This window comes from Thalassophryne amazonica, chromosome 15 (assembly GCF_902500255.1).
Source record: "Thalassophryne amazonica chromosome 15, fThaAma1.1, whole genome shotgun sequence".
In the NCBI taxonomy this organism is placed as follows: domain Eukaryota; kingdom Metazoa; phylum Chordata; class Actinopteri; order Batrachoidiformes; family Batrachoididae; genus Thalassophryne; species Thalassophryne amazonica.
The window spans coordinates 64801040-64873128 of NC_047117.1; the positions used below are offsets into that span (position 1 = coordinate 64801040).

Here is a 72089-nt window from a genome sequence, read left to right on the forward strand (position 1 = left end):
GTTCACCACTCTGTATGTTGTTATAATGATCAAGTCAACTCAAGTCATCTTACTTAAATGATATATCCACCAAACCAGAAATTAGAACCTACTTTTCAACATTACCTTAAACAATAGACAAACCTTAAAGAATAAACCTGCTTTGTGGAAGCAGAAGCTTTGACTACTCTCGTTCACGTTTGGCCATCTTGGTGCACCAGAAACACAAATATGTCCTTATTATTCAAAAAGAAATCCGATATACACCTGCAACTGCTCGTACCTACCTCCAATTGTGGAAGTAAGCAACAACAACAAAAAAAAAATCTGGAGTGAAAGCAGACACTTTTCTCAGTGGTTAAGGGGAGTTTAACAGTACAGTCATAATATGTCCTCATTTCTATGTATCAAATAACAATGCTTTGTCAGGGCATCCTTTTCAAATCAAGCTTCAGACAAGTCACAAAATACAGGGAAGTATCTCAAAAAAAAAAAAGAGAAGTGTTTTGTGTTGTCAGTCTCAGTAGGCAGAAAGCATATCACATTTCATTCAGTGTGAATATTTTACGAGCGCATGTCTACAGGTGTAATGGCATATTAGAGCAACAGTACTGAAAAAAAGACCGTCTTTCTCTAGCTATAAAGTCAATTTACAAGACAGTCCATACAATAAAAAAATTTTGTCTGTTGCACCACTAGTCACAATTCATGGTGGATTAGAACAAAGAAGGCTTTTTATACTAGAAAAATCAAATCTATGCTCAAGTCTCCTGTATGCCTTCTGGGAAACTGAAGCTGAAATTTCACGGCTTAAAAAATTCCTTCTGTGTTTGACTTGAATTGACCAAATATCAGTACAAATATTTTTATTAAGTCATAACCCAAGTGAACATGGGCACCCACTAATTTTGAATCAGCCCATGCATCAATGGTATCCATGCCTCGACTAGTCCAAAGAAAACTGCCTGTAAAAGTGAAGATTTGTATTGACTGATGATATTTAGTTTGACCAGTTACTTAAGGGCTCAAAAAATGGAAGGAGTAGGTTTTAAGATCCCTGTAATTTCTAAATAATTAATGTAATATATATGTTAAATCCACTGAATTAAAGCTGAAAGTCCACACAAGAAGCACAGCTTGATTGTTTTATTTTTACTTCACTGACCATGACAAAAACTGTTATAGCCAAAGCATTTATGAACCAGGCTGTTGAATTCTGCACATAACACATGGAATCTGAACACACCGTTGTTGTGGCTGCATTTCATTTCCAGGATAAATTTCTGTGTCACCACTGCCACCAAGTGCATAAAAAGCTGTCATTACAAGCTGCACCTACTGAAATGAAATGACTACAGAGATTCTGGTGTAACCTGTTTAGCTTATGTAAAATGGAGCAAACTACATACAAGATAAATTAAGTGATCCAAGCGTGAGAATTACTGTTTAATCCATGGGTTCCTTTTTATCCAATGAGTGCAACAGCGCTAAGTCATTTATTTGTAATGTGACAGGTCAATTTTTGACTGTGCATAAACTTTATACCCCTTCAACATATGTTTCAGAAGTCCTGGAAAACATTCAAATCACTATAGTTCAAACACGTATTATTCTTCCACATTATTTAACCAGTTGCCATTGTGATATTACCTGGTTTTAGTGTCAAACTATTTCATATGCACCATTTTATAAACAGTTACAGCAACAAATAAGCATTACAACAGGTTTCTCCTGCTACAGCTGCTCATATGCAATTAAACTGTTAAATTTAATCCAGATGGAGTCACAGTGCAGCAGTGTGTCTGTAGCTGCTGGATGATGTTCACCTCATGAGGTGTGGTGCTGACATACCGTAACCTCTACCAGCATAAACATGTAAATGATTCCACATTATTATCAGAGGAGAAAGGAGGCCATAAAAAAATGGCAGTCTGACAGTCAGGAAAACAACACAGTTTATTAAATGCACCCATCCAGGATATTTGGAAAAGATTATATAAATGATAACAAAAAAGAATGAAAATAACCATCCATACCTTGTAGAAACTGTAAGCCATCTTCTATTATCCTCTAATGAGTGACCTCCATTTCTACAGTGTGAAATCTCTTATAACCTCTTTAAAAAAAAGAAACAAAGACAGAAACAATAAAGAAATGTGGATAAACATAAAAAAGATGAACAAAAGTTTGCAGCTGAGCACCAGTATACAATGCCAATTCCAATGAAGTTGGGACGTTGTGTAAAATGTAAATAAAACAGAATACAGTCCGGGGTCTCCACTGTCGTATGTGCACTCTTTTACTACGAAGCCACACTGTTGTAACACGTGCAGAATGTGGCTTGACATTATCTTGCTGAAATAAACAGGGACATCCCTGAAAAAGACGTTGCTTGGATGGCAGCATGTGTTGCTCCAAAACCTGTATCTTTTAGCATTGATGGTGCCATCACAGATGTGTAAGTTGCCCATGTCATGGGGACTAACACACCCCCATACCATCACAGATGCTGGCTTTTGCGCTTGATGCTGGCTTTTGCGCTGATAACAATCTGGATGGTCTTTTTCCTCTTTTGTCCGGAGGACACGACGTCCATGATTTCCAAAAACAATTTGAAATATGGACTCATCAGACCACAGCACACTTTTCCACTTTGCGTCTGTCCGTTTCAAATGAACTTGGGCCCAGAGAAGGCGGCATTTCTGGATGTTGTTGATGTATGGCTTTCGCTTTGCATGGTAGAGTTTTAAGTTGAACATTGAGAAACATTGTTCTTAAACTGTTGGACTATTTTTTCATGCAGTTGTTGACAAAGTGGTGATCCTCACCCCATCTTTGCTTGTGAACGGCTGAGCCTTTGGGGGATGTTAATTTTTACACCAAATCATGAGACACACCTGTTTCCAAACAGGTGTTCTTTGAGCATTCATCAACTTTCCCAGTCTTTTGTTGCCCCTGTCTCAACTTTTTTGAAATGTGTTGCAGGCATCCATTTCAAAATGAGCAAATATTTGCACAAAAACACAGTTTATCAGTTTCAACATTAAATATTTTGTCTTTGTGGTGTATTCAATTGAATATAGGTTGAAGAGGATTTGCAAATCATTGTATTCTGTTTTTATTTACATTTTACACAACGTCCCAGATTCATTGGAAATGGGGTTGTATGAAAAAATGACTTATTTTGGGAAAACGTATCTCACTTTTTCTTAATAAGTTTTTCCAGCTAATATCAAGCTGTATTTAACCAGTAACAAGGAAAGGCAATGGATTTCAAATCATCCAAGCAAAGGAGCAAGACTGTTTTCCATATTTTAAGACAAAGGGTAATCTTTAAATAATAATTCTGTCTAGTTTTAAAGGCACATTTTAATTATTCAGTGCCTAGACATTTTGCTAGTTTTGAGAATTCTAACCAAGTAAATTTTTCTTACCCCATTGGCAGATTGTTTTTGCTTAATACAAGCAATAGAATTTGGCTAGATTTCAGATTATTCGTCTTATTTTGAGAGGGACAGTTTTGCAGTGTTCTGGCATTATGTACATATTTTTGTGGATTTTAAATCAAGTACTATTACAGAGCTGTGAGGCTGGTTTTGTCATAGTTATAAGTAAAAGTTACCCCAAAGGGGAAGTATAATTTCCCAGCATTGTTTGTTCTCCATTTCTGAGAAAATAAATAAATAAATAAAAATCTGTCTTCCCTCATCCCTTTTTTTCTGATGTCAAAGATGATAAACTATTTATTTATTTATTTTTTGAATGGGGCATTATTTGATAATATTGTAACCATATATACAGTCAGGTCAGAATTAAAAATAAAAATAAATACAGACAGTGAGAATTGTTGTATTCCTACCTCTGTACACCAGTCAGGATATGCTTGTAGGGTAGAGTTTCAGCTTTACAAAAAGAGGTTTAACAAAGAAACTGCACTAACCATTTAGTAATTACAATAAATTCCATACACATTCCTTGGTTGATTAAATTTGCAATAATATTTGTAAGCTGTCCACCCACAGTGATCTATCTGTTGGCCATAAAGGAGCTGCAATGGTGCATTTATATATCAAGGACCTTGCTCAATCACACACACACATACACACACACACTTGTCATTTCTGCCAGAATAACCAAGCATGAGAAGAGGGCAGAAAAAAAAAGGACAGTGGAGGACAAACTGGAAAATTATAGAATGTGTGCATGTGACAGGGAGCATACCATCCATCGTGTGCAATAGTAGGTCAGGCTACCACTGATCAGCAAATAGCACATTCTCTCATGTCGGCAATGGAAAGGAGTACTTCAGGAAAAAAAAAAGAGTAAGCATCATGGATTTAAGAAATATATATTTTTTAAATGTAAATCTTGTGTTACATTCGCTATAGCAGTCATCTTTAGACTAGAGCCATACCAAGAAAATGTATTTCCTTCATAGAGTATCTATCTATCTATCTATCTATCTATCTATCTACCTATAGTTGTGCTAAAAGTTTACATACCCTGGTAGAATTTTTTCAAATTTATTTATTTTTACCATTTTTTCAGAGAATATAAATGATAACACAAAAACCCTTTTTCACTCATGGTTAGTATTTAGGTGAAGCCATTTATTAACTGTTTACTCTTTTTTTTTTAAATCATAATGATAACAGAAACTACCCAAATGACCCTAATCAAAGGTTTACATACTCCCGTTCTTTAACATCAATGACAGCTTGGAGTCTTTTGTGGTAGTTGTGGTAGTCTGATGGTAAAGCTGCCACTGAATATGTCTTGAACTTTATTTACATCAATTATGAAGAAATACAAACAGTATGGGACTCTATGGTAAATCTGCATGGAGTAGACAGTTCTCAAAAACTGAGTGACTGTGCAACAAGGAGAAAAGTGAGGAAAGCCACCAAGACACCCAGAAGAAGTTACAGGCTTATGTAGCTGTGACTGGAGAAATTGGGCACAGTGCAAATTTTGCATTTTGCATCACCACTCTTAGCTTCAAAGTCGAGTAGGGCGGAGAAGGATATTCTTTCACCTAAACAGATCAAAATCAGGCTTGCATCTCAGATGTACCTTCTGGTAATTTGTAGCTAAACTTTCAGGTCTTCTTTTTAAGAAAATCATCCTCTATACCACTTCATCATGAAGGTGTTCATGATGAAGAACATTGAAGAATGGGTAAATATGACATTTGCTGAATGGCAACAGTTAGCACACTACCATCAAGAATCAAGGAAACTGGTGGGCCACAGCTCAAAATGGCAGCCCAATGACTCCATGAGGAGTTAAGGGAAAGAGGAGGATGTAAAAATCTCCCTCTCATCCCCCCAAGGAGGGTGGTATGTGTGTTCCTCAAATTCAGGTCCTCTGCCAGAGGCCTGGGAGTGTGAGAGTTTGGTACAGTATCTTAGCTGTTCCTAGGAATGCACTGTTCTGGACAGAGATCTCTGATGTTGTGCCTGGAATATTATATAAATAAATATAATGACCTCACAAACCATCAATGTCTACATTGCTGCCTACACTTTTGTTTCTTCTGGATAGAAACATCATAATGACTTCAACAACTTCTATGTCTGATGGTGTCACAAACTTTCAAGTGGATCTGCAGCGCCATCTAGTGGATGATTTTTTTAACATCCACGTCATCATATAAGGTCTGGAAAATGTGTAATAACTGTGACATGTTTAGTATAAACAGACAGACTTGCATACATAAATGGAGCATAAATGATCCTTCACTCCCAAATACTAATTTCATTCGAGCTGTTTCCATTAGTAGTCCCCACAGCAGCTCATCCATCTCCATTTCATGTAACCATGTTCTTCTGTCAGACCAATCAGCTAAATGTCTTTCCTCACCACATCCATAAACCTCTTTGGCCTTCCTCACCTTGGCTCCATCCTCAGCATCATTCTCTCATACCCCACATCCCAGTTTTACACATGCGTTGTTCCTCTGATATCATTGTTTCTTTTCGTGACCATCCTCATCACTCCCAAGGAAAATCACAGCAGCTTCAGTTCTGTCACCTACACTTCCACCTCTTTCTTTCTGACAGCATCACCACCAAAGCCAACCAACTAGGACATTGCAAAGGTTCTCCTTCACTCTTACAGATTCCCTTTAATCACATATCATCAATCCTGCTATTTTTCCACACCCACTCCACTTCTATCACACTTTATTTTGTTAAAGTTCTGTACTGGGATTCCACAAACACATTCATAATCCCAAAATCCTAAAATTTAACTGCTCAAGCTCATTTAGTATTACTGACAGGCACAAAAGTTTTAAAATATCCCCTGAAAAAGCAAAAACATGCTTGGCCTAAATGCACCCACCATTTGTCAATTAAATTTTTTGTTTTGTTCAATGATATTAGAGCTCTGCAATTTACGTCATTCCTATTAAGAATTACATTTTTTCCCCTTGGATTCCTACCCCCAAAGCTAAAGCCGAGCTGTGAGGTGAAATACACCAACATGTATTTACACAACTGTGACCCCAGTTTCTCAGTTTTTGCTCAGATATCAAGCTATGGGTGCAAATGGATTATGCCAGTAGTGCTTTTAAACTAAACATTCATCATTTACTCATTCATCCATTTTCTGCTGTTTATCCGTGCCCGGGTCATGGTGGCAGTAGACCAAGCAACTCAGTCCATGTGTCCCTATTATTGGTCAAGTCCTGTAACTTGCCTCGGGGGTCCCAAAGCTTTCCCAAGCCAGTTGGGAAATATAATCCCTCCAGCATGTCCTAGGTCATTCAGTAATCTACAGGATTTTGGCAGTCATTTATAAGATTTGAATTAAAAAAGAGATGCTGTTTATTTTTATGACTGTAAATGAACATCTACAGCCTATCTTTCAGAGACTTCCAGTAGCATGTGGGCATATGGAGAATTTTCAATGAGCACTTCAATGTCATGAATACATAAAATAACTGAGTTCAGCAAATGTAATCCTAACACAACAACAACAACAACAGCTTCATTTGGGGGGGGGGGCTTTCGCCAAGGAAATCTCCAGATGCACATGCCTGACCCAAACTTGAACATTTGATTTTTGATTTGATTTGATCGTTTATTTAGTCCCCATGGGGGCAATTCAGGTGCAGTCAGCAGTAAAAATTGCATTCATAAAACCAATCATACAAGTTCATAAAAACACAGCAGAATAAATATACAAAACAAAAACCAAGAAAAAATAAGGTGCAAGTCAGTGTAGACTTAAGTACAACAGTGAGTCCTTAGGTGTTATTTAGGAGAGCAATGGCTGTGGGAATAAAAGAGTTTTTTAGTCTGTTGGTTCTGCATCTGGGCATTACCAGGCATCTGCCCAAGGGCAGAAACTTAAATTGTGAGTGCAGAGGGTGTGCCGAATCTGCCATAATTTTCTTGGCTTTTGACACAATCCTTGTTTTAAAAAGGTCCATGATGTCCGTGCACTGAGTTCCCATAATTTTACCATTCCTTGACAATATTACAAAGACGGTTGCGATTCTTAAGGTTCAATAAGTTGAGCCAAAACAGGAAGGAAAAGGTTAACACAGACTCCACAAAGCAACTGCAGAACATTTTCATGAAGACACCATCTACGTTGTAATTCCTAAGTTTTCGCAGAAAGTGCATTCTTTGATGCGCCTTACTGCACACTGCATTAACCTGCAATTCAAAAGATAATTTATTGTCAATTAAATAGATATTTTGCCGGACCCGGCAAACTTACAGCTAATGATGTTTTGCCGGCTCTCCTATCTGTTTGGCTAATTCAAATGACGACATTGGTACCAGAACCTGTGATGAAATCAGCTCCGGCAAAGTTGAACTGGACAATATTTCACCATACGTGGCACCGGCAAAATGGCAGGTTGCGCTGTTTTGCCGGCCATCTAAATTTATTCACGACAGAATGGCTGCGGTCGGGTGGGAACTTGAAGGCAATCGGAGTTTAAGATCTCCTTATTTCACATTCATGATAGCTCGATATTGGTGATTTTCATTATTGAAAATTGGCATATTTTACCATTCACTATTTTCAGGGGTGGACTGATAGAAGGTTTTACAGACATGACAATGACATAAAAAACAGGATAAACACACGTGCCAACATGGTCTTCTGTATTTTCATTTTTATTCTGTCTTGAATTTGTAGGTTTTGGAAATCACAAATCTAAGAGATTATTTCTGTTTACCATGGCATTTTGAATGTTTTATCATGTTAGCTACACAAAATGAGGCCACTTAAGGCCAAATAAAAAAAAAAAGTTGTTTATCATCCCCGCCCTACACAGAAAAGACTGCAAAAATTATTTCCACCGTGTGGCAAAAAGCGCCGGTGGAAATCATTTTGGGCGCGGCGGTGGAAGTAATTTCGGGCACGGTGGAAATAATTTTTGCCACACAGTGGAAATAATTTCAGACACGTTTTTGAGCTGCTTTTAGCGTCCGAGAATCCCTCCACCAGTAGGCGATTTTCTGTTCCGATTTAAGCGACTTTATGGCACCCAAAACGGCATTTAAAGATGGAAGAATTAGAACCAACACTCAAAGGGCGCCGCCATGCTAAAATACCCTCTACGATGACGTCATTTGAACTAGCCAATCAGCGAAGACATCCGGCCAAATATTGCAAGGTGCGCGTTTGCTATATCCGGCAAAATATCCACTGCTTAACAACTTTAACAAACTATGGGCAACAAGTCAGCATATCTAGCAGAGCCACCAAAACTCGCTTTTGAAACCCAAAATGAAGTTATCCATGAAGCAGATCATTTATTCGGTTCAATGCTTCAATTACGAACCACCAACACCTGATTCAGATGAGTCCAGACCCTCGTGTCAAAACATAAAAGGCAAACTTTTTTCTTTTCTTAATCATAGCAATGTGGAAACCACACGTCTTCACAAAGAGAGGTAACACGATAATGAAAAGGTCGTGTAAAGTGAACTTTGAATGAGACAATTCTTCTTACCTGCTCTTCAGTGTCGTCCAACTAGCAGGTGCGACAGGCGGATTAAACCGACTGACTCCTCGTCACAAACGTCAAACTCTTTATATTTAAATAAAAATAAATACCCACCACGTTAAAGGAACTAAACTTTTCATTCATCCCCTTTTACTCCTTTCTTTCGTCCTCGTGTTCCATGGCGACACTGTCCAGACTGTGCGCGTGCCCGTAGCTCATGGCAACCGCGTTGAAACGATGATTGACAGGAATTCAAACAAACAAACAAACAAAAGCGAGGTGTTTTCTTGCTTTTCTCAACAGACTCAGACCATGAAGCTGTACCACATATAGCCACAGTGTTACACTTTGAAGTGCACTAAAATCCAAGACTGTGCAATAAAATAAAATAAAAATAAAATAAAAACTTTTTTGCACTTTTTGTACAATTCACCAAAATTTGCTTCCTAGTCGATTTTTGGTTGCTCTTTTCTATGACGACATATGTGATCCGGGTACTCCTAGAGCCCCAAATGGCGTTTTTCAAAACAGCCTCCCAAAATTCCAGAATTTTCCAAATAATGGCTCAAGTCCGTCTACTATATGGGGAATTGTGTCTTTACAGGTACATTTCTGAATAAGACATTTTACCAGATGATCTAGATGATGCTTGAATCTGGTAAAGGGTCATCTGAAAATTAAAAAAAAAAGAAAGAAAATTTTATGAAGCGGAACATTGAAACCAAATATTTTCGCTAATTTAGACAACAGCAGAGAAAGGACAATATGATTTTTCTTTTTTTTCTTTTTGACAAAGGGTTATCACAGTTATCAACTATTTTGCACATGTTGGTTTAGTAATAAGAATCTGTAATATCTAAACCTAATTAACCAGTCTTTTCATTGACAGTGTGAGAAGAACCCATTTGTTGAGTGAACATCCAGGCACACTCCTGGACCCCCAAATGACATTTTTCAAAATAGCCACACAAAATTCCTGAATTTTCCAAATAATGGCTCAAGTCATATATATGGGGAAGTATGTCTTTACAGGTACATTTTTCTAATAAGACGTTTTTACCAGATGATCTAGATGATGCTTCAATCTGGTAAAGGGTCATCTGAAACTGGAAAAAAAGAAAATACTTTGTGAAGCAGTACATTGAAACCAGACATGTTTCCCTAATTTAGACAACAGCATGCAGGGAAATGGCAATTTGGCAAGAGATTTTTTATTTTATTTTTTTTTTTTGACAAAAGGTATCATATATACAGTGAGGAAAAAAAGTATTTGAACACCCTGCGATTTTGCAAGTTCTCCCACTTAGAAATCATGGAGGGGTCTGAAATTTTCATCTTAGGTGCATGTCCACTGTGAGAGACATAATCTAAAAAAAAAAAAATCCGGAAATTACAATGTATGATTTTTTAAATAATTTATTTATATGTTACTGCTGCAAATAAGTATTTGAAGCCCTACCAACCAGCAAGAATTCTGGCTCACACAAACCTGTTAATTTTTCTTTAAGAAGCCCTCTTATTCTGCACACTTTACCTGTATTAATTGCAACTGTTTGAACTTGTTACCTGAATAAAAGACACCTGTTCACACACTCAATCAATCACACTCCAACCTGTCCACCATAACCAAGACCAAAGAGCTCTCTAAGGACACCAGGGACAAAACTGTAGACCTGCACAAGGCTGGGATGGACTACAGGACAACAGGCAAGCAGCTTGGTAGAAGACAACAACTGTCTCCCTCGGTCTGGGATTCCGTGCAAGATCTCACTTTGTGGGGTAAGGATGATTCTGAGAAAGCTCAGAACTACACAGGAGGACCTGGTCAGTCACCTGAAGAGAGCTGGGACCACAGTCACCAAGATTACATTAGTAACACATGATGCTGTCATGGTTTAAAATCATGCAGGGCAGCAAGGTCCCCCTGCTCAAGCCAGCACATGTCCAGGCCCGTTTGAAGTTCACCAGTGACCATCTGGATGATCCAGAGGAGGCATGGGAGAAGGTCATGTGGTCAGATGAGACCAGAATAGAGCTTTTTGGAATCAACTCCACTTTCCATTTTTATAGGATGAGAACAACCCAAGAAAACCATCCCAACCGTGAAGCATGGGGGTGGAAACATCATACTCTGGGGGTGCTCTTCTGCAAAGGGGACAGGACGACTGCACCGTATTGAAGGGAGGATGGATGGGGTCATGTATTGTGAGATTTTGGCAAACAACCTCCTTCCCTCAGTAAGAGCATTGAAGATGGGTCATGGCTTGGTCTTCCAGCATGACAATGACCCCAAACACACAGCCAGGGCAACTAAGGAGGGGCTCCGTAAGAAGCATTTCAAGGTCCTGGAGTGACCTGGCCAGTCTCCAGACCTGAACTCAATAGAAAATCTTTGGAGGGAGCTGACACTCCAAAGCTGAAAGATCTAGAGAAGATCTGTATGGAGGAGTGGACCAAAATCCCTGCTGCATTGTGTGAAAACTTGGTCAAGAACTAAACGTCTGACCTGTGCAATAGCAAACAAAGGCTACTGTACCAAATATTAACATTGATTTTCACAGGTGTTCAAATACTTATTTGCAACAGTAACATACAAATAAATTATTAAAAAATCATACATTGTGATTTCCGGATTTTTTTTATATATATATATTATGTCTCTCACAGTGGACATGCACCTAAGATGAAAATTTCAGACCCCTCCATGATTTCTAAGTGAGAGAACTTGCAAAATCACAGGGTGTTCAAATACTTATTTTCCTCACTGTAATAATAATAATCTATATCTTTTTTTATATATTTTTACCTGTCTGATTGCAGGACACCTGATATTGCCTCTGCTCACATCTCATAATTTTCACTCAAAATACACATACATTTTCTAAACCCACTGATTCCATGGAAAGGTGGGAGGGGGTTGGTCATTGGGTGAGAGGTGGGGTACACCCTGAACAGTGTTATATGGCTGGGGGGGCCTGGCTGCCGGTTTGTTTGTCTTTTGGTTTCCTCCCAGGTGGCGTGCATTTGGGACTGAGTGGCTGTGTTGCTGAGGCTGTCAGGACCTCACCCTGATCACCTGCGACTCGTCAGGACTCACAGCTGTGGTGCATCTGGATGGATTGGAACATGTTGGCATTTAAGACTGGAGTGCACAGTGTGTATTTGCCAGAGACTCGACCTTGTGACCAGACGGGTGAGATCGTCGTCTCGGGAGCCATCTCATCAGCAGCGGATGCTGAGAACGTCCAGGTTTGATGCACAGTCTGTGAAAGAGGAGGGGGTGAGGTCTCACGCTCGTCAGCACACTTCCTGAGGTACGTTAGATTTTGTGACTAACAGTTATACAGTCAGTAAATGTGGTGTCCCTCACACCTTATTGTATTGAGCTGTTTGTTAGTCATGTATCAGCTTCCACTGCAGTGGAGTTTTGTGAACTGGATGTTCCATGCCTGCAGGTTAGAAAGCTGATCAGTAATCAAGCCAGGAAGTGTTTGCTGTTTGTACACCTTTAAGTGTTCTGTGTGTAGAGTGTGGACTCACATAATGGTTCCTTCTTTCACAGACTTGGTTGTTGCGGCCACCTGGGGGGTGTCGGCGGGGTCCTTGGGTCCGAAACAGCTTCTGGCTCTGGACCGTTAGCGCTGCTGGGAGCGCACCACGCCAGGCCGCACCTTTTTGTTATTATATTTTCACTGTTATGTATTAAATTCAGTTAGCCTTTGTACCGTGCTCTGCTTATTTCATACTGGGTCCTTCAAACGCTGGTCGGTTCTCCGAGCTGCGTCCGACACATAACAGAACAGGCTGCCAGTCCATCACACTCAAAGTATATGATTTGATTTGCTTTGTGTAAATTGTTCTCATCGTCCACAGGACAACAAAAAGTCTGGATAGTATCAGGTCTGGATACTATGCAGACCTGGATGATGCTTTTAGGATCGGTATCAGTGAACATGAGTTTCACCTCCCTGGCACACTGAGTCTTCCTGGCAAATCTTAAATGATAATATGAAGTGGTATCGTTCATGAAATTCTGTTTTCCCTCCCTGTGTGTCTTCTAATGTGTAGAAAACAGCACTTTCATATGTGGGCTTGTGAAAAGCGTGGCTGCTATTTTTAATCCTCATATCACAAACACATCCGACCAACTGACCCCAAAAAAGGAAGTCTGTTGACACGTTCAGCTTCCACTGTTGTTCTGTCTTGAAGAGGATGTCACACCTATTGAGAAAACAGAGAGAGAGAGAAAGAGAGGGGTGTTTCTGTACTATGACTAGTCCTCTTTATGTTCTCAAAGATGTATATCACGAAATCTGGACGATCGCTTTGGAAATACACTTTGTTTTTCACTTTTCTTCAGCTTTGGGGTAAGCACAGAACAGCATTAACATTTCTACAGTCCTGCTTGTACTGAGCATATTATTCCCCAATTTATTTAGGTATTTATTTTTAACTGTCAAGTTCATAGGATGGGAATAAAACAAGTTGATACATAAGAGCAAAATTAAAGTTAACAAAATACAAAAGTTTGAAGATAAATTGAACAAAAATTTCTGAAGTTTCTTAATTGTATTTACAGGTCACAATAAAGAAAGAATTGTTGGACCTATGTTGGTAAGACTCAAATGAATTAGTATGCTCCATTTTAAATGAGTGAGTAATATTTAATTAAACTTCTTAACTTAATTTGGACAAACTTATTCATTTGAGTGTTACCAACTGAAGCAATTTAATTAGGCTCTTTCTTTTTTCAGTGTATATCTATAACTACAATTAAATAGCTTGAGAATTTTTTATCAAATGTATATAAACTTAATTTGGACAAATTTAATTCTTCTGAGTTTTTCCAGTTAAAGTGATTTAATTTGATTTTCTGTTTTGTCAGTGTGCACATGTACTTTGAGTTTACATATTGCCAAAACTACATTTTGAATTTGTACTGATTCTGTTGGTGGATTCCCCCCCCAACAACTAGGAAGAATATCAGCCTCCACCTCTCCTCCAAATCTTCCAGCTCCTGTTCTTGAGGTCTTGTCAAGATCTAGCACCTCTGTGGTCCTGGTGTGCCGGGCTCCAGTGGGCCACCATGGAGTTTTATTCATGTTGTACAGGATGAGAGAACAGGTAATTTTTTTTAATGTATCATACAAATACATACATACCCTCCTACTAGAAGGGTTCTCTGAAAGCGCATGGCACTGCCAAGGTGTAAAATACCAGATGCTACAATGTGAAAAGTCTGTGGTATATCTGTTCCGCAGAGAAGCCAACATTTCTTGCAATTTTGTCTTTATAAAAGAAAAAATGTTTTAAATTGTAAGGCACAATCTTAATCTATAATGGTACCTATTCAAGAAGAGGCATAATCTTGTAACCCAGTTTCACCAAAATTGGTTAAAATTGGTTACAAACATGCACTCTCAGAATAAAAATAAATAAATAAATGTTACTTTTCTGTGCTGTCACTCTGTCCCAAAATATATTGGGTTTAATTTCTCTCTCTTAATTCTCTGTATGTATATACATAACTACATACATACATACATCTTCAACCGCTTATCCAGAATCAGGTTGTGGGGTCTCTCTCTCTATGTATGCATACAATCCCTGGCAAAAATTATGGAATCACCGGTCTCGGAGGATGTTCATTCAGTTGTTTAATTTTGTAGAAAAAAAAAAGCAGATCACAGTCATGACACAAAACTAAAGTCATTTCAAATGGCAACTTTCTGGCTTTAAGAAACACTATAAGAAATCAGGAAAAAAAATTGTGGCAGTCAGTAACGGTTACTTTTTTAGACCAAGCAGAGGGAAAAAAATATGGAATCACTCAATTCTGAGGAAAAAATTATGGAATCATGAAAAACAAAAGAACGCTCCAACACATCACTAGTATTTTGTTGCATCACCTCTGGCTTTTATAACAGCTTGCAGTCTCTGAGGCATGGACTTAATGAGTGACAAACAGTACTCTTCATCAATCTGGCTCCAACTTTCTCTGATTGCTGTTGCCAGATCAGTTTTGCAGGTTGGAGCCTTGTCATGGGCCATTTTCTTCAACTTCCACCAAAGATTTTCAATTGGATTAAGATCCGGACTATCTGCAGGCCATGACATTGACCCTATGTGTCTTTTTGCAAGGAATGTTTTCACAGTTTTTGCTCTATGGCAAGATGCATTATCATCTTGAAAAATGATTTCATCATCCCCAAACATCCTTTCAATTGATGGGATAAGAAAAGTGTTCAAAATATCAACGTAAACCTGTGCATTTATTGATGATGTAATGACAGCCATCTCCCCAGTGCCTTTACCTGACATGCAGCCCCATATCATCAATGACTGTGGAAATTTACATGTTCTCTTCAGGCAGTCATCTTTATAAATCTCATTGGAACGGCACCAAACAAAAGTTCCAGCATCATCACCTTGCCCAATGCAGATTTGAGATTCATCACTGAATATGACTTTCATCCAATCATCCACAGTCCACGATTGCTTTTCCTTAGCCCATTGTAATCTTGTTTTTTCTGTTTAGGTGTTAATGATGGCTTTTGTTTAGCTTTTCTGTATGTAAATCCCATTTCCTTTAGGCGGTTTCTTACAGTTCGGTCACAGACGTTGACTCCAGTTTCCTCCCATTCGTTCCTCATTTGTTTTGTTGTGCATTTTCGATTTTTGAGACATATTGCTTTAAGTTTTCTGTCTTGACGCTTTGATGTCTTCCTTGGTTTACCAGTATGTTTGCCTTTAACAACCTTCCCATGTTGTTTGTATTTGGTCCAGAGTTTAGACACAGCTGACTGTGAACAACCAACATCTTTGGCAACATTGCGTGATGATTTACCCTCTTTTAAGAGTTTGATAATCCTCTCCTTTGTTTCAATTGACATCTCACGTGTTGGAGCTGTGATTCATGTCAGTCCACTTGGTGCAACAGCTCTCCAAGGTGTGATCACTCCTTTTTAGATGCAGACTAACGAGCAGATCTGATGTGATGCAGGTGTTAGTTTTGGGGATGAAAATTTACAGGGTGATTCCATAATTTATTCCTCAGAATTGAGTGAGTCCATATTTTTTTTTCCCTCTGCTTGGTCTAAAAAAGTAACCGTTACTGACTGCCACAATTTTTTTTCCTGATTTCTTATAGTGTTTCTTAAAGCCAGAAAGTTGTCATTTGAAATGACTTTAGTTTTGTGTCATGTCTGTGATCTGCTTTTTTTCTACAAAATTAAACAACTGAATGAACATCCTCCGAGGCCGGTGATTCCATAATTATTGCCAGGGGTTGTATATGTATAGAGAGATATATATGTATGAGAGAGAGAGAGAGAGAGAGAAAGCCACAGCCACAGAAATTAAACAATCCACACCAAACTTGCTATGGTGATGGGAGACACCAAGGGGGAGGTCACTGGGCCCTTAGGTTGAAAGCATAAATGCGTGAACACACACAGACACACACATAAAACAAATAATGAACGTTTTTCCGTTCTTTCAATGGAACAAATATTTCATGAGGTGAAATATGGAAAATACCATTCAATCAGGCGAATGAACTCATATGTATAGCGTTACAGCCTTATGGCAGCACGGTGACTTAGTGTTTAGCACTGTTGCCTCACATTGAGAAGGTCATTGGTTTGATTCCCACCTGTGCCCTTTCTGTGTGAAGTTTGTGTGTTCTCCCTGTGTTTGTGTGGGTTCTCTCCGGGCACTCCAGCTTCCTCCCACATCCAAAGACACGCAGGTTAGGTGGATTGGAAATTGTCTGTTGGTGCGCATGCGGTGCACAGCCATTTTCAGATCTCCCAGAGATGTTAAATCGGATTCAGGTCTGGGCTCTGGCTGGGACTCTCAAGGACATTCACAGAGTTGTCCTGAAGCCACTCCTTTGATATCTTGGCTGTGTGCCTAGGGTAATTGTCCTTCTGAAAGATGAGCTGTCACCCCAGTCTGAGATCAAGAACACTCTGGAGCAGGTTTTCATCCAGGATGTCTCTGTTTCATTCATTTTTCCCTCAATCCTGACTAGTCTCCCAGTTCCTGCCACTGAAAAACATCCCCACAGCATGATGCTGCCACCACCATGCTTCACTATAGATGGTGCCTAGTTTCCTCCAACCATGACACCTGGCATTCATGCCATAGAGTTCAATCTTTGTCTCATCAGACCAGAGAATTTTGCTTCTCATAGTTTGAGAGCCCTTCAGGTGCCTTTTGGCATGTTCAGGCAGGCTGCCAGTGCCTTTTACTAAGGACTAGTTTCCGTCTGTCCACTCTACCATACAGGCCTGATTGGTAGATTGCTGCAGAGATGATTGTCCCTCTGGAAGGTTCTCCTCTCTCCACAGAGGAATGCTGGAGCTCTGACAGAGTGACCATCGGGTTCTTGGTAACCTCCCTGACTAAGGCCTTCTCCCCCAATTGCTCAGCTTAGATGGGCGGTCTGCTCTAGGAAGAGTCCTAGTGGATCCGAACTTCTTCCATTTATGGATGATGGAGGCCACTGCTCATTGGGACCTTCAAAGCCACAGAAATGATTCTGTACCCTTCCCCAGATTTGTTCCTCAAGGCAATCCTGTCTCGGAGGTCTACAGACAATTCCTTTGACTTCATGCTTGGTTTATATTCTGACATGCACTGTCAACTCTGTATTAATTTGTCCCTCAATGAGCTTCTTTATACGATCATCAACCTGTAAGGTGTATAATTTCCTCCATGAATTGCAGGTCATTTGAGCATCTTTTTCTGACTCTGTGTTGTAAAGTTGGTCATATTTGTAGACTTTTCTGCTAAACATATTTGATCCATGATTGAAATTATATCAGCATGTGCCCTGCAAAAACTTTTAAAATGTGACAGGAGAGGAAAGACTGAAACCAGAAAAGTGACACATCACAGCCTTTTGCGGTGTCCGTTATTTAGCAGGTGCGCTGGTTTGCAGTCCTGCAGAGGGGCTGTGATTCTAAAGCTTTTTGGTTTGCCACACAATATTACAGTGCAGGCAACTAGCAGCATTTTGTTGACAATCGCCGGCCTTGAATTACGCCTTATCTCATTTAGCCACCAGGTCTAAGCACGGGTTCAAAAAAATAAACAAGAGGTCTTTCAATCAAGGAAATACGGTACCCACTTTACTCGAATTGGCGAGTGTGCTAAGCCTCATTTTGGACTTCTGTTACTGGGCACATCCAGACTGCTCCATCTGGTACATGCAAGAGGTTTTTAATCAAAATGCATTGCGATGCGAAGTTTGGTCTGATGTGAGTGAAAAGCCGTTATACAAAATCCATTATATACGGTGTGTATTACATGAAAACCATACAAAAGTATTGGGACTTTTGCTTTTGTCCTGTGAGTGTGAATATTTAATTTAACCTTTATTTTACCAGGTTAGTCCCATTGAGATCGAGACGTCTTATATATATATATATATATATATATATATATATATATATATATATATATATATATATATATATATATACACTCTAACACAGGGTTGAATCAACTCAACATAGTGTAAAATCAACTCTTAATGGAATAGAACCACTTGCATTGACTGGACAGTGTAGCAGACCGAACAGTCCGCCCTGCCTTCACTGCGCATGCGTCATTAGTCGCGGTTCACCGATTATCACGTTGTTTCTGCTTAAAACTGCACTCCAATCATCATTTATCTCAGGGACAGATTTCTGACGCTTTTGTACAACAATCATTTCCACATAAATTCAGCATTATTTCATCATAAAAGACAAGAGGGAGCGATCAGAGTGCCGCAGCCATATGGGCTGCTAGCTGTTGCATTCACATAGCGTCCATCATTTCAAAACATTACCGAATATCGCCTTGTCCTGCTTAAAACGGCCTCGTTTCTGCTCAAAACTGTCTTTGGAATGATGTAAGGGGTCTTACATTGTCATCTGATGGTTAATAATCCCATTAATCCATTTGATCGCTTTGGGTGAAGAGAGGAGCTGCTGAGCTCCGAAATTGGCTGGCAGGGCGGGCCAATTTTTAGGGGACCGTTCAGTCATTGACAACGGTACAGCTGATTTCACTCTACAATAGAGTGTTTTTTACTCTGTTTAGACTGGCATCAAATGTTATCCCTGCAGAGTATATTTTACTCAGCAAAATTTACTGTGTATGGGCTCCAGCCACCCTGTGACCCTTAATACATCAACTTAACTTTGCTGCCTAATATGCCCCCACCTCCAAACACACACACACACACACACTGACAGGCGGCATTGTGAGGAGATAATCAATTTTATTAACTTCACCTTATCAGTCACAATGTTGATCAGTGTATTTGGCAGTGGTTTGATTTTTTTTTTCCTGCTTGCTTGTTTGTTTCTTCAGGTGGACTCTCAGGAGCACCAACCTGGTACTCAGGAGGTTCACTTCTCTGTCAGCATGAAGGATAGCAGCCTGGATGAACGTGAGCTTTTTTGCTGTCTTTATAAAAATAATCAAGGATTCTACAGTGCATTCAGCCCCTATTTACAGCTGGATCACAATCAAGGTGCGTGTGTTTTTTTTCTGCAAGTAATTCAACATATACTGTAACACACAATCATTTGGTGAACTTTAACTGACAAAATCAGATCTCTCAAAACTGCCAGATAGTTGATAAAGCAATGCATTACAGCCAGTAAAATCATTTTTATTGAATAAATAGCAAAAAAGCAGGAGCCTATGTAGTGCTGGGGGGCGAAATCTGGGCTTGATTCTAGTTTTGTTTTTATTATCGAGAGAACAAAAGAGTTTGGAGCGTTTGTCTGTTCACTCTGCTCTCTACATGTGGTGTAAAACAATAAACACTCCCATCCGCTTTTCTGCTGCAGGTGTCATTTGTGGCTTCAAACTATCTTCTGCTCAGTGTGGGTGTGTGTAGCAGAGGTTACATCCTGCCCTTCATATAGAGACCACACACACACACACACACACACACACACACACACACACACACACACACACACACACACACACACACACACACACACACACACACACACACACACACACACACACAGTCAAACATAATGTCTCCTGTCCTGTAGTGTCAACGGCTGCAGAAGGAAGTTTGGTTACCAACTGTGGTGAAATGTGAAACCACAGTTATTGGTGTTTTGAAAGGTTTTACAGGTTTGTGCATTAAATCATGCTCCCACACAAGATTAATGAAGTCGATTAGTGCTTAGCAAGCACTATAGCTGCTTACATATTGCTTTCACATGATCAACTCGTTCTTTTGTAAACCTGTTTTGCTTATAAGAAAGAAATGTAATCTATATTTTTTTGTTTTTCCCCCTGTCTGCATATAAGAGTATTTTGGGTCAAGGATGAACACTGCAAAAACGGAAAGTTGATAGGACTAACATTTTTGGAGAAATTAGTGATATTAGCTAACAACAATGAACAATGGATGTTGTGCTGCAATGCACCATGGGAGTTCATGGTTTTGGGGTTTTAAATGTCATTGTGGTCCATGTTAGTTTAACAGTGTTGTTAGTGTTATTGACTTATTGTGTTTTTGTATTTCAGTTGGTTTCGTCAGTTTAGTTAAGTGTCATATGTTGCCGTTATCATGAATGGGAAGTGTAGTGCGTTTGAGGTCTTCTGCCATCGTCTCTGTTTGTGGGTGTGTAAAAATAAAAGCACCTGCTTGCAGCAGAATGCAGAACAGACAAAAAGCTCTATGTGTGTGCGTGCATGCATGCGTACCTGTATGCGTGTGTATAACTTCAATCACAAACAAACTACGGAAATTAGCTAATAACACTAAACAATGGACGTTGGTAATTATATTCTGGACTCATACACCATTTCAGCAGGAGGCAGTAAATCATCTACAGTGAGGAAAATAAGTATTTGAACACCCTGCAATTTTGCAAGTTCTCCCACTTAGAAATCATGGAGGGGTCTGAAATTTTCATCTTAGGTGCATGTCCACTGTGAGAGACATAATATAAAAATAAAAATCCGGAAATCACAATGTTTGATTTTTTAATAATTTGTATGTTACTGCTGCAAATAAGTATTTCAACAACTGTGAAAATCAATGTTAATATTTGGTACAGTAGCCTTGACCCCATCCATCCTCCCTTCAATACGATGCAGTCGTCCTGTCCCCTTTGCAGAAGAGCACCCCCCAGAGTATGATGTTTCCACCCCCATGCTTCATGGTTGGGATGGTTTTCTTGGGGTTGTTCTCATCCTCTAAACATGGTAAGTGGAGTTGATTCCAAAAAGCTCTATTCTGGTCTCATCTGACCACATGACCTTCTCCCATGCCTCCTCTGGATCATCCAAATGGTCACTGGTGAACTTCAAATGGACCTGGACCTGTGCTGGCTTGAGCAGGGGGACCTTGCTGCCCTGCAGGATTTTAAACCATGACAGCATCATGTGTTACTAATGTAATGTTTGTGACTGTGGTCCCAGCTCTCTTCAGGTCATTGACCAGGTCCTCCTGTGTAGTTCTGAGCTTTCTCAGAATCATCCTTACCCCACAAAGTGACATCTTGCACGGAATCCCAGACCGAGGGAGATTGACAGTCATCTTGTGTTTCTTCCACTTTCTAATAAATAATCATAACAGTTGTTGTCTTCTACCAAGCTGCTTTCCTGTTGTCTTGTAGTCCATCCCAGCCTTGTGCAGGTCTACAGTTTTGTCCCTGGTGTCCTTAGACAGCTCTTTGGTCTTGGCTATGGTGGACAGGCTGGAGTGTGATTGATTGAGTGTGCGAACAGTCTTATACAGGTAACAAGTTCAAACAGGTGCAATTAGTACAGGTAAACAATGCAGAATAAGAGGGCTTCTTAAAGAAAAATGAACAGGTCTGTGTGAGCCAGAATTCTTGCTGGTTGGTAGGGGATCAAATACTTATTTGCAGCAGTAACATCCAAATCAATTATTAAAAAAATCATACATTGTGATTTCTGGATTTTTTTTTTTTTTTTTTTTAGATTATGTCTCTCACAGTGGACATGCAGCTAAGATGTAAATTTCAGACCCCTCCATGATTTCTAAGTGGGAGAACTTGCAAAATCGCACAGTGTTCAAATACTTATTTTCCGCACTGTATACGAGGTCTGTGATGAAAAAAGCGGTCCTTTTTATTTTTTTCAAAAAATAAATAGATTTGATTCATATGTTTTTACGTCAGACATGCTTGAACCCTCGTGTGCATGCGTGAGTTTTTTCACGCGTCGGTGACGTCATTCGCCTGTGGGCAAGCCTTGAGTGAGGAGTGCTCCACCCCGCCCGTCGGAATCTCTTTGTCTGAATAGCCGCTGCGGACGGCGCGCGTTGCTTTATCAACATTTTTTCTGGACCTGTGAGGGATATCCGAGTGGACACTATTCGAGAAATTAAGCTGGTTTTTGGTGAAAAGTTTAATGGCTGATGAGAGATTATGGGGTGTTTCTGTCATTGTAAGGACTTCCCACGAAGCGGGATGTCGCGCAGCGCTTCCAGGCGCCGTTGTCAGCCTGTTTCGACCTGAAAACATTCTAATTTAAGGCTTAATTCACCCAGGACGTCGTGAGAGAACAGAGAAGATTCAGAAGAGGCCGGCATGAGGACTTTATGCGGACATTCCACTGTTTAAGGACATTTTGTAATGAAAGACATGCGCGCAAATTCGCCGAGTCGTTTCCGTGACGACTCGGCGAATCTGTGTGCGCCGCGACAGGAAAAACACCTCCGTGTTGAAAACCATTTGTAAAATTCAGGTGGCTTTTGATGGCTTTCAACAAGTGAGTAACTGAGAAATTGTTTAACAGCTTGGGCATGTTCCAACTTGCCCGTTAAGGTTTCCAACGGAGGTGTTTTTCCTGTCGCGACCCCCCGCGGTCGGGTCCGGCCCGACATGCGACTCTGCCCGCACGTTCTTTCATTACAAAATGTCCGTTAACAATGGAATGTCCACATAAACTCCTCATGCCGACTTCTTCTGAAAGTTCTCTGTTCTCTGACGACTTCCTGGGTCAACAGAGCCTGAAATGTGGAAGTTTTCAACTTGAAACGGCGAGACGCTGCCGCCTCGAAGCGCAGATCGGCGTCAGGCGCCGTGGGCCTTCCTTAAAGCGACACTACCAGACCAAAATCTCTCATCAGCCGTTAAAATTTTTACCGAAAACCAGCTGAATTTATCGAATGGTGTCCACTCAGTTGTGCCTTACAGTTTTTGAAAAAAATTTTATCAAACAAAGCAGCAGTCTCTGAGCCATTCCTAAACAATGAAAAAACGACGAGAGGGTGGGCGACTCCTCACTCAAAGACTGCCCACAAGCGAATGACGTAACCGACAGGCGTGAAAAAACTCTCGCATGCCCACGAGGGTTCAAGCATGTCTGATGTAATCACACGTGATTCAAATCCATATGGGTTTTGAAAAAAATAATAAGGTCCGTTACTTTTATCACAGACCTCATATATTAAAAGCATGCATGCATGATTTTATTTAGTAAGTTCAATGCAAGTACATAATTTAACTGTAAATACATGGATGGCACAAGAAAGTGAAAATACTTATTTTCATTGTGGTCCATTTAAAAATCAAATGATAAAATAGAAGTAATAATAAAATAAAATAATAATACTGATGATAATAATAATAATAATAACTATACGCACTCGGAGAGCACAAACCTCCACCAAGGCCACAAGGTCACTGACGTCACATGGAATACCCTTTGGCAAAGAGACTTATTCCACGTCGTTTCCCGCATCTACCGTCATGTTTCAGATTCAGTGGTTAACCCTCTGGGGTCCGAGGGCATTTCTTGGACAGTTCACTCGCCTGGCATAAATGTTTTATTATTGCTGTTAACAGCTCTCCCTGCATCCCACAATCAAGTTTTATGTCTCTTTTTTCAGGACAACCTGTGCTTTCAAAATATATATGCTATAGTTGTGCTTTATAAGTGTAATAAAGGTTTATAATCAGAAATAAGAAAGGAAAAATAAAGCGGAAATAATTTTCCACACACATGTATTCAAAATACACAGCAAACTACACTCAACAAAAATATAAACGCAACACTTTTGGTTTTGCTCCCATTTTGTATGAGATGAACTCAAAGATCTAGAACTTTTTCCACATACACAATATCACCATTTCCCTCAAATATTGTTCACAAACCAGTCTAAATCTGTGATAGTGAGCACTTCTCCTTTGCTGAGATAATCCATCCCACCTCACAGGTGTGCCATATCAAGATGCTGATTAGACACCATGATTAGTGCACAGGTGTGCCTTAGACTGCCAACAATAAAAAGCCACTCTGAAAGGTGCAGTTTTATCACACAGCACAATGCCACAGATGTCGCAAGATTTGAGGGAGCGTGCAATTGGCATGCTGACAGCAGGAATGTCAACCAGAGCTGTTGCTCGTATATTGAATGTTCATTTCTCTACCATAAGCCGTCTCCAAAGGCATTTCAGAGAATTTGGCAGTACATCCAACCAGCCTCACAACTGCAGACCACGTGTAACCACACCAGCCCAGGACCTCCACATCCTGCATGTTCACCTCCAAGATCGTCTGAGACCAGCCACTTGGACAGCTGCTGAAACAATCGGTTTGCATAACCAAAGAATTTCTGCACAAACTGTCAGAAACCGTCTCAGGGAAGCTCATCTGCAGGCTCGTCATCCTCATCGGGGTCTCGACCTGACTCCAGTTCATCGTCGTAACCGACTTGAGTGGGCAAATGCTCACATTCGCTGGCATTTGGCACGTTGGAGAGGTGTTCTCTTCACAGATGAATCCCAGTTCACACTGTTCAGGGCAGATGGCAGACAGCTTGTGTGGCGTCGTGTGGGTGAGCGGTTTTCTGATGTCAATGTTGTGGATCGAGTGGCCCATGGTGGCGGTGGGGTTATGGTATGGGCAGGCCTCTGTTATGGACGAAGAACACAGATGCATTTTATTGATGGCATTTTGAATGCACAGAGATACCGTGACGAGATCCTGAGGCCCATTGTTGTGCCATCCAAGAACATCACCTCATGTTGCAGCAGGATAATGCACGGCTCCATGTTGCAAGGATCTGTACACAGTTCTTGGAAGCTGAAAATGTCCCAGTTCTTGCATGGCCGGCATACTCACCGGACATGTCACCCATTGAGCATGTTTGGGATGCTCTGGACCGGCGTATACAACAGCGTGTATACACAATTGACAACCTGATCAACTCTATGCGAAGGAGATGTGTTGCACTGCATGAGGCAAATGGTGGTCACACCAGATACTGACTGGTATCCTCCCCAATAAAACAAAACTGCACCTTTCAGAGTGGCTTTTTATTGTTGGCAGTCTAAGGCACACCTGTGCACTAATCATGGTGTCTAATCAGCATCTTGATATGGCACACCTGTGAGGTGGGATGGATTATCTCAGCAAAGGAGAAGTGCTCACTATCACAGATTTAGACTGGTTTGTGAACAATATTTGAGGGAAATGGTGATACTGTGTATGTGGAAAAAGTTTTAGATGTTTGAGTTCATCTCATACAAAATGGGAGCAAAACCAAAAGCGTTGCGTTTATATTTTTGTTGAGTGTATAATAAACAACTGTTTTGACACTTTATAAAGGTAATTCGGGCCCTCGTGTGAAAGACTCCACAACAAAAAGGTTCAAACAATAAACACAAATGCACATTTTCAACAATATATACAAAATGGTCTATGCGTTTTGTCTTCATCTCAAAGCAATTTCTGTCTGCTATTACACAAAGGTCACATCACAAACTTCTACTATGAAGTTGACTTTGTGTTTGTTCTCTCCTGCGCTGAAAGCAACATTCACATTTCGAGGCTCATTCAGTTTGAGGAGCGGCCCCTCCCCCCTCGCTCCATTGATATGGTGAACAGTGCATTACGCTGGAGCGAGAGAGCTTGCCACAGGCTTATCCAGTAACATTCACAGGAAAACTAGCGGAGCAATCCTGATACTCACACAACTGTTTGAGCACGTGAGATTGTATGAGAGGCTCTCCGTCTGTTCACTTTCACTTTCGCTGTGCGTAATAGCGCAGGGTGCACTGATGCAGGCTATTCAAACGGGCCAACTAGTAACACATCACTCCTAAAAACAATCCTTGGTGTGTCACGTGAGGTGAGTCTGCCCTACGATTGGATTTTGAAAAACCATGTGACGGTGAACTAATTCCGATTGGACACTCACATTGCTCACCTCATCACACAGCTTCTATGAGGAGTACAAAGATGGTGGACGGTGGCTCAAAAGTCCGCAGAGTTAACTTTTCAGCAAAAAAAAGTCGTATACAACGGCGTCCATCCCAGAGGGTTAAACCCTTAGATCTTCAGCAAATGTATTTATAAAGAGAAACTGCATGAACTACACAAATTTTATTTTCTAATAACAAGTTTATTCAATGAGGAGAAACAAATGCTAAATTATTGTTGTGTCGTAACTAGAGCCCGACCGCGATATTATCGGCCGATATAAGCCCTTTTCAAAGTACTCAATATCGGCTGAAATTTTGCCGATAATTTCTCATATACAGAACAGTTACTGAAATAATGTTTGTGTTGGCAATGTAAAATGTCCTTTTGTTCAGTAGATGGAGCTCTGACTCCATTCAACTGAGAGCTGCTTACACCCCTGCTTAAATGTGTTCATCTCCGGCCCCTGTGGTTCGCCGTCACACTGCACTGATCGGCTGACAAAAGCATACAAGTAAGATTATAAGGATCTACATCCTTATCCTGAACCTATATCTAAGTTGCAGCAACAAGAGGTACAAGATCAGATGTATTTCACAACTCTTTTTAAGGATATGTATTTGCTAATTTCACAAAGGTTTAATTCTTGATTGCATTTTTTGAACTTGAAAATTCTTCTCTGTTATAAAGTTAATCAATATGAGGACAAAGCTTCAGCTTTTAGCTCATACCTTTTTTGTTAAGGGTCCAAAAAAGAACATTTTATTCATTTAAAAAAATAATAACAACATCGGCTGATTTATCGGCTATCGGCAAACCAGCCGATTTATCAATTATTGGCATTTTTTTCATCCAAATATCTTTATTGGCATCAGCCTCAAAAAATCCATATCGGTCAGGCTCTAGTCATAACTTAATTTTTGTTCAGCCTTTGTGACCCGTCTTCATGAAGTTAGATGCAAAAATGTTGAAATTGGCTCTATCCTGCAATGATAAAGAATCCTTAAAAAATTACCAGATCCAGATCATGTTTTGGATCATTACCAAAATTTAATGACTTCTAAGTTAGGCCAAGATACACCCCTGGTAAAAAATTTCATTGAAAGTCGTTGAGGAATTTTTGAGTAATCCTGCCAACCATCCAACCAACCAACCAACCAACAAACAAAGGGACGCGACCGAAAACATAACCTCCTTGGCGGAGGTAATAATAGTGTGTATATGACAACAAGAACCTAAACAATTTATAAATGCATTAAAACAGTAAATTAACATAAAAAAATTACATATTTAACAGGAAATAAAAACATTGAGTTCTTCTAAAAAGTGTTGAGGTCTAAGGTTCTAAAAACATTTTGGATTAACACACCATTCCAACTCATTACAGAAACTTTGCATTATTTATTACCACCCTTGAAAATTGTTAGCTTCCTATTTTATAAACACTACCCGATCTACAGCCCGTGGATCCCCATGAGCAACGCACTAGTAGAATATAATTCTCTCAAGGAAAGTGGACTGAACTGTGGGGGATGTAATACTTACATATGAAATACATGAGTGCAGACAGAGACCAAATCTAGACCAGCGTTTCTGACATTGGCTCCCTTTGGGGAATAATTGGTTTCTGATTGCAGAAGCCACTTTACACTATAAAAACAGATTGGTTGGATTGGACACATTTCAACCAATCTTTGGTTGTTTCAACCAATCTGTTTTTAGGGTGTACCCTCTCACTGTCATTTTATGAAATAAAGACTACAAATAAAAGCTTTAATGCTACAATTTGTTTAAAGTCCTTTGAAATCCTAAGGAGGGAGTGGTGGCTTAGTGGGCAGAGCACCTTCTATGTTGAAGGTCGCCGGGTCAGGTCTGGCTGAGAATGGGACTTGTTCCCTCCTCCTGGACACCTAACAGTAGAAGGGATACCTAACTAATTGTTGGTGAAGGTATAACGTGGAAAGGAAAGGAAGTGGCCACCCTACCTCATCATGCTGTTGCCCAGTGTATGTTCTAGTCTAACCAGCACGTCTCGAACACTCAGTAATAAGTATTTACTCTTTACCTTTATAGTCCCATTGATGCTAGTGCTTATCTCCAGATTCACAAACATGAGGTAGATGAGAGTCTATGACTCTCCCTGGACAGGATACTACTCCGAGTCAGGTTACCCATTTAGGTTGGTACCCACTGACAGCTGGATGGACTGAGACAATGCAGATTAATTGTCTTGTTCAAGTACACAGACAGGCAGCATGTCTGGGAATCACACTCAGGTCTATGAATCTCAGTTGTATATTGACAATAAACTAGCTTCCTTTAGTTGTAGGGAACTGCTTTGGCAACTGGAGCACCGTCCATGGTCCTCCAGCCAGAAGTTGACAACGTGTCAAACCACAAGTCACAGCTAAGAGTCTTCACTAGGGCGTCAATATGGGACAGACAGAAGGGTGCAAAAATCTGCTTTTCGCAGATTACAAGAAAAAAGGGGATTGGTCAGTTTTACTGTCAGCAACATACTGCACTACAAATAACAGTTATGGAGAAATTGTATGACTTTAACCAACTTTTATTGGACTTAATAATAATAATAAAAAAAATCAGAAGGCAAATCTCCATGACAGACATTTTTTTTCACTTTCTACTCCAATTTATCCCAATCTTTTTGAAATTTTGCTCCTGCTGCCAGACTTGCTTCCTGTTCCCACCCTCCTTCTGCAGCAGCAGACAGACATGTGGCATTTGGTATGCAGAGGGTCTCCTGCATACCCTGGGGCTGTGTTCTCCCTCTACCTTGTGGGTAGTGTCATCCCCGTTACAACTCACCACGCGCACTGGAACAGCCATCAAGCCACCTTTCCAGTACCTGTCCAGGACAGTCTATTGGCTCATTACCAGTGCCAGTACAGTGTCCTCCTGGGAAGTAAATGGGCCAACTCTGAACGCAGCCTGCCTCTGGATGTAGTTAAAGGTAAAAGTTGTGTAGCTATCCTGTATGTGTGTTGTGATCTCAGACTGAAGTTTAAACAAACAAACAAAAAAAAAAAACACAAACAAACAATCAAAAAATAAAATAAACAATTGGGTTCTCTTTTTGTCTTTCAGGAATTTCTCCTCCGCCAGAACCAGGTAGACCTGCAATGAGCAAAACAAAAAACATTTCAATTAATGTATATACATCCATTAATGCATTGATTGGCAGAGTAAAAGACACAAAGTAAATATAAATTCTTACCTGTTAGTTTCAGTGGGATTCATCTGAATAAATAATCCACATAAAGCGTCCTTTTTAAAAAATCCAAAACAGTGTCTAAACGGTGAAGAAAAGTCCTTCTGTACACAGCTGTGCTGTGAGAGCTCCTCTCCCCCACCGAGTCTTGGCATTAAATAATACCGTCAGCCACAAAGAAATAATGTTAAAATTTGTCCATTTTGTTTTTGTGTCGAGCAGACGATAACACTCACTGTAACGTCTGAAGTGAACCTGAACTACACTACCCACAATGCTCCCTGCATCGACCGGTCAATCACATTTTGCGCTTAATGATGATGTCATCAGCAAGTGACAGGCAGCCAGTCTGCCACAAACACACAAGAGACGGACTAAAATGTTTGATTTTAGGGTTTACAAACATTTTTGACCGTTAATCTTTGCTCACTTTGCCAGCAAAAAAAAAAGAAAAAAGAAAAAAAGAAAATTAACGTAAAAGTAACGTAACTAAATTTATTGGAAGATAATTGGTCCGATGATGGTTTTAAAACTTATCTGAAAGGCTAATCCACTAGCAAAAACATTAGCTTTGATAATTATCTGTTATCGAATTAGTTGAACTGTGCCCACCACTGGCCTTGTGAGAGTCCATTAGATCGCTCTTGCGGCAGGTGTCGGCCAAATTCCAGGTGACACACACAAACATCTAACACCGCTTGTTTATCACTTAGAAAATGTGTGGCCATTCGTGCTGTTAGCATGAATACAGTCAGCAGATGATCACTTTCAAGCTGGATGTGAAATTTGTCTAAGTGCTCCCATGAGTGTGGTGTTGCAAAACAGCAACGCACATATGATGTGCCAGAGTGTCGCCCCCCCCCCCCCCCGCAACACGTGCGGTGTGTGTGAATCACGCGTGTGTTGCGCCCCCCCATCCGCAACACGTGGCAGATGTGTTGCGGTTGGGGGGAAGGGAACTAAATAGCAGTAAAAATAACAAAAAAGAAATGATCACATAACACAGACACAGAGTGACATGTGGTGTGTGCGCTGAACTGACAGGGGGCGTGGCCACTGACAGCCGCAGTTGTTGAGATCTCTGGTTCTGGACGTCACAACTGGGGAACATGTACCGTGTTTGGATGGATATGAACTTACAACTGTCTACTGTGACACACATGTCAGCTTGCTGTCCTCACATGGACATACATAAAAACATATATCGCTGTTGAGATGGGCTGCATTGAGCGAGCGCACGGCACGCACATTGACAGGCTGCCCCAGATGAAGGGGCCCGTTAGATCATAACACGCAGCGGGCAGTCTAAATGTCACATCACCCATGTGAGCTCTGTTCCACATGATGCGGTATCTGTCCTGCGGCGCCATCCACAGGACATGCGTGTCAGACATGTGCGCGGGGCTGGCTGGACATGCCAGGTCAGTAGATGTTGACATGATAACAGCGCACTGCTCCATTCATGTCATTACATGACTGTACGCCTGTGATCATGTGTCATCTACAGCGGAACAGACGGTTCATACTTGTATTGTCTGCTTGATAAGAGGGATTCAATAAAATGTGGTGTTGTTTTTACGGTGTGTAGTTTTTAAAAAAAAAATGCGTCAATCTCCTTGTTGAGTTCAGGCATTTTTCCACACCTTTTATAGGACAGTGATGGTAGTGCAGTGGTAAAGTGTCTGGCTGGCAGTCAGAGCTTTTGTAAATTGCAGGTTCGAATCCCGTGGGTGGCATGTATTTTTTTTCACAGCAGCTGAGAAATGTGGTTACACATGCTCCAGCTGCTCGCACTGTGTTCGTTCCAACCTGGTCTCACGGCAAGTCGTGATTCAGCAGCACAAAATATACATTAATCTATTGGTTTGTGGTATTGTGATGAAAAGCACCTCATTTTCGTCACGGCAGCACAAATTCATTCTCATTCATTCCATGATGGCAAACACGAAATTAAAAGTGAAGCGCGGGGTCAGGGTGGTTAAGGTTAGGGTGGGGGGAAGGAGTAAGATTAGGTTATGGTTAAGGTTAGGGTTGGGGGTAGGAGTAGGGTTAGGAATAGTGAGTTAAATAAAGCTCTGTCATGAAAATTTGACTCATTTCGTCAAGGGAGCAAGAAAAAAATAAGTGAGATTGGGCTGGTTTGTTCACATCTGTCCGACCATGTATCCCTTCCTACGTCGGCTAGATGTTTTTCTGGTTCGCTCATACCAGCTGTTTCACTATGATTCGCCCTGATTTGTACACTCAACAAAAATATAAACGCAACACTTTTGGTTTTGCTCCCATTTTGTATGAGATGAACTCAAAGATCTAAAACCTTTTCCACATACCCAATATCACCATTTCCCTCAAATATTGTTCACAAACCAGTCTAAATCTGTGATAGTGAGCACTTCTCCTTTGCTGAGCTAATCCATCCCACCTCACAGGTGTGCCATATCAAGATGCTGATTAGACACCATGATTAGTGCACAGGTGTGCCTTAGACTGTCCACAATAAAAGGCCACTCTGAAAGGTGCAGTTTTGTTTTATTGGGGGGGGATACCAGTCAGTATCTGGTGTGACCACCATTTGCCTCATGCAGTGCAACACATCTCCTTCGCATAGAGTTGATCAGGTTGTCAATTGTGGCCTGTGGAATGTTGGTCCACTCCTCTTCAATGGCTGTGCGAAGTTGCTGGATATTGGCAGGAACTGGTACACGCTGTTGTATACGCCGGTCCAGAGCATCCCAAACATGCTCAATGGGTGACATGTCCGGTGAGTATGCCGGCCATGCAAGAACTGGGACATTTTCAGCTTCCAAGAATTGTGTACAGATCCTTGCAACATGGGGCCGTGCATTATCCTGCTGCAACATGAGGTGATGTTCTTGGATGTATGGCACAACAATGGGCCTCATGATCTCGTCACGGTATCTCTGTGCATTCAAAATGCCATCAATAAAATGCACCTGTGTTCTTCGTCCATAACAGACGCCTGCCCATACCATAACCCCACCGCCACCATGGGCGACTCGATCCACAACATTGACATCAGAAAACCGCTCACCCACACGACGCCACACACACTGTCTGCCATCTGCCCTGAACAGTGTGAACCGGGATTCATCCGTGAAGAGAACACCTCTCCAACGTGCCAAACACCAGCGAATGTGAGCATTTGCCCACTCAAGTCGGTTACGACGACGAACTGGAATCAGGTCGAGACCCCGATGAGGACGACGAGCATGCAGATGAGCTTCCCTGAGACGGTTTCTGACAGTTTGTGCAGAAATTCTTTGGTTATGCAAACCGATTGTTTCAGCAGCTGTACGAGTGGCTGGTCTCAGACGATCTTGGAGGTGAACATGCTGGATGTGGAGGTCCTGGGCTGGTGTGGTTACACGTGGTCTGCGGTTGTGAGGCTGGTTGGATGTACTGCCAAATTCTCTGAAACGCCTTTGGAGACGGCTTATGGTAGAGAAATGAACATTCAATACACGAGCAACAGCTCTGGTTGACATTCCTGCTGTCAGCATGCCAATTGCACGCTCCCTCAAATCTTGCGACATCTGTGGCATTGTGCTGTGTGATAAAACTGCACCTTTCAGAGTGGCCTTTTATTGTGGGCAGTCTAAGGCACACCTGTGCACTAATCATGGTGTCTAATCAGCATCTTGATATGGCACACCTGTGAGGTGGGATGGATTATCTCAGCAAAGGAGAAGTGCTCACTATCACAGATTTAGACTGGTTTGTGAACAATATTTGAGGGAAATGGTGATATTGTGTATGTGGAAAAAGTTTTAGATCTTTGAGTTCATCTCATACAAAATGGGAGCAAAACCAAAAGTGTTGCGTTTATATTTTTGTTGAGTGTACTTATTTGTACTATGTGTGAAGGGGCCCTTAACAATAGCATTAGCATTTGAGCTAGCATTAGCTCTGTTGGCCATATTGCTGTCACATAAATCAACCTTCTTCTCCCTACTTCAACCTTCTACCTCTACTCAGTCTTATTTATACAGCGAGCTGACTTGGGTTGTAGCATTCCTCCTAAAGAGAGAAGCTTATTGGCAACAATACCTTTAACCTTGGACATCTTTCTTAAAAAGGTAATTTTAATAATAGTGCACTTAAAGTTGTGAAATTGGTGTGATGTATGCAGAAGCATCTGGTGTGGACTGGCCTCTGGTGCTCGGCTCATTGTCCGCTGTGGTTTTATTCTTGTGTTCGGTGGCTCTTACCATCGTGGTGGCACACAGGAAAGGTATTATGCACAAAACCACTTTTTACCTTGAAGATACATTTACATTCGGGACAAATGTCTTCATTTATTAAACTTTTTATTTTCTGTCTCTCTGTTCTATTCACATTTGTTTAAAGTAAAAGCATCAGCTGAGGAAAAAAAGAAAAGGTATTTTTTTTATTTCTAATATCATTAATTCACTCATCACTCACAATGCTGTTTTGCCCGTTTAGTTATCAGAAGCAATATGCGCAACCATAATTCATGAGCAACTTGTCGGATTACAAATTGTTTTAACATCATTAACAAATCAATTTTCAAGTTACAGTCCTCACTGTTTGCATGGGATAAGTATAAGCTCATGTAAATTCTACAGACAGTTTGACAGAAAATAACGTTGCCAGAATCTTTAGTGACATGACAGCTTGCCGTATCTATAGTTGACTGAAATGGAGCAAATAAATGGGATTTAAAATCACCTACAAAAATCTGGCAAATTACCCTAACTCCCCATGAAAATTTGAACCTATCAGAATAGGGTTAAAGAAGAAGAAAAAACTCTTAAAGGTCCTGAGATCCAATGGGCCAGTGCTTAACCCTGAATACCATAGCATGAAGTGGATAAGGGTCAGGCTGCCAGTTCAAATGGAATTTATTGCATATCGGATTCAAATTTTATCTCACTGATTGACTCTCCACATTATTTATAGCAAGTGACCAGATCCAATCTGTGTGTCCATGTGGTAATCCTCATTTTCCATCTTATTTACATTGGTTGTTATAGTAATTACATAACTTTCAGCAGGGCATGTGACTGGAGGTGAAGCCAGCATGGAGCAGCATATTTTTTTTAAAGCACATTACCTTAATCTCTTGCTCAGTCTCGCTCCACTGTCACATACCACAGTGGTATGAGACCCACTTACACTAAGCATCTGAAGCATTGACTGACCCAGAATGCATCAGATATGATTAAGCCTTAAAACACTGCAAGTGTAACATTGGACATGTGTGACACATGCACACAGCAGCTCAAAACAGCTGTTGCATTGCTGCTCAGTCTTTTCAAACCATTTGTTTTTAATAATGACTTTCATTCCATATTCTGTATCTTCTGGGACCATTGTTTGCATGTGATTTTACTGGTTAGTTTGGGCTTCTGTGGGCTTCATGCATGCACACACACATCTGTCACCTGGCAGCACCTCCCTGTAGAGAAAGAAAACAAAGAAAACAAAACTTTTAAAGTAAAGTGGGCTACTTTACTTTGAAAGTTTTGTTTTCTTTTTTGGAGCAAGCGATGAGCAGTTTTATTGGTGCGGGGTGAAAACTGTCTGTAGTGGGGAGTGTTAATGAATGGAGTGGTTTGAAGAGGCTGTGATCTGGCAACAGACATGATATTTTTAAAATTATTTGTGTTCAGTTGTAGAATTTAGGAAAAAAATAATGTCTGTGTGGAGCCAAGTAGGTTACATCAGTAGGCTACAACAGATGTATTAGGTTGAACAATTCATTAGTGTAATGCACAGTGCACAGTGCCACATGCAGTTAGTGCACCTGCTTCCCAAGCAGAATATCCCTGGTTCAAAGCCAGCCATGCCCCATTCTCCTTGTATAGCCAGAGTTGCATTTAAAAAGCCACATCAACACATGGCTCCAAAACCAAAGCTCCTGTGATGATGACTCCGAGCAAAGTGGAAGAAGCCCTATGAACTCTCACTGAATTATTTTACTGCATTTTTATTTATTTATTTATTTATTTGCAGAAATAGTCTGGCAACCACAGCTGATTGCTGTAATTTAACAGAGGGACAGTACTGTCTATCTGTCTAGATCAATAAAACGCATGTTACAGGAGGCACACTGTAGAATATTAGTATAATGTACTTTACTGTAGATTAACAGGGATTTTTTTCTTGCAGTGTGGTTGTTCATAATTGCTCTAAATTTGGTCAAATAAAAGTCTAATGGAGCATTTATTGAAGTAACTGTACCTGAAATTTAATGATCCTACATAAATATTCATATCAATTTTCATGGTAATTTTCATGTAATATTATATTGTGTTTCAGGCAGGAAGCACAGTTTTGGGCTCAAGTCCATTCTAAGGACCATGTGATTGGTGAGTTATTTTATAGCAAGGTATTTTTCTCTAAGTCTCCTCTAATTTCTTTCAATTAATAATTATTGTTCTGCAAAATAGTGTATGAATAGCTCACACAGAGGGACATGCTGAGTTAAATAAAGCTGTGATAGGTCATGTGACTGCTTGTTTTTTTTCTCAGATCTTACACTCAGACGTTCAAGCTTCATATCTCAGGTAAATGATCATCGTGATCTTCATATTCAAATGTTGGTAACAAGTAATATACCAGCTATAATTCTAATAAGACTGCAGTAAATGACTTTTACCTCTGTACATCCACAGTAATGTGCCTGACATCACCTTGTTCTTTGGTATTTCTGCAGCCTGTAGAAAACCTCGCACTGTCAATTCAAGCCCGCATGTATTCCTCATTAGTGTTGTCACACTGCTTTCATTAGCTATAATCACATTAATTAGCTTGTTGAAAGGCTCTCTTTAGGCTAACGATTCTTCTTGTGCTTTTTCTGTAAATGTCCACAATGCCCACACACTCACGTCAGGTCTGGGAGCGTGCGACGGTGTCATGCATAGCCCACATCATGGAACGGCCTCAGGCTGTAGATGGCAACCACAAAGGCAGACAACCAGTCCACACCACTTGTCAAAAGTCTATGTCGCAATCAGGTTAAATATGTTGTGTCCGCTTTGCCTTCTCCAGTCACTGGGATCCTCAACACTGAGGAAAAACACACGTGGGACATGACCAAAAGTCATAGCTGTCATTCTCTCACAAAGCAAGTGATACGTTTCATCTTAGTCACCCTCAGTAACCATTCATTTGACACAAAATCATACACAAGAATCCACCAAATAGACAGAATACAACAGACATTAGTCATTTGCTTCTGTCATTAGTTAGCGCCAACGTCTCACAACCACATAGTACATATAAGAAGCACTAGGACACTAAAGACTTGGACCTTGATTCACCTATAAAGGTATTGGCATCACCAAACATGTCTGCCCAGCAACCTCATGACTATGTAAGATCTTTCTGCTGTCTCTTAATCTCAAAGGTCGAGGGCCCAAAGACATGAACGTCAGAGTGGAGATAAATGAACTTGACTACAAATTCAATGCAGATAGATACACTTCTAGATCCTTGTCTTGATCCAGAGCAATCGCAAACTCAGACACTCCCCTGATTCAACCTTTTAAAGGGCCTTTCACACCGAGTGCACATTGCTCTAAAACCCATTATTTTTATTGAGAAGCACAGCGCAATGCCAAAAAATCAAGGTTGCACGACGCTCCGTTGGGAGCACGCACCACCGCTTGATGTCAAACTCACTGCGGTCAAAGTTCAACTCAATCCAACTTTCAGCAGGAGGATTATCTACGAGTCTGCAGGTGGTCTCCACAGAGGAAATTGTCCTAACAGGTTTGGTGGGACAAATAACACTAAAAAACACTACATTCCTATGTGAACCTCTTCAGGGCAGTAATCCATCATGCCACCCTAAAAGTTTAAGTCCACCATGCATATTTATTTTAGCTGTTATTAGTTGGGATGTGCCAGTCTGATATTATGGAAGGTATCTGTTCAATATTAGCCAAAACTTACTGGATCGGTGTGTGATGTTTCACGCACATTGTCCCAGACCGTTGTGGTGAAGCAGGAGCTGAGCCAGAAGGTGAGACTCTCTATTTATCACTTGATTTATGCTTCTGTCCTCAACAATGGCATGAACTTTGGGTAATGACCGAAAGAATAAGGTTACGGATACAAGCGGCAGAAATGAGATTCCTCTGTCCTGTATCTGGGCTTACAGTCCTGGACAAGGTGAGAAGCTTGATGATCTGGAAGGGACTCAGAGAAGAGCTGCTGCTTCTTCATCTCAAAAGGAGCCAGCCAAGGTGATTGGGACATCTGGTGAGGATGCCCCTGGTTGTCCTCCTGGGTGGGGAGGGCTTCCAGGGGAGGAGGCTGGAGGGATTATATTTCTCAGCTGGCTTGGGAAGGCCTCGGGATTCTCCAGGAAGAGGTACAGAGCTTAGTTGAGGATAGGGAAGTGTGGACTTGGCTCTTTGGCCGAGACAGTGAGCTGGACAAGTAGTAGAAAATGAATAAATGAACAAAGGATATTATAAAAAGTAGATTCAAGTCTTCTGTTGCATGTTTGAGTCATGTTGTGGGCTATGTCTGATAACTTTTCAGAGAGTAGAACATTTGTGTCACAATCTGAATTCATGTTTTGCTGAATGGCTAGGTTAGGAAAGTACATTCAGACAAATGTATTTATTACCAGATTAGTTATTTTAATATAGGGAAAAAGCACTGGATTGGTATCTTATAAAAAAAAAATACTGAGCTCAGTTCCAGTACTGTATTGCCATAACAAAGTAGATTCCTGCCGTCCCGAGTTACTGGTAGTGGAAAGTCCCATGCGAATTGTCATGAAGCTCAGTACTGCTGTAGAACTTTGACAAAAGAGTGATACATTATATGCAGACATGTCACGGGTCTGCTGAGAGCTCTTCTAGTTATTGATCAAAAGGAAACTTCAGCATTAAAAGCAGCGACAAAATATGTATAATGCTTGTGTATGTTTGTGTAGGAACTGGCCAGTGAGGATACAACTACAGACACGGTGTCCAGATCCACGCTATGGAGTCCTTTCTCAACATTCACCACGCCGATCCATTAGAAATGCCTGTCAGCTCTGTCGCTCTGTATCAGCGGGACAGGAAAGCGTATTTCTTAAGGGCCTGTTTCATGTGTAGCAATAAAATTGTGCAATTTTCTGATGGAATGATTTACGTTTGTTCTGACATGTTGCTCAACCTAGAGAGTTTTGATTCAGTTTGTATGTGGAAGACATGGTTTTCTATTTTCTTTTCACCTGTGTAGATTTAACGTGTAGATTTAAAGGGGTCATATAACCCAGCCGATTAGTGAGATATATAAATGACACAGGGCCTTATTTATGAACATTCACTTAATTTTTTTTCTTTTTTGGATTTACTTTTAAAAAGTTATGTCAAGTGGTTCCATGTAACTGTGTTAAGTACAACCCTGGCAAAAATTATGGAATCACCGGCCTTGGAGGATGTTCATTCAGTTGTTTAGTTTTGTAGAAAAAAAGCAGATCACAGACATGACACAAAACTAAAGTCATTTCAAATGGCAACTTTCTGTCTTTAAGAAACACTATAAGAAATCAGGAAAAAAAAATTGTGGCAGTCAGTAACGGTTACTTTTTTAGACCAAGCAGAGAGAAAAAAATATGGAATCACTCAATTCTGAGGAAAAAATTATGGAATCATGAAAAACAAAAGAACGCTCCAACACATCACTAGTATTTTGTTGCACCATCTCTGGCTTTTATAACAGCTTGCAGTCTCTGAGGCATGGACTTAATGAGTGACAAACAGTACTCTTCATCAATCTGGCTCCAACTTCTCTGATTGCTGTTGCCAGATCAGCTTTACAGGTTGGAGCCTTGTCATGGACCATTTTCTTCAACTTCCACCAAAGATTTTCAATTGGATTAAGATCCGGACTATCTGCAGGCCATGACATTGACCCTATGTGTCTTTTTGCAAGGAATGTTTTCACAGTTTTTGCTCTATGGCAAGATGCATTATCATCTTGAAAAATGATTTCATCATCCCCAAACATCCTTTCAATTGATGTGATAAAAAAAAGTGTCCAAAATATCAACGTAAACTTGTGCATTTATTGATGATGTAATGACAGCCATCTCACCAGTGCCTTTACCTGACATGCAGCCCCATATCATCAATGACTGTGGAAATTTACATGTTCTCTTCAGGCAGTCATCTTTATAAATCTCATTGGAACGGCACCAAACAAAGTTCCAGCATCATCACCTTGCCCAATGCAGATTCGATAGTTTTGGGGATGAGAATTTACAGGGTGATTCCATAATTTATTCCTCAGAATTGAGTGAGTCCATATTTTTTTTCCCTCTGCTTGGTCTAAAAAAGTAACCGTTACTGACTGCCACTCACTGAAATAACACAACTGACTTAATCATACTATGAAAAAAGCATTTGTTAATTCAATGGAGTAAATACAATAAATGAAAATTATTTAAAACCAATAGTGAAATTTCATTCTTTCTTTTTTTAGTGTTTTGTACACATAAAAAACTACACTTTTTTTCTACATATGAACTGAAATTTAGAAAGGAACAACATGCGGTGAGTGTGCATATCTCATGCTTACTTCAGACTATATATATATATATATATATATATATATATATATATATATATATATATATATATATATATATATATATATATATATATATATATATATATGTGTGTGTGTGTGTGTGTGCGCGTGTTTTTCAGAAAAAAATCAGATGTGTGATATTAATGAAGTGGGAAAAGAAAAATAGTCGAGACCAAAGAAATATAAAACAAAGCAGACAGTTTTGCAGAGCTGTCGATAGCTGTATGTGTACTAGACTGTTATCAGCCCTCATTATTAATTATTATGATTGTTAGTTCATTCTTTCATTTTATTTTCTGAAGCTGCTTAATCCTGCTAAGGAGGTGGGTGGCTGAAGCCTATCTCAGCGGTCAGCTGGGATAGGCTTGCTCTGGATCAAGACAAGGATCTTGCCCAGGCCTACTCCATTCTCTTGCCAACACATCAAGTGAACTTGTGACACTGATTAAAGACTGGTTCAGAGGGCATGTCTCAAGTGGAAATTGTGTGACATATGTCACAGAAATTACCAACAAGCCATTACAGGCCTAAATTTGCCGGCAACAACAGGAGCTTTCCGACATATACAGACATAATTCCAACATTTGGGGATGCTTGTGAAACCAAAATTACATTTCACTGTGAAACACATTTTACACAGTATGACCTCTTTAACTACACAGTCTATTTGTTTTTCAGTGTTAAATAAACAGCAGCAAGTGTATATGGTTCCATTTAAATTGGCATTAAATCAAATCTACTGCAGTGCAAAAGCAACTTAACTGAGTTGATTGACAGTAATAGAGTTGTTAGATTTGACACTATGATTGAAATGATTTCCCACTTTTTGAATGGGACCATGCGCACTTGTTACAGTGTCAATTTAACATGCCATTAACTACTGTGTAATGTTAGCGTTTGTTATTTAATAATGTTTTCAGCTTATTTGCAGTATGTTGCAATGCATTATCAACAGAAAGACTGTTGGAAGTCCTTTGAACATATATGGAGCTTAGAAAATAATTATTTCTCTGTAATTCACGATGTCTCACAAAATTATCTGATATAAATGCAAAATACTGTTTATAAAGTAAATGTTGCCTGTTTGATGTAGTTTGGCTAAATTATCTGCAGAGGGCACCATTCATGTATAAAACTAATGTTTACAATACTAAAGTGGCAGCATAATGTGTTTTAACTTACTGGTGTCTGTCATGTTTCCTGTGTTCAGTTCAATGATGCGACTGTTTGTTTATGTCTACATTTTCTTTTGATACAATAAAAGTGGGTCTGATAAGACTTCAGGGAAGGAGTGAGTTGGGCGCAAAATGACCGGGGTGTCCTATAATCTCTTTAGGTAGTTTTTATTACGAGCTGTAACTCATAGTGGAGTTGCCATCGTACCACATGAAGTGGCAAAAACAGTGCTCACTGCTGAGTTTGATGACAGACCTACTGCAGGAAAAGTAGATCTGCACATAAATATTTATGCACCATTGGGCTTTTGCACATTTTATCTTTATGATCACAAATTAAAAAAAAAAAAAAAAAAACAGGTTTTAGTGACACAGCATTATGATGGATTGAAGCAGAAAGGATATTCTTGCATTTACCAGAGCAAACACGATTACTGAAGTCAGACAGCTTGCCTGCAAAATTTCCAGCATTAACTTTTTAAAATCTACTTATTTGGTTCTAAATTTTGAGTTCTGATAGATGCAGCTGAGGACCAGTGAACCACCAATTTGGGGTCATGTTGGCATCTTTTAACATGAGTTATTCATTATACCAGTTCAAAAAACAAAACAAAACAAAAAACTAGGTATGTGTGCACTTGAAGACAGTCAGGGTTATAGCAAATTGACATTTGTCCTCAGTGACTTTGACCATTGCCCAAAGGTTTGACCTCTGACTGACCTTGTCAGGTGAATTCTGGAATCCTTCTATGTGCAACATTTGGTCCAAATCAGGTACAAAATTAGATTCCTTGACCTTTGCCAAAATTAACTGTTTAAGGGCAATTATGGGGTCAGCCTTCAATGACATACCAAGTTGCATAGGTGGGAGAAGTAGGCCATCAAACAGACAGGCAGACATGACTTTCACCCCAGTGATTGACCTTTGGCAAATTTGACCTTGCTAGTCAATTCCAGAACCCAGCTCCATCTGTTTGCCAAGTCTGGTGCAAATTGATGTTGAACAATATACACGAGGTCTGTCAATAAAGTATTGTACCTTTTTATTTTATTTTTTTAACTATATGGATTTGATTCATATGTTTTCACGTCAGACATGCTTGAACCCTCGGCGCATGCGTGAGTTTTTCCACGCCTGTCGGTGACGTCATTCGCCTGTGAGCATGCCTTGGGAAGGAGTGGTCCCATCCCCTCGTCGGATTTTCATTGTCTGGAAATGGGGGAATGAAAAGGACTTTTTTTCCATCAGAATTTTTTCAGAAGCTGTTAGAGACTGGCACCTGGAAACCATTCGACCAACATGTCTATCTCGGCTTTCAGTGCTTACCAGTCGAGTGAGTATAAGAGAAATTGTGGAGAGCTGGACATGTCCCAACTTGTCCTCTAACACTCCGAAACGGAGGTGTTCCTTTGTCTCGCTTCATCATCGAATCGGTCGTGACGCGCGAAGCCTCCGTGCGGCTTTCCATGACAAAATCTCTTGTTAAAAGTGAAATCTGCCGGAAAATGGCTGATGTCCAGCTCTTGTGATAACCAGAGAAAGAGCACACGACGGTCTCATATCCACAGAGCCATCCGTTTAGAAATGATCCAGTGGTTTGTGCCGCGTCGTCGCAGCTCGGAGCGCGGCACGCGGCACGCCGAGTGTCCTTAAAGCAGTCCTTAATGTTGTGTGGGCCGCTGAAGAGGAGGTACTGCTGGCCCACCACCACCAGAGGGCGCCCTGCTTGGAGTGCGGGCTCCAAGCACGAGAGGGCGCCAGATCCCGAAGAAGTGACAGCTGTCATTCTCTCCCTGCACCAGCTGTCACTCGTTTATCATCATCAACATCACACCATAAAAGCCGGACTGCAACTCCACCTCCTTGCCGAGAAATCGACTACCATTCCTGAGGTAATCCTTCTCTGCAGTATTTGGATTAATCCACGTTTTGATCTCTGTTTGCAGCCGTTTATTCCTGTGGGACAGTTTTGTTGGAGCGGCGTATTGTGGGAACCGCGACGTCTTCGCCTCCCACTCCCTCCAGATAAGTGACTGACAGGAGCTGCTTAAGTGTATGATTGGAGGTGGAGGTGCTCCCTCCCATCAGTGTTGGACTGTGTATTACTGAGTGTGCGGACTCACACTCACACATCCTGTTTTTGATCTCTGCCAGCAGTACCAGGGTCGACAGCCGGGAACAGAGGCCACCTGGGGACTCGGGACTTGGCGGCTCCGGTGTTCTTCAGGCCGTTGGTGGAGGAAGCCGTGTGGAGTACGGCTTCTCTCTCGTCGGGGGGGGGGTCTCCTATCTTCGAGCCTGCCACACATCACCTGGTGCTAATTGACTGTGCATATTTTCTGTATCTTTTCGTTGTGTAGTGTCACAACATTAAATTGTTACCTTTTGGTTTATTCATTGTCCGTTCATTTGCGCCCCCTGTTGTGGGTCCGTGCTACGACACCTTCCCAACACCTTAAAGCTGTAGTAAAAGTCCTTATTCTCTGTGAAGCCCGTAAAATTTTCACCGAAAGCCAGATAAATTTTTCGAATGGTTTGCTCACAGGCGAATGACGTCACCGACAGGCGTGGAAAAACTCACACATGCGCACGAGGGTTCAAGCATGTCTGACGTGAAAACATATGAATGAAATCCAAATAGTTTTTGAAGAAAATAAAAAGGTACGATACTTTATTGACAGACCTCGTGTATATATATATATATATATATATATATATTCAATATATTCACCTTTGACCCCAATGATTGACCTCTGATAAATTTGAACTAACCTGGGCAATTCCACAACACACTTTTATATGTGTGCCAGGTTTGGTGCAAAGCACAGGGGAAACATTTACACTGACATTTGATCTACATAAATAATCTTGAGCCTCATGATTGACCTTTGTTCAATTTGATGCTACCTGGGCAATTCCAGAAACCTCCTCCATTATTATGGTGCCAAGTTGTTGGAGAATGGTGTGTGTGTGTGTGTGGGTTATATAATGGTGACCTTTGACCATTATTAACCTTGAAAAAAACCCTTTCAAGGTAATTCTGGGGTTGACCAACATCCACATGGAGTTGAGTGGAAACCACAGACAAGGACATGGAAAGAACAGGGGAAAAATCAAACATCTATCCATCCCTTTTCTGAACCCTCTAATTCCATTTAAGGGTCACAGGTGGGCTGGAGCCAGTATCAGCACTCACTGGGCCAGATATGGGGTACACCATGGACAGGTCAGTTACAACAAAGTACGAGAATGTCAAAGATGCAAAGACAGAAATGTTACAGCAAAACAGCCATAAACACGTCATCACTATTGTCAAGTCAGTTTTTGTTGAACAGCACAGGGACATAATGCTAATGCTAATGCTAGGCAGTACCTGCTCTTCCTCCATTCTGTACTCGAAGAGTTCCCATAATGGCCCTGGTGACCCCCTGCGCTACCCAGAATGCCTTGTGGTGCCAGCAGAGTTCCATCATCTCACAGCGCATGTACACAATGGCTAACGAGGAGGTGGACGATGTTGATCCAGCGAATTCACGGGCAATTATGATGATGACACGTTCTCCCAAGTTGAGAGGGTTATCTAGACGAGGTGTAGCACCTGTGATGGATTTCTGCCATGCCCCGATGTTGTCTTGTTGTCCATACTTCACAACGTTTATTTACATTGTGCCCTGAATCGGAACTCTGCTGAAACTGACCTCTCGCATGAGTCACGGGCCGCAAGATGGTGCGAGATTCACAACTACGAAACATAGAATCTCCACAGAAAAAGAAAGATAGAAGGTCATGGAAATGCCATCAACCTTCTCAGTCTCCTCATCTTGCTTACCAAACATTAACTGAAAGACAAGCAGCGGTAGCCTTTGTGCAGGATTATGTGGACTCATGACTGCATTCTTTAGAACATAAACCCTGCTGGACAATCAGAAATCAGTCTTAGTACACTGTAGTGTCGGTAAGGTCTAACTCTGTTACTGACAAGCACACCTGCTCCTAATCCATCATCAATGCAGCATCCATGAACCATCATGGATGCCAGCAGGTGGCAGCACATCTGGGGGTCATAGGCAAAATAAATGCTTTTAGGTTGCACAATTAATGTTAACTAGATCAGAATATGTGTATGGAATTCATGCTTGCAGGTGATCAACGTCACTCAAATAAAACATTACATAGCCACTGTTTTATTGAGCACACACAGGCGCCAGTCGGAATTCCTCAAATGATGTCTGCGTATGAATTTCATTAAACTACATGCAGTCTGTTGGTAAAATTCTCTTGCTGTCAGGCAGCAGCATACTTTGGTGGTTTCAGCTGCCTGTCTGGTTTGTTGACATAATCAAAGAAACACTTTGTTGAGAAAATATACTGTAGTAACTTCAAGCTAACTCATTCCACCCATAGTGAAGCAATGACAGTGATAAAATGAATGTTGGTGTTGCACCAGCAAAGTTTTAGGCAATTACAACGTATTTCATGATTCTTCAAAAACGTGTGAACTTCAGAGTTGTCATGAGTGTCTTGGTGGCTTCCCTCACTCGTCTCCTTCAGGAACTGCCTACTCCAGGCAGATTTACCATGCTGTACTATACTGCCTGTATTTCTAAATACTAATTTTTTGGTGAGAGAGGATGATCCCCCAGTTGATTTGGCACAGGTTTTTATGCCTGATACCCTTCTGAGGGCAACTTCAGATATAAAATGTGTATGAGGCACAGATAGAATAAAAATCAATGAAACAACACAGTCACCATGCACATGCAACACATTTTCTGTGTTTCAGAGCAGAGTGTCTCTCAGTTTCTGTCCAGCAGTCCATGTCAGACCGAGTCATTGGGTGTGTGTCACAGAGTAATCACAGTCCAGATATAGACTTCTGTGATATATGTCACTAAAGTCTGAAATGAGGTTTATGCCCTGTTTTTTTTAATAGCAAGACAGCTCCTTTACACACAGACATAGGATAATTGTGTTTTTTTTTAAATTGTATTTAATTGTACAGGGGGTTAAAAATCAGTCTTGCACAATATGACCCCTTTAATATCTGAGTCACAGTTTACTCTTGCTCACAGCTATGTGCACACACCTGCAGTGAAGACATGCAGCTCCACATAATGACATTAGGCGTATCTGTTTGAACAACAGGCAGAATAAAGATATGAGCTTTGAATGATGTGGGTTCACCGTGCTGATAAACTAAATGGCTCCTTAACGTGCACATTAAGCTCCCTGTGCGCATAAGCACAAGCCACCCAATTAAAAGCCAGGTTGATATTTCATCAATTGAAATGACAGTCACTCTCTTGATATTAATGATAATTTGGCTTTTATTGCCGCCCCGTGATGTGTTTCCGGTGCATTAGCTAAAAGCTTCCGAACCAGTGCTCAAACTGAATGTAGAAGTACGGGCAGAAATTTAAGGCATCTGGGAAGTATTGGTGCCTCTTCCACATGGAGAGGTTTGGATTTATAATGTGATTAAATCTGATACATTGTATATTAGGAACTGATTAAGTAAATTTATGTCGCTGTGTTGGCATGAGAAAAGCAGCGTCGACGTTCATCTTCAATAACGTGCTCAGATTTATCATGAAAATGGAAGTAAATGTTGCTTCATGACTACATCAGACACTTTGGGCTTTGGCTCAGCATTCTAATGCACATGGTGGAAAACCATAAATATATACTGGACAAACCCCATGATGTCAGCCATAATTTTTCTGAAGACCAGGTTTGAAGCTCAATTAGGATGATTTGAAATGTCACAATCTTGGCAATGCTTAACTCCATCTAACTCTCAGCCAACCCATAAATAGATAAAAAGGCAGAGCATGTGCAAGATCAGAATGACTTGGGTGCCCCCATCTCACAGTTACAAAGCAAAAAGCTAAGAATAACAGGCAGGAGTGGTTTTCGGGTCAGGCAAACCGGGCAGCCACCCGGGGCAGCATTTTTTCATGACACATGGGGGGGGGCAGCATGAGCACTTAAAAAAAAAAATCTTCGGTGCTGCAAAGTGGTTTTTATATCACTGTGTGGGGAATTAGCAAATTGGCACCCCCTGCAGCTGCAGGCACCCTTGCTTGCTGAGAAAATGCTCAGAAGCAGTGAGAAGGGGGGAGGGGGGGGGGAGCAGGGGTAGAGTACCTTTATACAGAGAGTAGTGACATGACGAGCCAGAAAAATAAATGGTCATGTGACTCGTGATGCCATCTTGGGGCCAAATTCACATTCATTGTTAAGCTATCTGCTTGTATATTAAGTTTATTTATTTATTCTCCAAAAATACAGGGTTGCTGTGCATTCGGATGCACAAATAGATATGACAAGGGCCTCAAGTTGTACAGATTCCCTTTAGATCCCAACAGATGAAAAATTTGGGAAAATAAAGTCACCGGTGTGGGATGGAAGCCGACTTCATAATTTTCATGTAAGTGCGGTTTTGTGTGAGTGATGCTACCTGTACATGGATCTGTCCCTTGTTGTGGTTAACCGATAAAAAAAATGTTGAAAAGCTTAATTTACTGTGTGCATTGACATGAGCGTGTGTGTGTGTGTGTGTGTGAATGTGTTTATCCTGTGTATGTGCGTCTTAATGTGTTACATTTGTATGTGTTGTGAAAGTGTCGTGACAAGGACCCACAACAGGGGGCGTTAATGAATGGACAATGGATAAGCCAAAAGTAACAATTTAATGTTGTGAATCGCACCTCGACGTACAGACAATAACAATATGGTGGACTGTCAATTATACACAAAGTGACGTGTGGGCAGGCTCGACGATAGAAGACGCCTGGCGAGAGAAGAGCCGGATCCCACACAGCTTCCACCACCAACGGAGCTGAAGAACACCGGAGCCGCCAAGCCCTGCGCCCCAGGTGGCCGCTGTCTTCAGCAGTCAGACCCGGTACTGCTGGCAGAGAACAGAGACAGTCCTGATGAGTGTGAGTTCACACACTCAGTAATCCCACAGTCTGTATACAGTTAGGAGGGAAAACCTCCACCTCCAATCACACACTCGTGCAGCTCCTGTCTAACCACTTATCTGGTTGGGGTGTGAAGCGAAGCTGTCGCTGATCACACCAAACGCCAATCCCACAGATAAGGCAACACCCACAGGAAAACGGCTGCAAAGAAGTTCAGACTATTAGTCAGTGTTAAGTACAGCAGAGAATGTTACCTGAATGGTAGCTGATTTCTCGGCGGGGAGATGGAGTTGCAGTCCGGCCTTTATGGTGGTGGTGATGAGTAGTGGATGAGTGACAGCTGGTACAGATGATGAGTGACAGCTGTCACTCCCGGTCGCTCCGACGCCCTCTCGTGCTTGAAGCCCGCACTTCAAGCAGGGCGCCATCTTGTGGTGGTGGGCCAGCAGTACCTCCTCTTCAGCGGCCCACACAACAGGACCTCCCCGTTGTCCGGGGACGGGTGTAGAAGTCGGCCAGGAGGGCCGGGTCCAGGATGAAGCTCCTCTTCACCCAGGAGCGCTCTTCGGGGCCATAACCCTCCCAGTCCACCAGATACTGGAACCCCCGGCCCTTTCGACGGACGTCCAGGAGCCGGCGTACCGTCCACGCGGGCTCCCCGTCGATGATCCAGGCAGGAGGCGGCGCTGGTCCCGGGGCACACAGTGGTGAGGTATGGCAGGGCTTGACAGCTTCAGCTTCACTGCGGCCGGGCTGAGGACTTTGAGTATGGGAAATGGTCCGATGTACCTGTCCTTTAGCTTGTGGGATTCCACCTGCAGGGGGATGTCCTTAGTGGATAGCCAGACCTCCTGCCCGGGCTGGTATGCAGGGGCCGGGGAACGCCGGCGGTCTGCATGGGCCTTAGCCCTCGTCTGGGCTCTGAGCAGGGCAGAGCGGGCGGTACGCTACACCCGACGGCACTTCCTCAGATGGGCCTGGACCGAGGGCACCCCGACCTCTCCCTCCACTAGCGGAAACAATGGGGGCTGGTACCCCAAACACACCTCAAACAGGGAGAGGCCGGTGGCAGATGAGACTTGGCTATTATGAGCGTACTCGATCCAGGCCAGATGGTGACTCCAGGCCGTCGGGTGCGCGGAGGTCACGCAGTGGAAGGCCTGCTCCAGTTCCTGGTTCGTCCGCTCTGCCTGCCCGTTCGTCTGGGGGTGGCACCCAGGCGAGAGACTGACGGTGGCCCCCAGTTCCCTGCAGAAACTCCTCCAGACCTGGGAGGAGAACTGAGGACCACGATCTGAGACAATGTCTGATGGAATCCCATGCAGACGCACGACATGGTGGACCAGGAGGTCTGCAGTCTCCTGGGCCGTCGGGAGCTTCGGGAGGGCCACGAAGTGGGCCGCCTTGGAGAACCGGTCCACTATCGTGAGGATGGAAGTCATGCCCTGGGACGGCGGGAGGCCCGTGACAAAGTCCAGGCCAATATGAGACCAGGGGCAACGAGGCACGGGCAGAGGCTGGAGAAGGCCTTGGGCCTTGTGGTGGTCGGCTTTGCCCCTGGCACAGGTGGTGCAGGCCTGGACATACTCCTGGACGTCGGCTTCCATAGACGCCCACCAGAAGTGCTGCCGGACCACTGCCACGGTCCTTCGCACCCCTGGATGACAGGAGAGCTTGGAACCGTGACAGAAGTCAAGGACCGCAGCCCTGGCCTCTGGTGGGATGTACAACTTGTCCTTCGGACCTGTCCCCGGGTCCGGGCTCCATGTCAGGGCCTCCCGGACGGTCTTCTCCACGTCCCACGTTAGGGTGGCCACGACAGTGGACTCGGGGATGATGGTGTCAGGGGGGTCTGACGGCTCGGTCTTGACCTCCTCTTCATGCACCCGGGACAGGGCGTCAGATCGTTGGTTTTTTGTCCTGGGGCAGTAGGTGATCCGGTCAAAACACCTGAAGAACAGTGACCAGCGGGCTTGCCAGGGGTTCAGACGCCTGGCGGTCCGAATGCACTCCAGGTTCCGATGGTCCGTGAAAACCGTAAATGGTACCGATGCTCCCTCCAACAGATGTCTCCCCTCCTCAAGAGCCTCCTTCACCGCAAGAAGTTCCCAATTGCCGACGTCATAGTTCCTTTCAGCCGGGGTCAACCTGCGGGAAAAGTAGGCACATGGATGGAGAACCTTGTCGGACTCCCCGCTCTGGGATAGCACGGCTCCTATCCCTGAGTCAGAGGCGTCCACTTCAACTACGAACTGGCGATTAGGATCGGGCTGCACCAGAACTGGTGCAGTCGAGAACCGGCGTTTCAACTCCCTAAACACGGCTTCGCACCGATCCGACCAGGTGAAGGGGACTTTTGTGGAGGTCAGGGCTGTCAGGGGGCTAACTACCTGACTGTAGCCCTTGATGAACCTCCGGTAGAAATTTGCAAAACCGAGGAACTGTTGCAGTTTCCTACGGTTTGTTGGTTGGGGCCAATCTCTCACCGCCGCAACCTTGGCCGGATCAGGGGCGACGGAGTTGAAGGAGATTATGAACCCCAGGAAGGACAAAGAAGTGCGGTGGAACTCGCACTTCTCGCCCTTCACAAACAGCTGGTTCTCCAACAACTGCTGTAGGACCTGACGTACATGCTTGACATGGGTCTCAGGATCCGGAGAAAAGATGAGTATATCGTCTAGATATACGAAGACAAACCGATGCAGGAAGTCCCGCAAGACGTCATTAACCAACGCTTGGAACGTCGCGGGCGCTTTGGTGAGGCCGAACGGCATGACCAGGTACTCAAAGTGACCTAACGGGGTGTTAAATGCCGTCTTCCACTCGTCTCCCTCCCGGATCCGAACCAGGTGATAAGCATTCCTAAGGTCCAATTTCGTGAATATCTGGGCTCCATGCAGGGGCGTGAACATTGAATCCAACAGGGGTAACGGGTATTGGTTGCGAACCGTGATCTCGTTCAGCCCTCTGTAATCAATGCATGGACGGAGTCCGCCGTCCTTCTTGCCCACAAAAAAGAAACCAGCACCCATCGGGGAGGTGGAGTTCCGGATCAACCCGGCAGCTAACGAGTCCCGGATGTAGGTCTCCATTGATTCACGTTCCGGACGTGAGAGGTTGTACAGCCTGCTGGACGGGTACTCAGCGCCTGGTATCAAATCAATGGCACAATCGTACGGACGGTGTGGGGGCAACGTGAGTGCCAGATCCTTGCTGAAGACGTCAGCAAGGTCATGGTACTCGGCTGGCACCGCCGCCAGATTGGGGGGGACTAAAACCTCCTCCTTAGCTGTCACACCGGGTGGAACCGAGGATCCTAAACACTCCCGGTGGCAGGTTTTGCTCCACTGAACCACAACCCCAGACGGCCAATCAATCCGGGGATTGTGCTTCAACACCCATGGAAAACCCAAAATCACTCGGGAGGTAGAAGGTGTTACATAAAACACAATCTCCTCCCTGTGATTCCCAGACACCACCAATGTCACTGGCTGTGTCTGGTGTGTGATTAGTGGAAGAAGGGTGCCATCTAGTGCCCGCACCGACAATGGTGACGGTAAGGCCACTAGAGGGAGCCCAACCTCCTTTGCCCATCTGCTATCCAGCAGATTCCCCTCCGACCCCGTGTCCACCAGTGCTGGGGTGTGAAGGGTTAGATCCCCGCTCAGGATCGTGACTGGGATTCGTGCAGATCTTCTGGGTTTCCCCGCGTGGGTGTTGTGACCCACCCTTAGCCCAGTCTCTAAGGACGAGTGCTGCTGTTTTGACCGTTTGGGGCATTCTCTCTGTGTGTGCTCAGTTGAGCTGCAGAGAAAACACTCTCCACGGATCAGCCTCCTTTGTCTCTGATCTGATCGCTTTTTGGCCCTGCTCGTTTCCATAGCAACGTCAGCAGGGGGAGCTGTTGTCACGTGGAGAGCCCTGGCAGTGGAGCGTGGGGAAGTCGGCTCCCTTTCGGACCCGGGAGGAAGAGGGACGGCTTGTGCCTGACCACGCCCTTCGTCTCGCTCCCGTCGGTGTTCTGTTAATCGGTTGTCTAACCGTATAACCAGGTCAATAAGCCCATCTAAATCCCGCGGCTCGTCCTTCGTCACCAGGTGCTCCTTAAGGACCAGAGACAGTCCGTTTACAAAGGCGGCGCGGAGCGCAACAGCATTCCAGCCAGCTCGCGCTGCCACGATGCGGAAGTCGACTGCATACTTCGCTGCGCTCCGACGCCCCTGCCGTATCGACAGCAGCACGCTTGAAGCGGTCTCGCCTCTATGAGGGTGGTCGAACACCTGTCAGAACTCCCTCACAAACTCAGTGTAAACCGTTAGGAGCCATGAATTCTGCTCCAAGAGCACCGTAGCCCAGGCGCGTGCCTCTCCTCGAAGCAAATTTATAACGTAAGCCACCTGGCTAGCGTCTGACGTGTACATGACGGGACGCTGTGAAAAGACGAGCGAGCACTGCATCAAGAAGTCAGCGCACGTCTCCACACAGCCTCCGTACGGCTCCAGAGGGCTTATGTATGCTTCAGGGGAAGGTGGGGAGGTTCGTTGAACGACCAGCGGAATGTCTGTCACTGGCACACGGTCAGCAGGAGGAGGTGCTGCAGCAGCGCCCTGAGCATACGCTTCCACCTGGGCGGTGAGAGCCTCCATCCTACGATTGAGAACAATGCTCTGCTCGGTAACTAAGTCCAACCGAGCGGTAAAGGTGGTTAAGATGTGCTGCAGCTCACCTAGCACACCTCCTGCTGGCGCCTGTGCACCTCCTTCTTCCATTGGCTGTTCAAGCGATGGTTGACGCCCCTCGGGATCCATGACGCTGGCCGAGAAATCCTGTTGTGAAAGTGTCGTGACAAGGACTTATCTGGTTGGGGTGTGAAGAGAAGCTGTCGCTGATCACACCAAACGCCAATTCCACAGATAAGGCAACACCCACAGGAAAACGGCTGCAAAGAAGTTCAGACTATTAGTCAGTGTTAAGTACAGCAGAGAATGTTACCTGAATGGTAGCTGATTTCTCGGTGGGGAGGTGGAGTTGCAGTCCGGCCTTTATGGTGGTGGTGATGAGTAATGGATGAGTGACAGCTGGTACGGATGATGAGTGACAGCTGTCACTCCCGGTCGCTCCGACGCCCTCTCGTGCTTGAAGCCCGCACTTCAAGCAGGGCGCCATCTTGTGGTGGTGGGCCAGCAGTACCTCCTCTTCAGCGGCCCACACAACAGTATGTACGTATGTGTTATTGCCTCTCTGAAAACTCTTAAATTTACTTTTTTAAGAAACAACAAAAGTGCATTTTTAAAGCCCCTCGATCCTATCCAGTTAATCAAAGCAATTAAATCATTTTAAGTTACAAGCCCTACTTTGTCACATGTAGTATGTTCAAATTCTCTCCAGCCATCATGACATTTCAATCCAAGTTATTATTACTACTATCATGGATAATTACATGTTTTCACAATCATTAATCTTCTTACTTCTTATTTGTTGCTCAATGTTTCAAACAAACCAATATCTCTTTACAAGCAATCTGATCTTGGAGCTAATACCCATAGACCTACCTCTCGGGGATCCATGATTATAGATTATAAATATTATATATAGATTATAGATATACATTATAGATCCATCTATAATAAAATAACCATATTTATAGCTTAGCCTACTAGCTATAATTTAATTTTACTACTAGTCTACAGACTAGGTATAAGTATACTACAATCTTCTCCTGTATTAATATTTAGGTTTTAGAAACCTACTCCTATAATATTATGTAGTAACTATATTTCTTGTATATGTTGTTTATTACTCTTATTATGTAAATATCACTTATATACATGATGTCTATTTTCTTATGATATATGATTATGATATGTCCATTTTCTTGAGCCGCTTGGGTGGGTAGGGAGAGTTCCCATGGGATAAAAAAAGCTTTTCAACCTACCATCCCTGGTTCTCAAGACAAGGCACCTAAGTGACTTTACTCTACTCTATTCTACTCTTCTTTTTTTTTTCTTTTTTTTAGATATTTAGATATACCTTAGTATTCAGAGGTGGTGGCCAAGTGGTTAATGTGCTTGGTTTCAAAGTAGTAGGTTCCGGGTTCAAATCCCACCCCTGCCACATTTCTCCATGTAATGTAGAGTTGCGTCAGGAAGGGCATCCAGCGTAAAACTTGTACAAACATTTGGATTACTTGTAATCTGATTACTTTTGGATTACATGTCAAAGTAATCCTACCCAACCCTGGTATACCATAGAATTGGAATGTATAATAGAAGAAGATCAGAATCAGAATTGCCTTTATTATCACTGTAATTTGCATTACAACAAGATTTGAGTGCAACTCCAAAAAGGTGCTTTCCGTGGTGCGAGTCATTTTTAGCCAATATAAAAGATAGTGAAATTTAACGGTAAATTATTCAGAGTATATGTACAACTAATATAAACATAAGGTAAAATAAAATAAAAAATAAAATGTGGACCAAGTAAAATGTAAAACGAGAATTATATACAACTGTGGAATCATATTGCACGGGAAAATTGCACATGGTTTACAGATATTACACAAGAAACTTGAAAGGTGCAGGTTAGAGTGATTTGTTATTGTTCAGTGCAGTGATCGCTCTGGGGAGAAAGCTGTCCCTGAGTCTGTCCTAGTTTTGATTGACCTATACCGTCAGCCAGAGGGTAGTAGGTCAAACAGGTGGTTGCTGGGGTGGGATGTGTCTTTGCTGATGCTGGTAGCCCTGCTGAGGTAGGGAGAGCTGGCAATGTCTTCCAGGCTGGGCAGAGAGCAGCCAGTGATCCCCTGGGCCATTTTGATCACCCTCTGCAGCGCTCTCCTGTCTGCTGCTGAGCACCCCCCGTACCACGCTGTGATGCAGTACAGTACGTCAGGATGCTCTCGATGGTGGCTCTGTAGAACAACACCAGCAGCTTCTCCTCCAGATTGCTTCTCCTGAGCACCCTCAGGAAGTGGAGTCGCTGCTGGGCTTTCTTCACCACCACTGTGGTGTTGGCAGTCCAGGAGAGGCTGTCAGAGAGCTGCACTCCCAGGAACCTGATGGAGCTGACCTTTTCCACACAGTCCCCATAGATGTAGAGTGGGGCTGGGTCAGCCCTGTTCTTCCTGAACTCCAGGATTATTTCTTTTGTTTTTGTGGTGTTCAGCGGCAGGTTGATAGCTGAGCACTACGCTGTCAGTTTATTGACCTCGTGTCTGTAGTCAGTCTCATCCCCCCCTGAGATGAGCCCAATCACGGTGGTGTCATCTGCAAACTTTATGATGGTGTTTGTGGGATGGGTCGGAGAGCAGTCGTGCGTGTAAAGGGTGAACAGGAGGGGGCTCAGTACACAGTCTTGAGGGGAACCGGTGCTGAGTGTGATGGTGGAGGAAAGGTGGGGGCCAAGTTTCACGGACTGTGGACGGTTTGTGAGGAAGTCCTTGATCCACTGGCAGATGGGGGTGGAGATGCCCAGATGTGTCAGTTTCTGGACCAGGATCTCCGGGATGATGTGGTTGAAGGCTGAGCTGAAGTCCAGGAAGAGCATCCTCACATAGCTCCCCTGGTGCTCCAGGTAGCTCAGCGCGGTGTGGAGAGCTGTGGTGATAGAGTCCTCTGTGGAGTGGTTTGCCCTGTAGGCAAATTGGTGGGGGGTCCAGAGTGGGAGGCAGACAGGCTTTGATGTGCTCAGAGACCAGTCTTTCAAAGCACTTCATGACCACAGGCGTAAGTGCAACAGGCCTATAGTCATTTATGCTCTCCACTGCTGACTTCTTTGGACTGGAATGATGGTGGAGGATTTGAGGCAGAGTGGACTGATGGCCTGCAACAGGGACAGGTTGAAGATGCAGGTGAAAACTCCAGCCAGTTGGTCAGCACACGCTTTCAGTACCTTTCCAGGTACACCATCGGGGCGGTCGCCTTCCTGGGGTTCACCGCCTTCAGCACACATCTCACTCCGTGTTCCTGAAGTGTTAGCATGCTAGTGCTGGAGGGTGGTGGGTGTGGAGTTGCTGCTGGTCTGTCTGCTTCAAAGGGGGCAAAGAAGCGGCTCAGCTCCTCTGCCAGCGAGGCATCAGACCCGGCATTTCCTGGGATGCTGCTTCTGTAGTCGGTTATATGATTTATTCCCTGCCACATCCTTCTGGGGTCATTTACAGCGAAGACATACCTTACTGAATTTTCATGAATGAAGGGCTGATGTTCATTGCTAGTATAACTCTTATGTTTGTTAGCCTTCTTGCTATGATGCATGCTAAACCTGCCTCAACATAATTTTTATTGAAAATACATATACAGTATTTTATTCTATATTATATATCTGAAATTGCATTTAGGCTCCTACAATGACGGTTCCACAGCTGAAAACATTTCTCTCTGTAAGGGGTGTTCCCTGCAGTGGAAAACTATGCTGGCAAGTCTCACTGAGAAAGCGACACAAGTTTATCCGGTTTTGCAGAAGTGTGACCGCGTGGAGTTGGATAGAAAGCAGCGATGAATGACGATGATTGATGTTTCTGTTCGCAATCTCAAGGGGAGGGCTGTGACTCAGACACGGGACTTGAAACAGCTATCAGCCCTTCCTGTTAGTGATGTGTATGCTTACCTCACATGTGACAATGGCTAGCAGATGTTTGCTGACTGTCATGAGGAACTCAAAGAACTTGTAAGGATCAAAGGGGACAATGACTTTGTTTACGTACGAAGCCGTGTGAACCAAGAGCTGTGCCACAATGACATTCTACATGGCTGGCTGGTTCCCACCTGTGTCGCTAGGGTGGAAAAGGAATCTGGCGATCAGCCGCAAGTTACTCCATTTCATCGGCTGAGAGGTCTTTGCACTGAGTGCTTGCGATTGGCTCACACAGATCAAGGTATAAAGGTGTCTTCATTATCCTCAATGGGGCAATTTGTTGTGCGGCCAGCAGAGAAAACACATTCATACATAGACATAAATATGACATGAAAACTCACTAGACAGTGGACATAATAATACAACATAAAAAACATGATACAATAAAAACAACATAACACAATAAGTAGAACTAGTTCAAAAACACTCATATGATAGTGTTTAGGGCCCCCGTCACACTTAGTATAAATGAGCATGAGCCAAGCCGAATTAGAAAAACAGGAATCAGGCCACATATGGGTGGGTCGGGGGGGGAATAAGAATTGCAGATGGCAGCCGTCTGAATACCCAGATGGTGCTCCGACCCGCCCCGACTGATTTGTGCACATATTGGGCCTCATGTATCAATGTTGCGCACTTGTGGCATAAATTTACGGCGAAACTTGAAATACACCAAAGTCGCAGTGACATGTATCAAGCAGTGAGCACCTGCCCATTTCTGGCGTACGCCTGACGTGATCTTGATAAATGCGGCGGGTGGAAACGATTGTAATTATAATAAACACGCCCATAAATATTCAGACTCCGCTTCAGACACACCCTCATTTTACGACATGGAAGACGGCAAAGAAAAACAACTCCACCAATCACGACGCGTGCCAGTAGAGCGTCAAAAGCGGCTGTCGTATCAATTGTTTTGTAGTATATAATCAATAAAGTGTTACAGTAGTCCCTCATTAATCGCTGGAGTTACGTTCTAAAAAATAGCCATAATACGTGAAACCGCGACGTAGTCAGTGTTATTTTTTACAATTATTATAGACGTTTCAAAGCTGTAAAACCCCTCACTACACAGTTTATACAGTTTCTCAATCAGGCATGAACATTTTCTCACTTTTCTCTCGTGTGTAAACACTCTCAAAGTTCAAACCTTAGTAGGAAAATAATACCAAACTGTTTTCAGGCCCAAACATTTGTTTGAGAAATAAAAATAGAACGTTTTCCTATAAATAATTATGATGGCATTTAGAACTAACGAATGAATTTTAACGATCAATGAACAAGGTCGGACACATAAGAAATTATTAATAGTGACTCACCAGTATGTCACAGATCGGGCCTTTGCGTCCTGACGCCGCGCCTTTTTCCACTCACATCTCGCTGCAGGTGTCTGTTTCCGAGTGACAAACACAGTTATGAGTAGTTGTTGGCGCTCTTTTCTCTTCTGGGCAACAAGATTCTTATAAACAGACACGCAGAACACAGAACACTGTAAAAAAAAAAAGGCATGCAAAATTGGACTAAATACTCCGCGAGACTCGAGGCCACGACAGGTGAACGGCGTTATAGCGAGGGACCACTGTATTCTCTTTTCACATGTCAATAATTCTTGACATGTGGATATTTGCTTGCTCAATTAATAAGACACGCCTAATCTGTCAGATTTCTTTATTTTTTAAATGTATTTCTGTATTTATTTTATTGTGACAACTGAATGGAGACGACAAAACCTGGTTGCAGTACGGGCGAATTAAGGGAATGACGAAACTACAGTTGTTATTATCAATTTCATAGTCTAAAACGATCACACCACATAAAGTTAAGCTCAGCGCTGCTCTGGCTCCAGGCTCGAAGTCTGGAGAAAAAGGCGAGCAGCGCTGTCTTTGCAGTCAGCGCTGTGACCATGGATCGTGCTCCATAACAATCCCGCAAAGGCGGTATATGTATTGATTATTATGTAGTATAATCAGGAAAGTGTTATTTATGTAACATATGCATTGATTTGTATAATGGCACTGTTTATCATGTTGATCATCTTCATTTTTATGTGGAATCCAGCGCTGGTTCATTTTGGTGTATAATTTACACCACCTCTCGATCTGGTGTATATTTTCAGCGCAGCGTACACCAACGACCACATTGATAAATGCCAAGTAGCGCAGCCGTTTTGGCGTACACCCCATATACGCTCAAATATCGCCATACGCAACGCTGATACATGAGGCCCATTGTGCGCAAGAGTCTCCGAACGTGGTACAAATGTAGGTGGAACACAGTAATAGTACCTGGACAACAGCCAGATTGCAGTAAGAACAATAACAATGCACTTACATGGGGCTTCCAAGATGGCGTCTCAGTGAGCGGTCACGTTTTTTACCTCTCTCCTGGTGGAGATATATGCCACCCCTGTTTTACGATGCCCAGTTCCTCGAAGAAAAATCTACTTAAACAGCTCAGCGAGTTCCCAGGCGATGCTTCTCTGCACAGTGACGATAGCCAAAGCTTGGCTAATGCTAATGCTAACATGGCCATTGCAGCTTCTGGGTTTTCCATGGAGACTCTGATGTCACATATAACAATTAAAACGATACAGTGGCCGACAGTGAGCACTGGACTGAATCGACCATGAATAGAGCTTTTGTTAAATTTGAGACCTCACTGAATGCCAAGATTGATGAAAATAAATGCGCAGCTGCAGGACAAGATTTTGGACATTGAGGGCCATTTGAGATGAGATAATATCCACCTGCTGAACCTTAAGGAAGCCACAGAGAGTGAGAAGCCAATTTCCTTTTTTGAAGTTTATCCCTACTCTGCTAAAGTTACCATAGACGGCGTATATCGAAGCCAGGGTTGGCCCACGGAGAGCAGTCCTCGCCCCATCATTATCAAGATTTGCCACCCCCAGGACGTGACTTTGATCCTGTCTGCTGCCAGATGACCGCCCGCTTCGCATTACCCCCGACATGCCACCTGCGGTTCAACAGGCAAGGAGAGCCTTTAACCCTGTCTGCGCTGAGCTGATTAAAAGGAGCATTCGCTTTCGGGTTGGCGTTTCCTACCATGCTGTCTTTACAGCTTAATGGTGTCCGGAAATCTTTTAAAGATCCCGAAGAAGCCAAGGCCTTTCTGGGGAGCCCAGTTGTCTCAAAATGAGTTTTGCTTTATATTTCCTCTTTCTGGGCTTAACACTTGACTGCTGAGGTGGGTTTATTGATGGACAGATGTCCTCCTGCAGTTTCCTGGAGATCCCTTTTTCATATCCTTTTCTTTAAAATATTGTATTTTATGGTTTATGGTAATGTGTTGCAGTATTCAGTATTTCTCAAGGCTGGCTGTTTTTTTTTTTCCTCAGGCTGTATTCCCGGTTTCTCCTATTCAGTATTCATAAATGAGGGAGTGTTAATATTTTATTTTGAAGAGGTGCACAGACAATATATTCGATTACTGTGATGGCCAGGGAGGGGCGTGGTAGATAGTGTGTGAACTCCTTTATATCTTTTTTTTTCCATTAATTTGTTTTAGCTGCTAGTGTGCAGTTTTAGGTCTGATTAGTCTTTTTGTCCCTCTCCATGGGAGCTGTAGGTAAGGAAGTTTCCTACCCGCTCCTTAGGTTCTCTTTGCATTTCTGTTTGTTGTGTTGGTTTACTCAGGCCCAGGATTCTGTGTTTTTTTGTTTCTTCTTTGTATCATCAGTTGCTCGAGCCTACTCTGTTTTTACATGAATGTCTAACACCATTAATTTGAAATTTCTCAGCCTTAATGCAGGAGGCCTTAATAATCCCTTGAAACGTGTTGCTATACTGAACTTTTTACACTGTCAAGGGATTCAAATTGCAATGTTGCAAGAGACCCATCTGCATGGAGACGATAGTTACAGATTAGCAAACAAATTTTTTAGGATTATTGCCCATTCTTCAGCTCAAAACAAAACACAAGGTGTTGCAGTTATTTGTCACTGCAACTTACAATTTAAGCTTATTGATATCTGGTCTGACAAGAGAGGCAGGATTGCGCTCGCTAAAGTTAACATAGAATGGACTAATGTAGCCTTGATTTCTTTATATGCTCCTAATGTTTTTGATAAAAGTTTTCTTGATCAGATAGCTAAGTTAATGCTTGAACTTCCTGGTTTTATGTTTATAGTAGGTGCTGACTTTAATTCAGTAGTCAACTGTTTAACAGATAGATCTAGCCGATCTGAAAACGGATCAGACACATGCTTCAAATGCTCTTTGCACATGGATGGAGGAGGTTGGAGTGGAGGATCTCTGGCGTATGCTTAATCCAAACACTGAACAGTTCATACATTGATCAGCAAGACATAAATCATTTTCCCATATTGATTATACAGTGGGGTAAAAAAGTATTTAGTCAGCCCCTGATTGTGCAAGTTCTCCTACTTAGAAAGACAAGAGAGGTCTGTAATTTTCATTATTGGTACACTTCAACTATGAGAGACAAAATGAGGAAAAGAAATCCAAAAATTTACAGAATTTATTTGTAAGTTATGGTGGAAAATAAGTATTTGGTCACCCACAAACAAGCAAGATTTCTGGGTCTCACAGACCTGTAACTTCTTCGAGAAGCTCTTCTGTCCTCCACCTGTTACCTGTATTAATGGCATCTGTTGGAACTCGTTATCTGTATAAAAGACACCTATCCACAGCCTCAGTCAGACTCCAAACTCAACCATGGCCAAGACCAAAGATCTGTTGAAGGACACCAGGAAGAAAATTGTAGATGTGCACCAGGCTCTGAAGAGTGAATTTACAATAGTCAAGCAGGTTGGTGTGAATAAATCAACTGTGGGAGCAATTGTAAGAAAATGGAAGGGGCTGTTTTTCTGCAAAGGGGACAGGACGACTGATCCGTGTTAAGGGAAGAATGAACGTGGCCATGTATCATGAGAGTTTAAGCCAAAACCTCCTTCCATCAGTGAGAGTACTGAAGATGCAACGTGGCTGGGTCTTCCTGCATGACAATGATCCCAAACACATGGCTCAGGCAACGAAGGAGTGGCTCCGTTAAAAAGCATTTCAAGGTCCTGGAGTGGCCGAGCCAGTCTTCAGACCTCAACCCCATTGAAAATTTGTTGGGGGAGTTGAAAGTCCATGTTTCCCAGTGACAGCCCCAAAACATCACTGCTCTAGAGGAGATCTGCATGGAGGAATGGGCCAAAATACCAACTACAGTATGTGCAAACCTGTTGAAGACTTACAGGAAATGTTTGACCTCTGTCATTACCAACAAAGTATTAAGTTGAACTTTTGTTATTGACCAAATACTTATTTTCAACTATAATTTACAAATAATTTTTCTTTAAAATCCTACGTTGTGATTTCCTGGATTTTTTTTTCATTTTGCCTCTCATAGTTACAGTGTACAGAAAATTACAGACCTCTCTCATCTTTCTAAGTAGGAGAACTTGCACAATCAGGGACTGACTAAATTCTTTTTTGCCCCACTGTATATTTGCTTCTCACAGAACCAAGGATTCTCTGGGATGCCGTTAAAGGTTTTATCCAGTATAATACCATACGCTTTGCTTGTCATAAGACACATTTTTTCACTTCCGGGCTGTGTATTCTACAAAGTAACCTCTCTGTTTTCAAGAAAATTTTGCAGCAAAACTTTGATGAGGAGATTGCCTCCCGCTATGACCTAGTTAAAAAGAAATTAATGACATCCTGAACGACCATGGAGAATTCATAAAACGCGACAACTATATTACTTTAATGGGGCCAGACCGAGCCACCTGCTCGCACTTCGGTTGAAGGCGGACTAGCGTTTCTCTGATCTTGATGGAGCCTGTACAGGTTAACCATACTTTTCGCTCCATCTATAATAAATTATACAGTTCTGAAGTAAAGCATAATGAACAGATTTGCACAGATCTTCTTAAACAAGTGCATCTATCTAGACTGCCAGAAAAAGAGCTGCCAAAATTAAACTGCCCAATTAAAATCACTGAACTTGAGGAAGCATCTTCAGCTATGTGTCGTGGTAAATCTCCTGGTCTGGATGGGATTCCTCCTGAGTTTTATCTCACTTTCTGGGAATATTTAGGGCCCTTATTGTTTGAAATGGTCCAAGCCTCGTTGGGTGCTGGTTCTTTCTCTACAGATGTTAATACAGCAATCATATTGCTTCAACTTAAGAAGGATAAAGATGCCCAGGATTGTTCAAGTTACAGGCCCTTGTCCCTTTTGAGTGCAGACATTAAAATATTTGCTAAGTTGCTGGCTCGTAGGCTCCAGTCTTTAATGACCAAACTGGTTCATTGTGACCGGACGGGCTTCATTAAATCAATGACCTCAGCAGATAATATGAGGAGATTGTTCCACATAATAGACTGTGCCTCCACTTCACCTCTCCCTGCTGCTGGGTTCTCTCTGGATGCTATGAAACCATTCGATCGCCTGGAGCGGCATACTTAGAAAAGGGTTCAGAGTCTGAGTCACAACTTTATGACATTTTGATAAAAAAAAAAAAAAAAAAAAATCAGCTTTCAATTAAATTATTAAAAATATGTTATTCCAGGGTAAAATTTTCTCAGGAATCAGATGGTGAAGTTAAAAATGCAAAATCTCCAACCATTATGATGTAACACGCGTTTATTAACATGCCCGTATATAGAGGGGGTTCAGGGGGTTCAACCGACCCCCCCCCCGAGAATTCTGCTGATTTTTTTCTGATCTGGATATCAACGTTATGTATTTTCTTTTCATTGATAATAAGCAACAAGCACTAACTGTTACACAGCTATTATCACACACCCTCAAGTTTCAGTTTCCTCTGCCAGAGTAATCCCTTAAGTGATGAAAGGGGAAACTGCTAGATAAACTTTTCCCATGGGGGTTGAGAATTTTTGCTCCCTGGTCCCTATCCTCCTCTGATATCAAACAGATTAGTAGGCTTGTAAATACCCATGTAGACACACAATTACACTTGTCTGGTTTGTAAAAACATGTTTGTATGTATAAGCTGAGAAATAAAGGGAGCTTCTCCTTCCTGTTGCAAATACTGTAAAGGTGCAAATATTCGCGTGGGATTTATTATGCGAATTTCGCGAATTAAACAAGGTCGCCAAATTAAATACTGCTATTTTAATACATAACGTACATATACGTACATATTCATAATGTAAACGCGAATATTAATACCGCTAAATACGAGGTCTGTTAGAAAGCTATCCGACCTTTTTATTTTTTGCAAAAACTGGATTTTTGTATTTGAATCATGTGCGCTTCAAGCTTGAACCTTCGTGCGCATGCGTGGGTTTTTTCACACCTGTCGGTTGCATCATTCGCAACCAGCAGGCAGGTATAACGTTTGCATTAATGTTATCTTATGCAATAAAAAGTAATTTAATTATTAAAAAAAATCATACAATGTGATTTTCTGAATTTTTTTATTGTTTTTTTTAGATTCTGTCTCTCACAGTTGAAGTGTACCTACATAGAAATTACAGACCTCTCTATTCTTTGTAGGTGGAAAACGTGCAAAATCGACATTGGATCACATACTTATTTGCCTCATTGTATGTACAACTGTATGTAAAAGTTTGGGCACCCCTGATGATTTTCATGATTTTCTTTTATAAATCATTGGTTGTTTGGATCAGCAATTTCAGTTAAATATATCATATATCAGACAAACACAGTGATATTTGAGAAGTGAAATGAAGTTTATAGGATTTACAGAAAGTGCAATAATTCTTTAAACAAAATTAGGCAGGTGCATACATTTGGGCACCCCAACAGAAAAAAATACATCAATATGGACTGAGATGGCCATTCCAGAATGTTGTACTTGTTCCTCTGCATGAATGCCTTAGTAGAATTTGAGCAGTGTTTAGGGTCATTGGGCCTCATGTATCAACGTTGCGTACGGCGATATTTGAGTGTATATGGGGTGTACGCCAAAATGGCTGCGCTACTTGGCATTTATCAATGTGGTCGTTGGCATACGGTGCGCTGAAAATATACACCAGATCGAGAGGTGGTGTAAATTATACACCAAAATGAACCAGCACTGGAATCCACATAAAAATGAAAACGATCAACATGATAAACAGTGCCATTATACAAATCAATGCATGTTACATAAATAACACTTTCTTGATTATACTACATAATAATTAATACAAATCCCGCTTTTGCGGGATTGTTGGTCTATGGAACACGATCCATGGTCACAGCGCTGACCACAAAGAAAGCGCTGCTCGCCTTTTTCTCCAGACTTCGAGCCTGGAGCCAGAGCAGCGCTGAGCTTAACTTTATGTGGTGTGATCGTTTTAGACAATGAAATTGATAATTACAACTGTAGTGTTGTCATTCCCTTCGCCCGTGCTGCAATCAGGTTGTTTTCTCCATTCGTTTGTTAACATAAAATAAATAAAGAAATAAATTAAAAAAATAAAGAAATCTGAAAAATAAGGCGTGTCTTATTAATTGAGCTAGCAAATATCCACGTCAAGTATTACTGACGTGAAAAGAGAATTACACTTTTTTGATTATACTACAAAACAATTAATGCGACGGCCGCTTTTGACGGTCTATTGGTACACGTCGTGACTGGTGAAGTTCTTTTTCTTTGCCGTCTTCCTGGCTTCCATGTCGTGAAATGAGGGTGTGTCTGAAGCAGAGTCTAAATATTTATGGGCGTGTTCATTATGATTGTTTTCACCCGCCACATTTATCAAGGTCACGTCGGACGTACGCCAAAAATGGGCAGGTGCGCACTGCTTGATACATGTCACAGCAACTTTGGTGTACTTCAAATTTACACCGGAAATTTACGCCACAAGCGTGCAACGTTGATACATGAGGCCCATTGTCTTGTTGAAAGATTCAGCCCTGGTGCAACTTCAACTTGGTCACTGATTCATGAACATTGTTCTCAAGAATCTGCTGATATTGACTGGAATCCATGTGACCCTCAACTTTAACAAGATTCCCAGTACCTGCACTGGCCACATGGCCACACAGCATGACGGAAACACCTCCAAATTTTGCTGTAGGTAGCAAGTACTTTGCTGTGTTTTTTTTCTGTCATGCATACTGCCCCTTGTTATGTCCAAATAACTCAATTTTAGTTTCATCAGTCCACAGCACCTTATTCCAAAATGAAGCTGGCTTGTCCAAATGTGCTTTAGCATACCTCAAGTGACGCTGTTTGGCTTCCTCTGCATTACAGGATCATACAGCATCCCTTTGTGCAAAGTGTGCTGTATAGTTGAATGTTGCACAGAGACACTATCTGCAGCAAGATCATGTTGTAGGTCTTTGGAGCAGGTCTGTGGGTTGACTGTGACTGTTCTCACCATCCTTCGCTTCAGCTTATCTGAGATTTTTCTTGGCCTGCCACTTCGGGCCTTAACTGTGTGCCTGTGGTCTTCCATTTCCTCACTATGTTCCTCACAGTGGAAACTGACAGATGAAATCTCTAACATAGCTTTTTGTATCCTTCCCTTAAACCATGATGTTGAACAATCTTTGTTTTCAGGTCATTTGAGAGTTGTTTAGAGGCTTCCATGTTGCCACTCATTAGAAGAGATGCAAAGAGGAGAAACATTTGCAAATGGCCACCTTAAATGCCCTTCCTCATGATTGGATTCACCTGTGTAAGGAGGTCAAGGGTCAATGGGCTTACCAAACTAATTTTATGTTCCAATAATTAGTGCTACATGTATTCAAATCAATAAAATGACAAGGGTGCCCACATTTATGCACCTGCCTAATTGTGTTTAAATCATTATTGCACTTTCTGTAAATACTAGAAACCTAATTTCACTTCTCAAATATCAGTGTATTTGTCTGCTATATGATAAATTTAACTGAAATTTCTGATCCAGACAAACAATGATTTATAAAGGAAAATCATGAAAATTATCAGGGGTGCCCAAACTTTTGCATACAACTGTATTTACATTTTGTATCACCAGTTACACAGCTTCATGATGAAGTGGTATAGAGGGGGATTTTCTTAAAAAGAAGACCTGAAAGTTTAGCTACAAATTTCCAGAAGGTACATCTGAGATGCAAACTGAGATTTGATCTGTTTTGGTGAAAGAAAATCCTTCTCTGCCCTACTCCACTATGAAGCTAAGAGTGGTGATGCAAAATGCAAAATTTGCACTGTGCCCAATTTCTCCAGTCACAGCTACATAAGCCTGTAACTTCTTCTGGGTGTCTTAGTGGCTTTCCTCACTTTTCTCCTTGTTGCACAGTCACTCAGTTTTTGAGAACTGTGTATTCGTACAGATTTACCGTGGAGTCCCACACTGTTTGTGTTTCTTCATAATTGATGTAAATAAAGTCCAAAACATATTCAGTGGCAGCTTTACCATCAGAGAGCCTCAACCAAAACTACCACAAAAGACTCCAAGCTGTCATTGATGTTAAAGGGGGCAATACACAGTATTAAGAACATGAGTATGTAAACTTTTGATCAGGATCATTTGGGTAGTTTCTGTTGTCATTATGAGTTAAAAAAAAGTTTTTGTGTTCTCATTCATATTCCCTGAAGAATGGCCAAAAAAAAAGAGAGAAAAAAAAAATTTCTGCCAGAGTATATAAACATTTGAGCACAACTGTAGACACACACACACACACACACACACACACACACACACACACACACACACACACACACACACACACACACACACACACACACACACACACACACACACACACACACACACACACACACAAATGACACTAACAGTAATCTTAAATGGTTGGCAATGCAGAGAGCACACTTTTGTTTTGATAGTTCATTTCTTTCACACCAAGCACAAGTACAGATATGGACTTCTGTAACATATGTCACCGTCATCTAAACACATTGTATCAGGTCTAAATTTTGCTTTGCATGGTCATGGAGTTGTTAGAGTTCGAGAACATTTATCCTGTAACCCCAACTATATTTTACACTCAAAGGTTTATTAAAATGATTTTTTCCCCTTTAAGACATGGTGTTGACCTGATGCTGATGCACAGGGTGAAATTTATGAAGCATTCATTTTTACTGCGTGATCAACTCTCATGAATCAAAGTCCTTTCAGCCTTTCACATCTCCGTCTAAGAAGCTGCTGGGTTGCTGACAGGCTCTTCTGGACAAAGGCTTTTGGTGGGATCCATCACCACAGGTGGAGGCATCTTCAGACATTCCACTTGTTTTTTGTACTCCTCCAGCTCCGTCTGTCCGAACTTTCTGCTCCTCCTGAACAGGTACAAACGTAGCAGTCCCTCAGAATCAAAGCGGATCAGCAAACAGTCTGCACAGGATGTTTGGATGAATGTCCCAGTGACGTTCATCTGACTGTACAGCTTAAAGTTCATTATGCTGCCTTCCAGTGAGATGTTCATGGACTGACTGTGGCACATGCCACCAGAATTGACAAAGACTGTGTAGTTGTAGGTGTGAGCTTCATTTTTGTCACTGGTAAAGATGACATTGGAGCTGTTTCTGCGTTTGAAGAATTCCAGTGAATGTGGGTTGCTCACACTGCCTGCAATTAATGCCCATTTTCCCTCCAAATGAAGAGGGTCCACATGCTCCAGAGGACGGATCAGGTCTTCACAGGTCAGTGGAGCTGAAAAACTCACAGACGTGAAGCACAGGACAATGATGGCGTGCACAATCAACATGTTTGTGGCTGTCAAAGTCAAACTGCTGTGTGTCTGTGATCGGCTGCACATTGATGCAAGAGGACTGTTGGCTTTTATAGTTGCTTCACAAGCCTTGTGTTTCACCACAGTGTAAATATTAGCAGAGCAAAGTTCTTTTGATTTCTTAGTCCTGCATTTCAAAAATAAAATATTTGCAGGGTTCTGTTAGTTACTGATTCATCATGTTTATCTAGGATCATGATGTACTTATTTTCTTTATTCTTCTTTCCTAAAAGTACATTTGCTTTGAATCATGTAGTGGAAAATACAAGCAAACTATGTGCTTGTACATGCACAGACCCTCTGCTGACAAGTCAAGTCAAGTCTTGGATCATGCACTCATGCTGCATTTTGCTGCTTCCACAAAACCACGGAACTGCCTTGAGTCCTGGATGGCAACCACCCACGCCGACAACTAGTCCATTCCCACATCTCTAAAACAACTATCTACATATCTATCATGGTTATGGTTCCGCTGATCGTAACCTGGAAATCTGACATTTAAAGCATGTCTTCCTTTGCTATGGACTCAGCAACAATGTTTCAAATCACAGGTGTTGCAAAGGTTATAAAATGTTGCAAAGCAATGTTTCAAATTAGCAATCACTACTTTGCAGTACAGATTAAATATTCAGGTGTCTTCATCATTTGTCGGCTGTAGCCGAGAGACAACACACAAGTGAACAGCAGCAGTTGTCGGTGTCATCTCTAGCCGCACATTCTATCCATTCTTTAATTCTGGTTTTACTTTTCTGTTGTCTATTTGGTACTGTACTTGGGATAAACCTTCTAGAACAATGTCTTAAATCCAGGGTTGGGATGACTAATGAAAATCATTAATTCACTAGCCAGGTACCATTAGACATTGACTAGACAACAACTAATTTTGAAAATAAATGAATAAGATCAAATTTAAGCACTGAAACTCCAAATTGGCTGTAATTAAACAACAACAACAAAAACAACTCCAGAACTTCAAATTGAAAACACAGCATAAGCAGAGTAAATTACATGAAAACAACATTTGTGGTACAACATTTGTATGGTAGGTGCAAGATATTTATTCAAAACCCTTAAGTGAAGGGGGTGCCATCAGATGGCCTGTTGTGGTTAAATATATATAATAAATTGATGGAACTGAGGTGGATGGATGGCCAGTGTAATTATTTGAAAATGTTTTTATTTTTGTTCATGATTTACAGTTAAATCGTAGGAAAATCATGCTATCTGAAGTTTCCAACTCGTTGCCTAGAAGAAAATTAGTGTACGAGTCTGGCACTAGCTTGTTGTAATCTACTATTATGATTAGTTCTCCCAAACCTTCTTAAAACAAGAGTGTTGCAAAGGTTTTAAAACATTGCAAAACAGTTTGCCATAACTAATTTGCAGTACAGACAAAAAGTTTAAATATCATTCCCAGCCAGACTGTCTATCCATTCATTAATAACATTAAAGGCCTCCATTTTCAGAGGTCATAAGTAATTACGCATAGTAAATGTAAGGGTTATTGTTAAAACACCTGTGTTGCTAAGGAAACTGACCAAAGTTATACTGGAAAAACACTGCAGACTTCTGCAGAATTGTACACCCTAAAAAAGGAACTGCTGTCTCAACTCGAAAAATTGATATAACAATTTGCATAGATTGTTTAAATTATTTCAACTTAGCCGTCACTGAGTTAACGCCACACGACTTCTCTAGTTGAGCTGAAATAATTTGTAAAAAATCTATGCAAATTGTTACATCACTTTTTCTTGTTGAGACAGCGGCTCATTTTTTAGAGTGTATGGTCTATAGAATTGCCCTGTTTGTGTAGACCACAGACTTGTTCCTTGAGGATTCAGTGCAATGCAAAGGAGTCCACAGCTAATATGATGTCATATAGCACCTTTCTGCTGGTCACAGGACCTTTGACCTTGGGCAACCTTGAAAATTATACTAGAGGTCATAACTGTTTAATTCAAACAGTTATCACCTCTAATTTAAACATGGATTAAACATGGTGGAAGGGTTGTGTGTTTGTCAAGGACAAAGCGGTTCAGTTTTGGACAGAATGACTCAAATGCCAAGGTCACACAGAACTGTATATTACAGTAACACAGAATTAGAAACAATCTGTATGATTTGGTCTCATGGATGTTGCATTCTTGGAGTGAACCTTTGTATTTTTGGATTAATACCTTCAGTTTCTGCAGTGTATTTTTGGCCAACAACTTCAATCTGTTTTAAGTGACCAAGGGTCCTATATTACATTATTTAAACTTGAATAATATGACCTCTTTAGACCAGTTGATTAGCCATATTAGCATTTTGGAAAGTTGTGTGGTGCAATTTGACCCCTTTAAATGCTTCAGAAATTTGTTATTGGTTATTCCCGCACAAATACAAATTATTGCCAGTAATTTGTAACATTTTTCTTTGTAGAAGAAGACTTAAAGCTCAATAAACACCCCTTACAAAATATCATAAATCCAAAGTTTTTGGTCTTGCACCATCACTGAATCCCCAGTTGGGCAATGGATAGCAGACTTGTACACTGTTGCAAAACTGACATTTTTGTTGATTCAGGATGTAGTATAAATTAGGTCTAAGTCCATAAGCAGGCCAGCTGCTGGTGAGCTTGAAACAAGAGGAGATACGAACATACAACTTTCACACAAACATGTTTGTTGTGTCTGCCATCGCCCTCCTCTCCTTGATGCCTGTCAGCCATTCAGCTCCTCAGGCTTGTGAAGACCTGATCCGACCTTTGGACCATCTGGATCCTCATCACCTGGATGGACGGTGGGCTATGGTTGCTGGAAGTCTGAGCCATGCGGCATCACTAGATGCCTTAAAACTCCGAGATAGCATCACTATTTACTTCTCCGGAGTGAGTAACACATCCACAACTTCCTCTTACACCCAAGTCAACCGCTTTCAAGACCAGTGCCAGTACCTGTACTACAACATCTCAACACAAGGCAGCAACTTCACCTTCAACGTAGGGGGTCGGTTCAACCTTACTGGCGTGATGCTTAACACTGTGTGTCCAGATTGCCTGGTGATGCGTTGGGATGTGGCATCAAAGAAGAGGGTGTCACTGGATTTGTACTTGCTGAGCAGGAGACAGGAAGTGGAGCAAGAGGAAATGGAGGCGTTCAAGGCTCAGCTGACGTGCCTGCACCTGCCTCCGCCTGTGGTGATGGACCCAATGAAGGAACTCTGTCCGGAAGAAACAAAGAACCAAACACCAGCATTTCAGACTGTGGAGAAAATGCAGTAAAAGCATTCAGAGACTTTGCTGATTTGATCACATTTCATAAGGAAAATATATACACAGAATCTCACAGCCACATATATGAGTTAATTTTAAACTTTTTATAGTGTTGGAGCTTTTCCCTCATCTGATTTGATCATATCAGTATTGATTCAACTCTGTGCAAATGTAATTTTGTTGTGTTTCTTCTTCTTTTTGTTAGTTGGATGTGTGTCCTTTAAACTGGCCGTCTGACCATGTCAATACAACAAGACATTATAGGATTCAGAGTATTTTGTGAAAATGCAAAATGTTTGATACAATGAATAAACCTTACACTTTTCCAAAACAAACAATCCATTTTCTTTCGCTTTATCCGGAGTCGGGTCGCGGGGGCAGCAGCTCAAGCAAAGCCGCCCATACCTCCCGATCCACACACACCTCCCCTAGCTCCTCCGGGGGAACCCCA

At 42.0% G+C, this 72089-nt stretch overlaps 2 protein-coding genes across 5 annotated transcripts; both read left to right on the forward strand.

Annotated features, from left to right (window-relative positions):
• Positions 1–13184: 13184 nt before the first annotated feature.
• On the forward strand, positions 13185–38694 carry LOC117526994. Of its 2 annotated transcripts, none has more exons than XM_034189125.1 (10): positions 13185–13317; positions 13926–14074; positions 19319–19481; positions 28848–29129; positions 29264–29287; positions 33538–33639; positions 33756–33786; positions 35691–35740; positions 35904–35938; positions 38323–38694. In XM_034189125.1, exons 1-10 carry the CDS (start codon positions 13236–13238, stop codon positions 38410–38412), a joined length of 1008 nt encoding a protein of 335 aa, XP_034045016.1. In that variant the 5' UTR covers positions 13185–13235; the 3' UTR covers positions 38413–38694. The 2 variants fall into 2 exon arrangements, with proteins under 2 accessions (XP_034045016.1, XP_034045017.1); XM_034189126.1 differs by lacking the exon at positions 38323–38694 and adding an exon at positions 36088–36934.
• A 24633-nt stretch (positions 38695–63327) lies between these two features.
• LOC117526217 lies at positions 63328–71970 on the forward strand. Of its 3 annotated transcripts, none has more exons than XM_034188269.1 (2): positions 63328–63332; positions 70983–71970. In XM_034188269.1, the coding sequence occupies exon 2, from the start codon at positions 71045–71047 to the stop codon at positions 71645–71647; it is 603 nt and encodes a 200-aa protein (XP_034044160.1). In that variant the 5' UTR covers positions 63328–63332; positions 70983–71044; the 3' UTR covers positions 71648–71970. The 3 variants fall into 3 exon arrangements, with proteins under 3 accessions (XP_034044160.1, XP_034044159.1, XP_034044158.1); XM_034188268.1 differs by lacking the exon at positions 63328–63332 and adding an exon at positions 67511–68296 and having other exon boundaries at positions 70986–71970; XM_034188267.1 differs by lacking the exon at positions 63328–63332 and adding an exon at positions 67513–68310 and having other exon boundaries at positions 70995–71970.
• Positions 71971–72089: the final 119 nt, after the last annotated feature.

Coding starts and splice junctions, on each gene's coding strand:
- LOC117526994 (XM_034189125.1), top strand. CDS start 13,236: ATGTTCTCAAAGATGTATATCACGAAATCTGGACGATCGCTTTGGAAA. Junction 29,130..29,263: donor GCCTCTGGATGTAGTTAAAG/GTAAAAGTTGTG, acceptor TTTGTCTTTCAG/GAATTTCTCCTCCGCCAGAA. Junction 29,288..33,537: donor TTCTCCTCCGCCAGAACCAG/GTAGACCTGCAA, acceptor TGATGTATGCAG/AAGCATCTGGTGTGGACTGG.
- LOC117526217 (XM_034188267.1), top strand. CDS start 68,232: ATGCCCATTTTCCCTCCAAATGAAGAGGGTCCACATGCTCCAGAGGAC. Junction 68,311..70,994: donor TCACAGGTCAGTGGAGCTGA/AAAACTCACAGA, acceptor CAGGCCAGCTGC/TGGTGAGCTTGAAACAAGAG.